Source organism: Podarcis liolepis (genome assembly GCF_965112155.1).
Source record: "Podarcis liolepis genome assembly, chromosome: 9".
Taxonomy (NCBI): Eukaryota; Metazoa; Chordata; class Lepidosauria; order Squamata; family Lacertidae; genus Podarcis; species Podarcis liolepis.
The window spans coordinates 78,312,070-78,384,158 of record NC_139564.1 but is presented as its reverse complement, the minus strand read 5'-3'; positions in this window follow the sequence as shown (position 1 = coordinate 78,384,158).

Here is a 72,089-nt window from a genome sequence, read left to right as displayed (position 1 = left end):
GCAGCTGAAGAGAGTGGGGGGGGGGCAGTGCTGCTGACTCTCCTCTCTCCCCACCCTTGGCCTGGGAATGCAGCTGCGACTGGCAGCATTGGGCTGATTCAGCCTCTGATGAGGGAGCCTGTCATGGAGTGTCTGGTCACACTCTCTCAAAAAATGTGCCCAGGGCCATGCCCCCACCAGTCATAGAATCATAGAATCATAGAGTTGGAAGAGACCACAAGGGCCATCGAGTCCAACCCCCTGCCAAGCAGGAAACACCATCAGAGCACTCCTGACATATGGTTGTCAAGCCTCTGCTTAAAGACCTCCAAAAAAGGAGACTCCACCACACTCCTTGGCAGCAAATTCCACTGCCGAACAGCTCTTACTGTCAGGAAGTTCTTCCTAATGTTTAGGTGGAATCTTCTTTCTTGTAGTTTGGATCCATTGCTCCTGGCCACTTCTCTGGAGCAGCAGAAAACAACCTTTCTCCCTCCTCTATGTGACATCATTTTATATATTTGAACATGGCTATCATATCACCCCTTAACCTCCTCTTCTCCAGGCTAAACATGCCCAGCTCCCTTAGCCGTTCCTCATAAGGCATCCTTCCATGCTACGCCACTGATCATAGCTAAAGAAACTCTGGCAGATGGCCGTCCAATCGTTGCTTTAAAACCCTGCTTTAAAAACCACTGGCACTCAATACGCTGGTCCTTCATTGCCCCTTAAGGTTACATTGGTAAGAGCGTCCATTTCTGGTGCAAAATAGCAATTTCCTCTTTTATAATTAACTGGTCACCATTGGTACTCTAGTTGCCTTTTCATTTCAGCATGTTTCTTGGTAATCAGCATTCCCTGTAGGTAGGATGCACTCTGCACACAGATCTCTCCTCATCTCACATTTTCTCAATCACACACATGCCGTGCTCCACCTTCAAAAACATTTTATTGCTAAACATAGTCTTACATTTTTTTCCATAGCCACCCCCCCATCTGCCCCTAAGCAACAACTATGAAAACCAAAAAAGCAGCAACAACCCTAACCAGTTAGGAGGGGAAACTGCAAGCCTTAGAGCAAGCAAATTAATGTGAGTGCTAGAGATGGAGTCCTTGTCTCCATGACGGAAACTGAGCTATCACATCTGACAGGCATCAGTTTGCATAATAGGAAGATCAGCTTCAAAAGCAAAGCTGCTGCAGGGAGCAGCACCCCCTCCAAAAACATGACTGGATGGTCACGCAGGTCCTTCAGTTGGTCACCCTTAGAGCCAGTATGTGAGAGCCAGTATGGCACAGTGGTTACAGCTTGGGTGACCCAGGTTCAAATTCCTTCTCAGCCATGAAGCTTACTGGGTGACTTTGGGCCAGCTGCCTTCTACCTGCCTAAACTACCTCATTAGAAATGTTGTGAGGATAAAATGGGGAGGGGGACCCCTTGAGCTTCTTGGGGGGGGGGAGAAAGGGATACAAATGTAATAATAAACAAAGAAATTAATATGGGGAACCCCCCCCATAACTCCCTGGTACGCTTAGTAGTCATAAGAGAAGAGACCCTCTTGTGGATCAGGCATTGAATAAGGAGCAGGAAGCCAAGAGAAGGACTAAATGGACATTTCTCTGAATGGAAAGATGTAGAAAGTGAAGTCCGCCAAGGACCTGCATTTGGATTTGTGCTTCTTCACTTGTTCATAAGGGATCTAGAGTTAGCAGTGAGCCATGAGGCGGCTGCTGATGGTAATAAATTGTTCAGGGTCATTAAGATAGATTGTGAAGAGGTTTGTCCTGATGTGTTTTTCTCTATTTATATAGGTATATATAAAACCCGCTGAACTTCTTGCCTTATCTTAAGTATAAAGATACCTGGGTTAGGGTGGGAGGAATGGCCCCAAACATTGCTATTCACCCTCCACCTAAGTGTCATGCCAGCTGCTTAGTACAGTTCAAGATCAGAAAGCTAAAGAGGTTTAGTGGAGGTAGTCAGAGAAAGGTGAAGATATTGACCTGGTGGCAGAGACGAAGTTAATGTTGGGTTCCTTTGGCTGGTTTGCTTGTCTCCCTTCCCTTTCGCTACAGCCTGTGTCATGACCCTTCCCCTTTATTATTCATGGTTGACTTTCATAACTCCAATATCCAGCCTCCTGTCCACTCAGCATCAAACCTCCTGTGCTCACCCATTAGAAGAGCGTTAACCCATGTGATTACTGTAATTAAATTGTGCTCATGTACTCATAGGCCGATGTTGGGCTCAAAGCAAGTCTGGTGTACCAAAGTGGTAACAAAATTATCAAGGAGACCCACAGCCTCTGGATAATTGCTCGTGTCAGAAGGAGTTGGTTGCCTGGAATTGTCAGTTTAGCATCTGACTGGTTTGTCCTTTTCATAGAAGGCAAAACAACACCAAAGCAAAAAATAGTGAGTGCACTCATATTTTTATCTTTCCTCTGCCTCCTCCACTACTTTAGCCAAGCCTTTTGCTAGAAAGAAAACAGAGACAATAGAAAATTACAGACATTTTGCTGCAAATTGTTTTCACATATTTATATTCACTGAATTAAAAAGGTAAAGGTATCCCTGCCCGTATGGGCCAGTCGTGTCCGACTCTAGGGTTGTGCGCTCATCTCAATTAAGAGGCCGGGAGCCAGCGCTGTCCGAAGACACTTCCGGGTCACGTGGCCAGCGTGACGAAGCTGCTCTGGCGAGCAAGCACCAGCGCAGCACACAGAAACGCCGTTTACCTTCCCGCTATAAAGTGGTACCTATTTATCTACTTGCACTTAGGGGTGCTTTCGAACTGCTAGGTGGGCAGGAGCTGGGACCGAAAGACGGGAGCTTGCGCACCGTTCAATTTCCCTATGTCTGAGAGCTTTTCATGTTGTTCCACAGCTCCTCCATAGGTTTCTTGAGAAAATCCAAATTGACCAAATGTGTGGAAAATCTGAATCTGATTTGGTTCGCTTGATAAACCAACTTTGGAAGAAATGGCCTTGCTTCCGACCCTAATTGTTTCTATTAATGTTTTGTTCCTACCTTACGTTTTTATGCATGCACAACATTCAGTGTAGAGTTTTGATATCATCGCCACCACCACAAAGTCATATTACAGAAAGCCATTCCTATGTAGCTGCATTTCACTGTTCTGCTGGCCAGCGCTGGGACACCAAATTTGTTATTAGCAGGAATCATATCTGCAAAAGCTTATTTCTGTTTCATCAATAGACTTTTCCAGTCAGAGACCACAGACAAACCTTGGGAGACAGTTTCAGATATGCCCCAGCATGGCTCTTGACTGCTTTTCAAGTTGCCAGCCACAAGTCTTTACAGGCCAAATTTTGATCTGCAGAAATGAGCTCAGCAGAGAAAGAAAATACCAGAGAGAGGGGGGTTGGGGTATGGAAAAGCAGCTTGCAGACAACTTGCAGGCTGAAAAAGGAGGTAGAATTCTTCTGTACTACTACTACTACTACTACTACTACTACTACTACTACTATATTATTTCTACCCTGCCCATCTGGCAGGGTTTCCCCAGCCACTCTGGGCAGCTTTCAACAGAGCATTAAAAACAGAATAAAACTTCAAATATTAAAAACTTCCCTAAACAGGGCTGCCTTCAGATGTCTTCTAAAAGTTGGATAGTTGTTTATTTCCTTGACATCTGATGGGAGGGCATTCCACAGGGCGGGCGCCACTACCGAGAAGGCCCTCTGCCCGGTTCCCTGTAGCTTTGCTTCTCACAATGAGGGAACCGCCAGAAGGCCCTCGGCGCTGGACCTCAGCATCCGGGCAGAACGATGGGGGTGGAGACGCTCCTTCAGGTATACTGGGCCGAGGCCATTTAGGGCTTTAAAGGGCAGCACCAACACTTTGAATTGTGCTCAGAAACGTACTGGGAGCCAATGTAGGTGTTTCAAGACCAGTGTTATGTGGTCTCGGCAGCCGCTCCCAGTCACCAGTCTAGCTGGATTAGCTGTAGTTTCCGGGTCACCTTCAAAGATAGATGTGCTTCACCTTCAAAGATAGATGTGCTTCACATAGAGCACATTGCAGAAGTCCAAGCGAGAGATAACCAGAGCATGCACCACTCTGGCGAGACAGTCCGCAGGCAGGGAGGGTTTCAGCCTGCATACCAGATGGAGCTGGTAGACAGCTGCCCTGGACACAGAATTGACTTGCACCTCCATGGACAGCTGTGAGTCCAAAATGACTCCCAGGCTGTGCACCTCCAGGGGCACAGTTACCCCATTCAGGACCAGGGAGTCCCCCACACCCGCCAGCCCCCTGTCCCCCAGAAACAGTACTTCTGTCTTGTCAGGATTCAACCTCAATCTGTTAGCCGCCATCCAACTGCTTCCAGACACTCACACAGGACCTTCACTGCCTTCACTAAGGTAAAGGTAAAGGGACCCCTGACCATTAGGTCCAGTCATGACTGACTCTGGGGTTGCGGTGCTCATCTCGCTTTATTGGCCGAGAGAGCCAGCATTTGTTCACAGACAGCTTCCGGATCATGTGGCCAGCATGACTAAGCTGCTTCTGGTGAACCAGAGCAGCACACGGAAATGCCATTTACCTTCCCGCTGGAGCGATACCTATTTATCTACTTGCACTTTGACGTGCTTTCAAACTGCTAGGTTGGCAGGAGCAGGGACCGAGCAACGGGAGCTCACCCCGTCGTAGGGATTCAAACCGCAGACCTTCTGATAGGCAAGTCCTAGGCTCTGTGGTTTAACCCACAGCGCCACCCGCGTCCCTACTGCCTTCACTAGTTCTGATTTAAAAGAGAGATGGAGATGGGTATCATCCGTGTTATGTTACATCATCTGTGTTATGGCCAGCAGGGGGGTACTGTAGATAGTTCAGGTCCACATATGCAAATAAGGGATCAAAAGTGACGTTCAGTGATTGGATAGTTACAGAAAATGGTTACTGTTGTGTCCCAGTGGAGCTCTATATAAGTAGGCTGGCTGAACCCTTCAGTTCAGTTCTGTTCTGGCCTGTGAATAAACAAGAGCTGTTTGAAAAATCGCTGTGTCGTCTGGTATGTTCACCCACAACTTAACAATCCGCATATTGGTGAACACTCAGCTCAAACCCCCTGATGATCTCTCCCAGTGGCTTCATATAGATGTTAATAAGCATGGGGGAGAGGATGGAACCCTGAGGCACCCCACAAATGAGAGCCCTGGGGTCTGAACACATTCCTCAACACCACTTTTTGGACACAGCCCAGGAGGAAGGAGCGGAACCACTGTATAACAGTACCCCCAGCTCCTCTAGATGGACCAGAAGGATGTCATGGTCGATGGCATCAAATGCTGTTTCCAGCAGAACCAGGAAACCACTTTCACCTTTGTCCCTAGCCCGCCTGAGATCATTGATCAGTGCGACCAAGGCAGTTTCAGTCCCATGATGAAGCCTGAATCCCAGTTGCAAGGAATTCCAAAGGTCCCGCTCAAACACCTTGCCCAAGAATGGAAGATTTGAGACTGGGTGATAGTTGGCCATATTGGATGGGTCTAAAAATGTTTTTTTAAGAAGCGGTTTAATGACCACCTCTTTCAGTGGGTCTGGGAAGGCTCCCTCACAGAGGTACCCCACAGAGACCGTCACCCAGCTCTTCTTGGCTTGCTTTTATTAGCCAGGATAGAGAAGGATCAAGGAGATAGGTGGTCTGTTTCACTCATCCAAGCAGCCTGTCTACATCCTCGAAGGTAACAGATTGGAATTGATCTCATGCAACTAGACTAGACAGGACTCTAGCACTCTCCACCAGTGAATCAGCTGAAAGACCATCAATGTGGGATAAAACATCCCCTACCATTCTCTGGAAACCATTTGGATCCATTAAGTGGCAGGGGTGGACCATCCCAATCAGTCCCACCTCCCTGCAGAGGGGAAGGGTCACGGAGAAGTCCAGTTGCACCAATCAGTTGAATCTCAGTAAAATATTGACTCAATGAGAAGAGGTTGTGATAGGAATTTTATGGTCTTAAATATATAGTAATGTTCATAACTGCACGTACATAGATCAGCACAGGAAAGCCAACCTGGAACCATTTTGATTCCTAAACTGACCAAATCCTTTCTCTGCAAGGTTAAAAATGGAAAAGCCTCCCCATTGTCTCTTCCTTTAATCTGTGTTTGAATAAGGTGTGAGCCTGTGACCTGGCCCAGGAAATAAGTATTTTAGCATTACAAAAGAATGACCAGGCTCCCCAGAAAATCCAATCAAGTAACCTGCTAGACAGGAGATAAACAAGGAGAAGAGAAAAACAACATTTAAATTTCTGTGATGTAGGTGGGATGTATCTGAGGGGTGGTCTTAGGTTACACCCCTTCTGTGATGTATGCATAATGTTTCTGGGGGTGGTCTTGATCTAGAGAATGGGAATTTCAAAAGTCTTTATAAGGCCTTGCAGGCCATTGTTCTGGGTCCTCTTCCTCTCCTGCGTGTGAGGGGGGTACCCTGTTGCAACAGATCAATAAAGATCAAGCTTACTAGCTGCTTTGCTTCTCAATATTCTCTGGTTGGCCTCTGTTCTTTTCTCCTACCAATAGGGAACCTATGTAAGGACTCTATATGGGCTCTTGGATACCCCATAAGGGAAAAGGGCATTATTTTTATTTACAACACATGGCGACCACGCACGAAGGGACTTTTGGTTACCCGGATTCTGGAAGCGAGGAAGGACTGGTTATCCAGCGCGCACCAGGCAGTTTGCCAGGAGGAATAACCAGTCTTCCATCGGTCCCAGGGTCTGGCAATAACTGGAGTTTCAGCGGGGCTAACCAGAGAAAGCAAAGCTTGATCAGGCCGGCCTTAAACAACCAGTCAAGACATCGTGGGATCACCAGGAACAGCGCATGCGGAAGTGAGTATTAAGTAGGAAACACGGGTAGTGGGTTGGGGTCTCTAAACCACAGCAACCAAAATTCTTTAATTCTTCCTTTTCCCTTCAAATCTAAAATTTCTACTTTTTAAAAAATTGCCTTCTCCTCCTTTCTGTCCCCTCAATCTCAACACCAGCCCTAGCCCTTCGGAGTATGCCCAGGCAAAAGTTGTGTGTGACTTCTTTCATTTCCCTTCTACAGTCTATATGCCGACCTATTCCTTCGGAGTTTTGCCCAGAAAAAGGTCGTGCTTTTTCTTCTGTACTGAAAACTATAATTCCCAGGTGCAGCCGCACCTCTGCCATGGCGATCTTTGTTAGAGATGACCTGTGAGCAGAGAAAGCAAGGGCACCTGATTCCTTTCCTTCTTTGTCATTTCTGAGTCCCAATCTGGCACTGCGCCATGCAAGCGTCCAGTAGGGAACTCTCAGGTTAGATTGTAAGAGGCAGGAGGTTGCTGTGGGCTCCCTGGCTGAGTAATGACCAAAGGGGGGGGGTTTGAGATCGCTGACCGCACTGTTAGCTTAGTAGCCAGGAAAGGCCAACAGCTGTACCAGCCTAGTAAGTCAGGCCAGACGAACGGCGGTGTGTCACAGTACAAATTCTCGGAGTTGTCCAAATTGAGTGTACTGTGGATTATTTATTGTGTTTCCTGAAAAGTGGGGATAAAACCCCGACTGCAGTATAAAAGTAAAAGCTAGCGCTATTAAAAATTCTTAAAATGGGTGCACCTCAATCAAAAGAAATGAACCCACAGACTCCTGATGGGAAAGAAGCCCAGTTGGTGCTTACTTCCCACCTGGACTCTGACAGTCCCCTTCAATTTGTGTTTAAGAAACGTTTTTCCTGTGTTTAAATTGTACTTAGGCAACATCCAGCAGCTGCTTATCTTAAATGTGCCATCTAAAATAAAAATGCAAGCTTGCTCCAAATTCTAAATCTAAGGAAGCCATGTTGAACCTTATCAGTCTTAAAAACAAGACAAAATGGAGAATGAAGTGTGCAAATGTTTGTTATTTGAGAAAGGCTCTAAAAGAGAGTTTTTCTCCCAAGTGGTAAAATCCTGTATACGTGCTACTTGTGTTCTGAAAGGAGGATTACCCCACCTCCTTTCTCTAGTTTCAGTGGGGAGGGTGATTTTAAGTCTAATGGTAAATGATGTTGTGTTGTAACTTTTGAGTTTGTGAGTACACCTGTGTTCCAGTCTAAGTTAACCTAATGTTTCTGCTGCAAAAGCCTAGTTGAGCCAACTGCTCTCTCAAGCTAAAATGCAGTGTATGTATTTCATTAAGCATATGCCTATGAAAGTATGGTGTTCCTTCTAAGAAAAATATCTGAGTCCAGTTTTAACTTTGATCTGGTTGGACAGAAGAGTTATTGTAAGGCTCCTGGTATCAGTCTCTATAAGACTTCCTCTTTTCTTAGAAAATGCCCCCCCTTGTTTCATTCTGTCTCTTTCAGGTTTTTCCCCCCTTCTCCTCCTTACTTCTGTGCCAAGTAAATTTACTCCCGAGTAAGCTTCCTTTAAAGGAAACTGCAAAGGGCATAGATTAGGCTTACTATTCCTCTGCAAGTTCAGGAAAAATTGTCACTTTTGTATTCCTTTTAAATCAAATCTATGGCTGTTTTAACTATGCTTTATAAGAGATCCTCTCCCTATCTTAGGAAAAATGTTCACTTCAGTCTTTAAAGATAATTTATCTAGGAACTTTCACTCTTTAGTCTAAGGAAGTAAACACTCACTCAAACTAGCTTCAAGATCTGCTAAAAGGGTTGGGTACTTTTATTTTCCTCTTCCTTAGTACATGATAGGCGCATGGCTTGTGATAGGCGCATGGCTTGTGGTCTCTTCCCCAGTTGTGTCTGTGTACATAAGTATGTGTGTTTCTGGTAGTACAAATCTTGCTATGAACCCTGTATTTTAGGGTTGGACTAGATGACCCCAGGTCCCTTTCAACTTTCCCAATTTGTGGCTGATGAGTTGAAATCCAGCCCAGATTTGCTCTTTGTTTTTAAAGGTGAGAGGTGAATGTGTGTGTTTCTGGTAGTACAAATCTTGCTATGAACCCTGTATTTTAGGGTTGGACTAGATGACCCCAGGTCCCTTTCAACTTTCCCAATTTGTAGCTGATGTGTTGAAATTCAGCCCAGATTTGCTCTTTGTTTTTTAAAAGCTGTGAGGTGAAGCCATGATGTTTGAAGCAGAACTGGTGATATCAGGCATTTAAGTGATTACAGTGTTTATCATTTTGTCTATTATTTACAAAAATCAGACTTAAAAGTCTACTCAAAGTTTAAGCACATACAAATGAATAATCAAGTAGAATTAGCCTTGACCATCCATCCTGTAAATAAAGGGCAGAAAATTTTGTCTGCAAATGGTAAGGCTGAGAATGTTTTTAAAAAAATAAAAATCCTATGAATTCTAACTCTCTGGCCATTTTTACTCATAAATAAGAGAGCGGTTGATTGTTCCGCGAATGACCAGATAAAATGACCAATAATGATAGCCCTTTCCTGTACATAAAGGAAGCACTCCTTTTGCTGGGGCTGAAATTGCTAGCTTTGGTGAATACTTAAATTGCCGAGTTTCTCTTTTTTGTTTTAAAATCTAACCCTATTTTTAAAATCTACCCCTTACCTTTCCCTTCCTTATTCTAATTGAGCCAAAAGATGCAACATTTTCAATGGTATAAAAGGTTTGCTGAGACATGAACTCTGCACATGCACAGAGGCTAGATCAGCTAAAGAAGAGAGAGAGAGGAAGGGGGGAACTGTAAGGGGGGGAGAGGAGGTTTCTTCCAAATGTAAAAGAAAACTTGGAACCATCAGGGAAATCACCCTTAATGTGTTTTGCTCCAGGGGCTACTTAAGACAATAGAGTTAAGTACTGGACATGCCAAATTCTTTTCACAGGTAAATATCAAAGCACTCCCACTGTGAGTTCCTCTCTTGAGTAGTTTCTCCCCCCCCCCCTGGGATTTAAATTTTATAACAGTTTTTTTTTTTTGTGTGTGTATGTGTATATGCCTATGCATTTTAGGAACAGCATTTCCTGACAAACCTCTCACATGAAATAATTTTCCCTTTCAACAGGTGTGTATATGCCTATGCATTTTAGGAACAGCATTTCCTGACAGACCTCTCACATGAAATAATTTTCCCTTTTAACAGAGTGTCCTTTCTTTTCTCCCACAGCACAAATGATAATGAAGGGATGCAAACAGTGATTTAAATACTCTATAAAAAGTAATTGCATTTGTTTTCCTTTTGTCTTTCTTCCCTTAAAGCCAAACAGTCACTTTTTTTCTGTTCAGCAAAACAAGTCTGAATCCCTGCTATATTAGTTGATTTCCTTCTATCTCTTTGTGGCTTTGACATTTTTTTAAGGTTACAAATAATCTGTTTTCGTTTATTAAGTTCGTTTTATCAGTTCTTCCTCGAAGCACAACTAAACATTGTTTGTGGAATGGTATTTGTAGCACAACTAAACATTGTTTGTGGAATGGTATTTGTTTACCTTTTTGCCTGAGCATTTCTTATTAATTCTGTCATTTTGGCTAGTGCAAGGTACCTGCACAACTTTAAATTGCCATTCATTTTTATTGGTATTAACTCATTTCCCAGTATTCCGCTATTAACATTACAGCCAATGTTGTCACATCAAGAAACACTCTTTTATTTTCATTTGGGATGTTAGAATGCCAAAACAGATTACTTCAGGTTACTTCAGGATGCTTATTAATTGTGTGTCTTAGCATTTATTTATTTTTGGTTCCTCATAGCTCATTTTGTGTGTTTGTGTTTTACTTTGGGGACATGTTCATCACATGTTGAAAGTCAGTCTCATGAAGTTCTTTTATTGGATAGCACATGGTGAATTTTAAGTTTTCCCCATTGTTTTCCCTTTTTTTTTTCAGTCCAGTAGTAATATGTGTGGTTTTGATAATATCTTTGTACTATTTAATAATAGTTATTTTCTGAATCTGATGTCTTTGTGTCAAGTCCATTTTCATCTAACTGGTAATCTAATTTTTTGCTTTCTTTTTATTTTTTAACCTTTGTATTTTTTACAGTTCTCTTTCTATACATGTGGAGTAATTTTCTATTTTATAATATGAAAAGAACAACAACAACAAAAATTAAGTGAAGGAAAGCAAACAAACTTAGCAGATAATAACAGTAATTATATGGAAATGTGATAATGAATAAAATGTTTAATCCACTACGATTGTTATTATTTGCAGCTTCCCACGGAAAACTCAAGGACATCCTTTTTGCCTTTTCCCCCTTCCTTGTCTAACTGTGTGTTTAAGTCTCCCCAAAACCCTGCCCCCTTACAGGATATCACTTCTACAGATGTGCAATGATGAAAAGCAGCAACAACCCCTCAACTCACAAGACCTGCAACACCAGAGTTTTCAAAGTGCCCACAGTTATCTCTTTCAAAGGCTATAGACTGACGGGGGGGGGGGCTGACAAAGGGGGGAGGAGTTGAATTGCAAGGACATTTTTTCACTTGAACCTCAAGCCTCTGCTCCAGGATTCAAAAGATACATACGTAAAAGATCACAATTGTGTCAAGATATGCAACAGATATTTAATTATTTTGTTTTGTATTATATGTTATTATGTAAGAATGTTGAAATGTGTCTGACAGTGTGATTTCCACAAAGGGGGGCAATTTATTGTGTGTAACTGTTTTTATGTTTAATGTCTTATTGCTTACACACCAATGGAGAATTCTCATGCATTTTATACTTTCTAATAGCTCACACTATTGTGTAGTCCAATGTTTAGCTCATTTATAACCACATTTCATTGTTCCACCTGGCACTCTGCCAACTTTCCCTAAACTTGCTTTACCAAGGAGAAGCTTCTAAGAAACATGAAGGTGAATATGCTTTGGTTTAGCAGGAATGATCCCTTATAGACTTAAATTGACTTATTTGGACAACTGCCCTTGTTAAGAATGGTTTTCTTTTAACAGAAAAGTTGAAAACCATGGGGCAAGAAGATAAATTCAAATTGGACTCAGTTTGAATTGGGCAAGTGTATCCAGGCTGCAATTAGCTTTTTGGTCCTTTAAGTGCAAGTGAGCAGCTTCCCATGACCACAGCCTATAATAAAATCCCATAGCTAAAGGCCAAGGCGAAGACCTCTCCCTCACGAGATGCCCAAACCTGTGCCAGCTATGGTGAATGCCAGGCAACATGGTTAAATGAAAGCCCTGAGGGGATTCAACAGACAGGATGTGTTGCTGTAGCACTATGTCAGTGTGAGACCACAGAAGAGCTACCTTGACACCTGAGAACACAAAAATGGCGGGGGGGAAGCAAACTGCACTTTTCAGTCATTAGTGGACCTTACCTTCCTGCTAAGTGTAAAGCATAGACCACTATTGAGTAAATTGTCTCTCCCAAAGTGTTAGAATGCCACAAGTAATTTAGTAGCAAGACGCAACATGTGTTATTTTTATATGATGTATTTATACAAACACATCCATTTACAACATACGATGTTATTATTTGTGGGGCAAAAATTTTTAAGAAAAATTCTAGCCCCAAAGGGGGGAATAATGTGATAGGAATTTTATGGTCTTAAATATATAGTAATGTTCATAACTGCACGTACATAGATCAGCACAGGAAAGCCAACCTGGAACCATTTTGATTCCTAAACTGACCAAATCCTTTCTCTGCAAGGTTAAAAATGGAAAAGCCTCCCCATTGTCTCTTCCTTTAATCTGTGTTTGAATAAGGTGTGAGCCTGTGACCTGGCCCAGGAAATAAGTATTTTAGCATTACAAAAGAATGGCCAGGCTCCCCAGAAAATCCAATCAAGTAACCTGCTAGACAGGAGATAAACAAGGAGAAGAGAAAAACAACATTTAAATTTCTGTGATGTAGGTGGGATGTATCTGAGGGGTGGTCTTAGGTTACACCCCTTCTGTGATGTATGCATAATGTTTCTGGGGGTGGTCTTGATCTAGAGAATGGGAATTTCAAAAGTCTTTATAAGGCCTTGCAGGCCATTGTTCTGGGTCCTCTTCCTCTCCTGCGTGTGAGGGGGGTACCCTGTTGCAACAGATCAATAAAGATCAAGCTTACTAGCTGCTTTGCTTCTCAATATTCTCTGGTTGGCCTCTGTTCTTTTCTCCTACCAATAGGGAACCTATGTAAGGACTCTATATGGGCTCTTGGATACCCCATAAGGGAAAAGGGCATTATTTTTATTTACAACAAGGTGACCAGCTATATAGATTGCCTCTCTTCCCTGAACAGGCAGATGAGAACGGGGGTGGGGGTGGGGAGACAGGGAGTGTTTTCTTTTTAAATTAAACATATCATTTTAACTTTGGCCTCCTGCTCCTGTCAAAGAAATCCAGGTTACAATGAACCTAAAGATGTTACTGAACAAAACTTGCATCGGCTCCAGCAAAGTGGTCCAATGGTCAGGTTTCCCACACCCGGTGGAAACAGTAGACCAGGATTCACAGGCAGGCCTCTGGGTGATTGGCAAAGCTGTAGAGCCAGGTGATCAGCACAAATCTGCATAAATTTTACACATTCTAATTTTTATATATTGCCCAGGGGATGGGCAACCTCAGGCCTGGACAATGCAGGGACTCAGCTACATTGGAAAACAAACAAACCAGTGTTTGAAATGCATTATAAGCGTGCAGCACCAGATGGTGCTGTACAGCACAAACTTTTCTGTGCAATTTTACATAGCATTCTTTTCTTTTATTATAACAATTTAATTTCTGTCTTATTTATTAATTAGTAAGAGAGCCAGTGTGGTGTAGTGGTTAAGAGCGGTAGTCTCGTAATCTGGGGAACCAGGTTCGCGTCTCCGCTCCTCTGCATGCAGCTGCTGGGTGACCTTGGGCCAGTCACACTTCTCTGAAGTCTCTCAGTCCCACTCACCTCACAGAGTGTTCGTTGTGGGGGAGGAAGGGAAAGGAGAATGTTAGCCGCTTTGAGACTCCTTAAAGGGAGTGAAAGGCGGGATATCAAATCCAAACTCTTCTTCTTCTTCTTATAATGTTTCCCCCCATGTGTAGATTCATCCAAGTTCTCTCTATCTGGCCCTCAGTGCTTTTCCCAGACCACAACCCACACCAGTCCCACTTTGCACCTCCTTAAGAGTTTTTGCCTAGCTGAAATGTGCCCTTTAATTCTGATAATACTTGCTTGGGTGGAGGGAGGGGTGAGTGTGTATACATATTAATAAAGTAGCAAAAGCTGAAATGTAATAGTTCCACACACATTTGCCAGAAGAGAATGTGGTTCTGGGACTGAAAAATATAAATGCAAATTCAGGTGTCTGGACAAATTAACTTTGTGGGCAACTGATGTCACACCGTCCCTGCATTTTTCAAGGGTCTTAGCAGCTCTGAAAGCAAGATAGTAGTTGTTTACATTAAATTTAAAAGGGTGGTGTAATGATTTCCAGGCAGGCTTTCAAGCCCAGGTAAGAATTAACGAGTCTCTGGCAGTTTTTTTAATGGTGTTTTTTTTAAAAGGTTGATATGGGGAGGCAATTTACAGTAGGACTAAAGTGCTTGGGGAAGGGAAATTTCATCTTTTTTACTACAATCATGGAAGAAGACAGGCAGCCTGAGTAATGAGCCTGACAACTCAAACTGAGAGGACCTCAAGCGCCTCCTGCCCTGCAGTGATCCCTTAAAGCAGAAGGAGGGCATCTGCTGCTGGGGACCATGTGAGCATGAAGAAGAGAGGGAGGGAACAGGGCCAGGACCAGGCGAGCACCTGGTAGACATGCTGTTTCGGGGAGAAGCAGGTGCCAGCGCCAAGGAGCTGCTGGGGAAGGAGCATTTGTGAGCAACAGGGCTTTGTGGACAAGAGAGCTGCTTGCCTGTGTGTGAATGTGAGAAGCCAAGGTGAGAGGGGGGCACCAGGGAGTGGCAAGAGCTGGCCGGCGTGCAGCCCCTTCCCTTGGTGAATGGCTCCTTCACAGTTGCTGCCCTACTGGAGCTCTGAGCTGTGCAGGGGAGGCTCGTGAGGGCCACACAGGGCAGCAGCAGTGCACACAGGGACCATGACCATCAACTTTGGGGTGTCCAGCCTCCTCAAACACTTTTGGGGGGGCCCTGAAAGCACCATGGCCGCTAGAAGTCAGCGCCTATGCGTCTGTGTAGATAATACTGAGCTAGAAAGCCCAGTGATCTGAATCTGGCAGCTTCCTATGTTCCTTTACTATAGTCTGTTAACTGGCATGTGAGAAAATGTTGCATTAATTATGAGAATAAATGAGAGCAAGAAAGGACTTCTGCCTAGCCGGTTATAAAACTGGAAGAAACAAACGACCTTGCATCTCCTCCTGTTCCTGCTCTGAATGCAATTTCTGCCTCAAAGAGACTTTTAAAGCCATGCTACGACTCTACTATTTTCTGATATTCAGGGTTCTACAAAAATGTATCAGACAGAGCAGGTTCTCTGCTGCAAAAATCTTCTTCCCAATAGGTCTGCTGTTTTCCTGATGACTCACACTCTAACATTGTGTTTCCAGATCAGACTGCAAGGGAGTTCATTTATGAACGATCTGCCTTTTGGGGGAGTATTTTAAAAACCATTCCTTCCCTTTTTCTTATGAATTACGGTAACTTGCATCTTGGAAAGTTCCCATCTGTTTGGCAGCCCATCGTAGGACCTCCAGGGGGAGCTGCAGAGCTAACTAAGTGGTGCTTTAGCCATGCACATAATTTGTAGGCAAGAGGATAAACAGAGGAGGCTGCTGAGCTAAAGGCAAAGCTCAGTGTGAATCCACACTTACTAGGGTTGTGTTTATTCTGTGCTAATTCTCTGCCTGAGCAAGCCAATTTCTGTGCCAAGAAAAGCAGGAGTTTGTGGCCTGCATAAACTATGGAAATAGAACAGGTTTGCATAATTTCTCATAATTTGCACAGATTTATTCTGTTCTGTTTCTGTTTTTTAAATAAAAACTTGACACCCCTTTTGTATAATTTATTTTGGTTTTGCTGGTCAAAGGGGATGAGCTATTCAAGGCACAAACCCTTGTCTTGCTGCTCTTAGAGTTCAGCAAGTAATTCCCCACATTTTGAAATGTATTTTTGGTTTGAAAACCAAGGTTTTCAGGTATCCACTATACAGTTTTCACTATTTTATACTTCTACAGTAACCTTTGCCATCCTGGTGCTCTCCAGATTATTATTTATTAAACTTCTATACCACCCTTCATCCAAGGACCACAGGGTGGTTTACAATATAAAAACACCTGTCATAGTAACAAACAAAAAGCGTCCCTCTGCACTAAACTGAAGAACCTTTCAGACTCTGGAGTGGCTCTGCCCACCAGGCTGGCCATCCGTGTTTTCTGCATGGGAAGGAGTGTAGGAAGGCTTCTTGCTTTGAGCTCAGCTGCCTTTTGTGTTTCTAGGGTTGCTCTTTGGGCCCAACTCCATTTTGATCTCGGATCCTGGTCTTGACTCCCAGCTCCCACCATACATTTGAAACACAGCCTTCAGCAGTCATGGCTTTGCCCAAAGAATCTTGGGAGCTGTAGTTCGTTAAGGGTGCTGAGAGTTAGGAGCCCCTCTATTTCTCTCCCAGCACTTTGATTCCCAGAGTGGTTCAACAATCAAAGCCTCTTTCCAGGGAACTGTGATGGTAGCTAGCTTGCTTAAGAGCTGTGGCGCAGACATGTCCCCCCCCATGCCTCCAAACTACTCCCTGCCTTCAGTATCCACTGCCTGAAATGGCCAGGTCACTCTTCCTAAGGCAGGGGTGTGGACCCCGGGCTCCAACTTGCATTAGCTCTGGCTGGCATTGCCAATAGTCAGGGATGATGGGAGTTGTAGTCCAGCAACATCCAGCAGGCCACAGGCTAACCATCCTGGCTCTAGTTCCTGGTGACCCTGGACAATGGCTGCCAGTCAGTCTAGACCAGAGATAGAGAACCTGTGACCCTCAGACGATGTTGTACTTCAGCTCATATCAGCCCCAGCTGGCATGACCCATAGTCTCCACCCTCATCGTTCTACCGAGGATCTTCTGGTGGTTCCCTCACTGTGAGAAGCCAAGTTACAGGGAACCAGGCCTTCTCGGTAGTGGCACCTGCCCTGTGGAATGCCCTCCCACCAGATGTCAAAGGGAAAAACAATTACCAGACTTTTAGAAGACATCTGAAGGCAGCCCTGTTTAGGGAAGCTTTTAATGTTTGATGCATTACTGTATTTTAATATTTTGTTGGAAGCTGCCCAGAGTGGCTGGGGAAGCCCAGCCAGATGGGCGCGGTATAAATAATATGTTGTTGTTGTTGTTGTTGTTGTTGTTGTAAGTGATGACCGTGGCCTCTGGTCAAGTAGGGCTATCCAGTCTGATGGAAACTACTTGGGTGACTGCCTTGATATTCTGTCTGCAGTTGCTGCGGAGTGGAAGTGTTCCTTTCCTGTGATGGGCTGTACTTTTGACTTGCCTCCTTCCAGATATTTGATGCTGCTATCCACCATTTTAATCCCCTAGAATGCAAGGAGTGGACACTGTGTTGCAATGCAGTGTTTTTCTGAGGCATTCTAAAGAGTAACAACGTACCCACCAGTCCCACTTTCCAAACGATTGTTATATAAAAATTCATTTATTGAATAATGAGGAAATGTCACTATATGCTTCACATGTTCAGATATCCAAACAGCTAGACCTGCATATAGTACTGAGCCTCTTTGGCTTGCTGATCAGAAGGTTGGCAGTTCAAATCCTTGCAACGGAGTGAGCTCCCATTGCTCTGTCCCAGCTCCTGTGAGCCTAGCAGTTTGAAAGCATGCCTGTGCAAGTAGATAAATAGGTACTGCTGTGGCAGGAAGGTAAATGGTGTTTCTGTGCACTCTGTCTTCCGTCATGGTGTTCCGTTGTGCCAGAAGCAGTTTAGTCCTGCTGGCCACATGACCCGGAAAAGCTGTTTGGGGACAAATGCCGTCTTCCTCCACCTGAAGCTAGATGAGCGTCACACCCCATAGTTGCCTTTGACTGGATTTAACCATCCAAGGGTCCTTTACCTTTTTTTTTTACCTTACTGGAAACAAGCAACCTTATATAAGGCTTGCAGTTTCCTGTTTTTCTGGTACAAGCAGCTGTTTTGCCAGAAAGTGTGGTGGGAAGGAGAAGAAGGATGAGAGAGTGGATAAATAAGAGAACATTTTCCTTTGTTTGCTTTTTTGGAAAGTTTCAGAGGGTTTTCCTGTCACTTTGGCATCAAAATTCCATGGTTGGGAATGCATTAGAAATTTCCACCTAGGAATCAATGGAAATTGTCGAATCATTATGTGAACGCTTGCCTAACCAACTACTTCCTGTGAACACATTGTGTTCACATAGTGGGAGCTGCATGCACAGTAGAAGCGAGGAAGAGACACTTTATGCAACACATGTCAGGTAGCAAGGAAAGTAATAAATTGTGTCTGTGTTGGTTTTCCTCCTTCCCAAACACTTTCCCTTTTGTGCTGTGTCTTGCCTGATGGCAATAATTTCTTTATCATTTACTTTTCATTGGGTGGTTTTTTTCCAGCAAAACAGCAGGATTCAAATATATGCAATAAATAAATAAATACAAATAAAGTAGCATTATGAGAGTTGAAAAGGTTGAAGAAAGTGTCATGTTTGCTTTTAAAAGTCGTTTGCAAAGAGTTAATGTATGCATCAGTGCCTTCAAGTCTCTTGGGTGAGTCAGGTAGTTCTGTGGTTGCAAATGGGGTGGCAGGATATACAGCATAGGATAGTAGTTGGCCCTGTAACCAGGGAGAAAGCTGCTCCAATAACTCAGGTTTTGCATTTTGTGTGTGAATGCTATTCCCAAGTGACTTAGCCCTTCTCATTTTCACAAGTGAAGCATGAAGAACATCCATCTATGTTCCTTTAATCAAGACACCACTCAAGTGAGGAGTCATTTTCCTCATAACACTTTGATAGACTAGGATCAGAAAAAGGATGTATAAAAAGAATCCATTTTGCTTTTAAGACTAACTAAAATGAATTTACGGCAAGAACAGGAGGCTTTTGAGGATGATGATCACCTACTTCATCAGATGTTAGCATGGAACTGTGGATGGCAACTCAGAAAAATTAGTTGAAGGAATGTTTATGCTCAATCTTGCAAGAGACAGTTTCTTAAATGATGAAACATACCTTGGAAAGATTCAGCACAGAACACCAGAAACCTTTCTCTTAGCTTTTAGAATGTGAGAAGATACCATAATTCCTATTTACATTTTAAAAGAAATCCCTGTTTAGCCATCTTTTCCTCCATCCTTCCCTACAATTGATCTTTTATAGGTTGGCTATTTTGGGGTCTCTGATGGAGTGTCCAGAAGAGTCAAAATGTTCACTCAGACTCTCTGTTCCAAGCATTGGATTTATGTCCATTTATTATTTTCCTTAAACACAGCTCTGTCTACACAGTGCTTACTGCTAATGGGCATAAGGAAAAAGAATGCACATCTGTTAAAATGAGTATTGCTAGAATTAGTCACAGTCTCCCCCATTTCTTTTTTACTTTGTATCTCCAGTGTCAAAGGTCAAGGTGAAGATCAGTTTCATGATTCCACCAAAGGCCAACACTATGTTCTGAATGACCATATTTAGGGAGCATTTGAGTTACATCCTAGAAATTCAACACCAAAGGTCTCCACAGTCATGATATGGAGTTTGGAGGTGCATAAGAAGTAAGAGCAGATGAACTAAGCCAAGGCCTGGAGTATAGCATGCAAGAGAGACACATCGTAGTCTAGCCTTCACCAACCTGGTGATCTCTAGATATTATGGGATTTCAAATTCCATCAGCCCTACCCAGTATGACTATGCTGCTTGGGGCTGATGGGAGTTGTAGTCAAATAACAGGTAGGACACCAAGGTTAACGAAAAGGCTGTCCTGGTCTTTTCACCAGGCCTGAGCCAACCAATCATAGCAGCTGGTAATATTATGGACAGTAACATTGTAGAAATTAATATTTCCTGGCTTCATCTCTCCCATTGGCTTCACACTCTGGTTAAAACATGGGAGACATCTCTGACTGCCAAACCCGTGGCCAGATTGGTTACTAGCTGTGGCTTCTGATTATTTTAGAAGTCACTTCCTTACTACAAATATGTGAGTGTTTCTTTTATGCAATAAGTAGGCTCTGTTGCTGCTGTTGCCAGGGGTGTATCTAGCTGCTCTGGCACCCCGAGGGGTGGGGCGAGCTGCCCACAGGGCACCACAGCAATCAGCGCATGGGGGCACTGTGGCTATCTGTCCAGGGGGCTGGTGCAGTGAGCTGCCCATGGAGTCTGCCTGGCGGATGCAAGCCCCACGCTGCCGGGGGACCAAGCCACAGCATCACTCCCAGGAGAGTTGCGTGGCTCGGATGTGCTGCATGCCAGGCCCCGCAGTAAGTGCCGCCCCTCACGGTGTGCCATTTTGTCACCCCCCTCAAGGATGACACCCTGGGTGGACCTCACCCCCCGCACCCCCCTCAATGCCCCTGGCTGTTGTGCCCAATGATTCTAACTGGTACTGAGGTGTCTTGTTAATATGGGCCAAGGGGAGTTCTGCTGCAACGTCAAGAGGCTAATGGGTTTCTACTGGAAATGCAGCGAAAACCATCTCCCAGAGCAGCCAGCAGACTTGCCATGCACTGTTGTTTAGTCGTTTAGTCGTGTCCGACTCTTCGTGACCCCATGGACCAGAGCACGCCAGGCACTTCTGTCCTCCACTGCCTCCCGCAGTTTGATCAAACTCATGCTAGTAGCTTCAAGAACACCATCCAACCATCTCATTCTCTGTCGTCCCCTTCTCCTTGTGCCCTCCATCTTTCCCAACATCAGGGTCTTTTCCAGGGAGTCTTCTCTTCTCATGAGGTGGCCAAAGTATTGGAGCCTCAGCTTCACAATCTGTCCTTCCAGTGAGCGCTCAGGGCTGATTTCCTTCAGAATGGAGAGGTTTGATCTTCTTGCAGTCCATGGGACTCTCAAGAGTCTCCTCCAGCACCATAATTCAAAAGCATCAATTCTTCGGCGATCAGCCTTCTTTATGGTCCAGCTCTCACTTCCATACATCACTACTGGGAAAACCATGGCTTTTACTATACGGACCTTTGTTGGCAAGGTGATGTCTCTGCTTTTTAAGATGTTGTCTAGGTTTGCCATCGCCTTTCTCCCAAGGAGCAGGCGTCTTTTAATTTCGTGACTGCTGTCACCATCTGCACTGATCATGGAGCCCAAGAAAGTAAAATCTCTCACTGCCTCCATTTCTTCCCCATCTATTTGCCAGGAGGTGATGGGCCCAGTGGCCATGATCTTCGTTTTTTTGATGTTGAGCTTCAGACCATATTTTGCGCTCTCCTCTTTCACCCTCATTAAAAGGTTCTTTAATTCCTCTTCACTTTCTGCCATCAAGGTTGTGTCATCTGCATATCTGAGGTTGTTGATATTTCTTCCGGCAATCTTAATTCCGGCTTGGGATTCATCCAGCCCAGCCTTTTGCATGATGAATTCTGCATATAAGTTAAATAAGCAGGGAGACAATATACAGCCTTGCCGTACTCCTTTCCCAATTTGGAACCAATCAGTTGTTCCATATCCAGTTCTAACTGTAGCTTCTTGTCCCACATAGAGATTTCGCAGGAGACAGATGAGGTGATCAGGCACTCCCATTTCTTTAAGAACTTGCCATAGTTTGCTGTGGTCAACACAGTCAAAGGCTTTTGCATAGTCAATGAAGCAGAAGTAGATGTCTTTCTGGAACTCTCTAGCTTTCTCCATAATCCAGCGCATGTTTGCAATTTGGTCTCTGGTTCCTCTGCCTCTTCTAAATCCAGCTTGCACTTCTGGGAGTTCTCGGTCCACATACTGCTTGAGCCTTCCTTGTAGAATTTTAAGCATAACCTTGCTAGCATGTGAAATGAGTGAAATTGTGCGGTAGTTGGAGCATTCTTTGGCACTGCCTTTCTTTGGGATTGGGATGTAGACTGATCTTCTCCAATCCTCTGGCCACTGCTGAGTTTTCCAAACTTGCTGGCATATTGAGTGTAGCACCTTAACAGCATCATCTTTTAAAATTTTAAACAGTTCAGCTGGAATACCATCACTTCCACTGGCCTTGTTATTTGCAGTGCTTTCTAAGGCCCATTTGACTTCACTCTCCAGGATGTCTGGCTCAAGGTCAGCAACCACACTACCTGGGGTGTACGAGACATCCATATCTTTCTGGTATAATTCCTCTGTGTATTCTTGCCACCTCTTCTTGATGTCTTCTGCTTCAGTTAGATCTTTACCACTTTTGTCCTTTATTATGGTAATCTTTGTACGAAATGTTCCTTTCATATTTCCGATTTTCTTGAACAGATCTCTGGTTCTTCCCATTCTGTTGCTTTCCTCTATTTCTTTGCATTGCTCGTTTAAGAAGGCCTTCTTGTCTCTCCTTGCTATTCTTTGGAAATCTGCATTCAATTTCCTGTATCTTTCACTATCTCCCTCGCATTTTGCTTGCCTTCTCTCCCCCGCTATTTGCAAGGCCTCGTTGGACAGCCACTTTGCTTTCTTGCATTTCTTTTTCATTGGGATGGTTTTAGTTGCTGCCTCCTGTATAATGTTGCGAGCCTCCACCCATAGTTCTTCAGGCACTCTGTCCGCAAATCTAAATCCTTAAACCTGTTCCTCACTTCCACTGTGTATTCATAAGGGATTTGGTTTAGATTGTATCTTACCTGTCCAGTGGTTTTTCCTACTTTCTTCAGTTTAAGCTTGAATTTTGCTATAAGGAGCTGATGATCTGAGCCACAGTCAGCTCCAGGTCTTGTTTTTGCTGACTGTATAGAGCTTCTCCATCTTTGGCTGCAGAGAATATAATCAATCTGATTTCGATGTTGCCCATCTGGTGATGTCCATGTGTAGAGTCGTCTCTTGTGTTGTTGGAAAAGCGTGTTTGTGATGACCAGCTTGTTCTCTTGACAGAACTCTATTAGCCTTTGCCCTGCTTCATTTTGATCTCCAAGGCCAAACTTGCCAGTTGTTCCTTTTATCTCTTGATTCCCTACTTTAGCATTCCAATCCCCTATAATGAGCAGAACATCCTTCTTTGGTGTCACTTCTATAAGGTCTTGTAAGTCTTCATAGAATTGGTCAATTTCAGTTTCTTCAGCACCAGTAGTTGGTGCATAAACTTGGATTACTGTGATGTTAAATGGTCTGCCTTGGATTCGTATCGAGATCATTCTATCATTTTTGAGACTGCATCCCAGTACAGCTTTCGCCACTCTTTTGTTGACTATGAGGGCCACTCCATTTCTCTTACGGGTTTCTTGCCCACAGTAGTAGACATGATAGTCATCCGAACTGAATTCGCCCATTCCCGTCCATTTTAGCTCACTGATGCCCAGGATGTCAATATTTATTCTTGCCATCTCATTTTTGACCACATCCAACTTACCCAGGTTCATGGTTCTTACATTCCAGGTTCCTATGCAATATTTTTCTTTACAGCATTGGACTTTCCTTTCGCTTCCATGCATATCCACAACTGAGCGTCCTTTCGGCTTTGGCCCAGCCGCTTCATCAGCTCTGGATCTACTTGTACTTGTCCTCCGCTCTTCCCCAGTAGTATGTTGGACACCTTCCGACCTGAGGGGCTCATCTTCCAGCGTCATAACTTTTATATGCCTGTTGTCTTTGTCCATGGAGTTTTCTTGGCAGGGATACTGGAGTGGCTTGCCGGTTCCTACTCCAGGTGGATCACGTTTGGTCAAAACTCTCCACTATGACCTGTTCATCTTGGGTGCCCTGCTCGGCGTAGTTCATAGCTTCTCTGAGTTCTTCAAGCCCCTTCGCCACGGCAAGGCAGTGATCCATGAAGGGGTGCCATGCACTAGCAAGTATTTACTTGGAAGGGTAGGATAAGGTCCAGCTGGTGTGCTGTTGTCCTTGCCTAATATACATAATTTTGCACCACAGTTTCCTCTAATGTAGTGCATTTTTATATGTTATATTCAACAACCTATGCATTATTATCTCCACTTACTTGCACACCTGGGTCAAGCAGGATCACTCTTTGTTAGCATTGGCTAATGTGAAGGGGAAGCAATCCAGCTTAGTGCTGGGTTCCAAAAGTGCTGCTAAATGACACCAAAGGACCATCTACCTGAATCCGAAGAGGTGTTGAAAGATGCTTTCCCCCATTAGACATAATATGCTCTATTCCTGGACTGATTCCAACTCAGATTCTAAAGAATATTCAACAAGGGATGGATAAATCAATTTGTTCCTGGTTTGTGTCAATTTCACATTTGTTTATTCCTTAGTCCATTCAGTCTCCATTCTGCATTAATTTTCATTGCCATAAAAAAATTAATAGTATTTAAATGCACATCTCAAAGCATGCATTTAAAAATATATCATACTAAAATTCCTACTCTTTTAAAAATGCACCTTGGTAATAAACAACAAACAAACAGTATCACAAAATTCAGAGAAATCTGAACAGTTTTGTTCCAATCTGTGTTTTCATCCTGGAGCTACTAGTTTCATCAGTTCACTTAAAAATGTGAATGAAGCTAAATTCTCCTCTGTCCCTGTATCCATCTTTTGGGCCAACTGTGGTTGAGAGGGATGGCTGTGAGAATTCATTTCAATCATGCTAATAGCAGAGTTTCAATGAGCCCAATCTCCCCTTTACATATTTCATAACTTCTTTTAGCTTCTGAGGTTGTGGGGAGAACCATAGAGGTCTATTACATGGCCGGAAGTATCTCTTCCAAGCAGAGAGAAGTCTATTTCTCTTTTGCATTTCTGCATAGGGTGGCTAGAACATGTGTAAGAAATCTCTTCACTTTTACTTACTCAAGACATGATTTCTAAAGAATATAATGGCATTTCTCCCCCACTCCCCAACATAATAGACTCAGTGAATGTTTTATATCAGCCTTGTAAAATAACAGGCTGACAGTGACTCTGTAACAATAAGTGTCATTAAAGGAACATGGATGAAAGCCACAGTACAGAAAGCAGGGCACTTCAGCTGTGTTTGTTAAATTAATTGGATGTTGGGAGGAAATGACATCTAAACATTATTGGGGGGAGAGTAGAGGCACAATTGCTGGAATATAATAGCTGAACTGCTGATTAAATCCTGCCGTCCAGTCAGCGCTTCCCTGCGCTCCTTGCTGGGGCTGACCTGGGCAGAAAATACAGAGTCACAGCGGTCCTGCAGTCCGTGTGAGATAGAGGGATAAATCAATCCAGAGACAGTTCGTTGCTATCTCTAAAGCGTTTTATTTACAAGCCATAAATCCATTGGAAACCTCTGGCATTTCTCCGGTGCTAAAAAGCACACGCAGCTTCCTTGCAGCATCTCTCAGTCTAAAGTGAAACCAGCTCTCACAGACAAAGACGGACTAAGCGTCTGACGTAGGGCCCTGCGTCAGGCCCCTCCCCAGATACAGGACACCAAGGAGTTTTAACCCTGTAAACTCCAAACTCCACAATAAAGAAAACCACTGTGCAGTTTTGATTAAAAATAGTTTCTTAGTTAAATCTGTGTTAGGGTGAGAAATGGTGCCAGGAGTCCAACAGCAGATGGTGCTAGAGCCAGTGAGAGGTAGAGTCAACTGAGTCCAGGGCTCTCAGTTACAGCCCTGGATGCTCTGGACATGCAGGGGTCTCTGAACTTGCTGACCCCCCTTCACCACAGTTAAATCACACAGTGTGCATTTTGGCAACAGAGCAGGTTCCAGTGCCATTTCTGGAAGACTTCAAGATCCTGGGAACATTTATTGCTCCTAGTCAGGGGTATCATCACAGCACACACCAGATGTTGTTGAACTCTGACTCCAATCATCCTCCCTGACCATTGGCCATGCTGGCTGGGGGCTGATGGGAGTTAGAGTCAACAGAAACTGGAGGGCTTCCATAAGACCATAAGTAAAGGTAAAAAGTAACGGGACCCCTGACTATTAGGTCCAGTCATGACCGACTCTGGGGTTGTGACGCTCATCTCGCTTTATTGGCCGAGGGAGCTGGCGTACAACTTCCGGGTCATGTGGCCAGCATGACTAAGCTGCTTCTGGCGAACCAGAGCAGTGCACAGGAAACGCCGTTTACCTTCCCACCGGAGTGGTACCTATTTATCTACTTGCACTTTGATGTGCTTTCGAACTCCTAGGTTGGCAGGAGCACGGACCGAGCAATGGGAGCTCACCCCGTTGCAGGGAATCTTTACCTCCGACCTTCTGATTGGCAAGTCCTAGGCTCTGTGGTTTAGATCACAGTGCCACCCACATCCAAGAACATAAGCAGAACCTGCTGAATCAGGCCAGTGGCCCATCTAGTCCAGTATTCTCTTCTCGCAGTGGCCAACCAGATACCTTTGGGAAATCTGCATGCAGGATTTGAACACTGTTGTTTCCAGCATCTGTGGTGTGGTAATTATTTTGTCAAACCCCCCCCCCATTGAAATTTTGGGGGATGGTTACCCAGAGTTGTGAAGCTTTTTAAATGGGTGGTTAAAGTCCCAGTTCCAGACTCATTTGGGGACCTGAGTTTCTTTTTCAAGCTTGCATATGGAATGTTTCAGGGTTCCAATGGCAAAATGCACACAGGCCCAGCGCCGTTGGCTCTGAATTTTTATTTTTATATTTTTTATTATTATGGCACATGCCATTTTTCAATCACTGGGCTACCCTGCAATCTAGACCAAGATCGAGCAACAGGAGCTCACCCCATCGCGGAGATTTGAACCACAGACCTTCTGATTGGCAAACCCTAGGCTCTGTGGTTTAGACCACACCGCAACCTGCACAATAAAATCATCATGGTCAGGGTTTGCAGAGAGAATTCCATGCTCTGCAAAGCACTTTCCCACAGCTTGCAGACGAGCAAACTAACCAAAAGTCACTAAACACACAATTTTCCTGGTGCAGAATCCAGATGCTACAGAACAATTTAGGGTCAAGGTGAGCAGATTGCAGGCTTATGGGGGGGGGTTACTAGAGCCCCAATCTCCACCAACCAAATCCTGGTGTAAAGGACAGAATTAAAGAACACTGAACCCAGGAATTTGCTTTTGAGTACCAGAAGTGAGCAACGGTCATATTAAAAATCCATGCCTGGTTACTGTTCAGTATAATTTAGGAACAAGAGAGTTGCCATCGTTTTCTTGCTATTCTTGCTATTATTCCCTGATGTGCTGCAAATCACGCAGAGATCTGCCAGTAGACACTGATCTACCCTTCTGCACACTCTTGCCTTAAGGGACAGCAGACCAGAGAGGAAAAGTTATCTGACACACTTCATAAATGGATGCCAGAAATGGCAGGGTTGGAGAGAAATGTCCAAATTTCCCCAAATTTCAGCGTCAGCTCCTCAGTCTCATCGGACCAGATTCACCGCCCCGCCCCCCCCCCCGCGCGTGTAAAGGCTGGAGAGGAGATGGGAGCATTATAGTGGCTCCATTTACTTTAGAACAAGCACCTCCAACCTATCGAAAACTCAGTGATCTACCACCCTCCGAAGTCATTTAAGTTAGTGAGATAGATAGATGATAGATAGATAGATAGATAGATAGATAGATAGATAGATGGATCTTTATTTCACAGATACAGTAGTTATTTTTGGATATCACCATGAAAGATCCAGGAAAGATGGACAAGTAACTATTTACACACATCTGAGGAGGCAGCTTCTCTCTCTCTCTCTCTCTCTCTCATTCTCTCTCTCTCTTCTTTCCCTTCCGAGTAGCTTCCTTCATTGCTCCGTGATTCTCCTTCCTGCCTCTGCCTCGCTCTCTCTCACGGCATTCTCCCTCAAGCTCAGTCTTTCTCCATCTGGGGCTTTTTGTTCCGAGTCCAAGTATGTTATCGCCCTAAGCTATTACCCCGTAGCAACACCCCCCCTACATTCCAGTTCTCCCTCGGGGCGCCGCGCCCCCTCACCCACCGGCGTCGGGGAAGGAAGGCTGCCGCGTCCCAAGCTGCAGAGAAAGGCTTTTCTTTCTCAGTCTGCCATCAAAGCCAAACCAGTCAGCGATCCATGAGTCGATTGCGATTGACATGTTGAACATGCCTGCTTTAGAAAATAAAGGAGGGGGACGAACAGTGCTCGGTCCTCCTCACCGGGGAAAGACTCCGCGCCCCGGTTCTCCTTCCCTCCGCCTGCGGCTCGCCTTCGCCCCACTTCATCCCGCCATCTCTCCCCCTCCTTATCCAATCGCGAGCCAGCCCGCGCCCCGTTCCTTCGCGCTCATTCACCCAGCCATGCCGAGAGGAGCCTTTGTGGCGCCATTTCCCACGCGTGCGCATCTTCTCCCAAGGTCCCCGGCGCCAAACGGGGGGTGACATTTGGTGCCCCCCTGCGCCTCCCAAGCGGTGCTTTGCCAGTGCTTTGCCAATCGCTGTAGGCTTGGGAGGCGTGGGCGGGGGCCCCTCAGGATGGTACCCACCTACAGGATGCCTCCTGGGGTGGTGCGCTCCCCCCCCCGGCCCCCTATTGCGACGCCACTGATCCTATTTCCCACAAGTGCTCAGTAATCCCCAAGACAAGTTTGTCATCTGCCAGGGGTTGTCGCTGACGGCAGTCTGGCAACGCTGGTGCTGAGGGAATTCTCTAGCAAAGGGCCTTTGGAAAACAAGCCAGAGTCCTCTGTCCTTGCGCTCCACAGCTTTCCATCCTCTTCAGCAGCTGCTATGCAAGGCACACCTGAGGAGGTATGTTTGTTTGGAAAGTGGCAGAAACTGGGATGTTGTCACCTGAGCCCTTCAGCTGTTCTTGTGACACAGGGACCCCGAGGCTCCCAGCTGCCCCTCCTTCAGCTCAATCTGGGCTGCAGCAGATCTAACAAGGCCCTAGGGTGCAGATAACGGGGATTATAACATAGAGAGCTCAGGCAAAGCTCTCTAGAGCCTTGTAGCGTTTGCTTTTGCTTTTTTTTTTTTCATTTTCACCCTGCCCACTTTATTACCATACTGCTGAGTGATTTTGCTCAGGGGAGCTGCGGCTGAAGACACATCTCTCAGCAGTGCTGCATTGATGCTTCCTGCTGTTGCCAAGGCTCCAAGAGGGGATGTGCATTTGCTCATGCTCATGTCAGGCTCTTTGCAATAATGAGAATTTTTTGCACTGATGATAACTTTTATTACTGTTCTTTCCCCAGCCTAGGAATAATGCAGGCAACCCTGCTGAATAGGTAGGTAGAAGATTCCTCCCGCTCCCACACATATCTTCATCTTGCTCTTAATTACTTCCCCACAGCTGAGAAAATTCAAAGCAGCCTTTCCAGAACCAAAAGGAGAGAGCCCTGAAGACTGAAGACTGAAATCCTAAACACACTGACTTGGGCATGAGCCTCACAGTGGAGTTTACATCCAAGCAAAGATGCATAGGCTTGTGATGTTAAGGTGTCTTCGTGGGAGGTTTACAAGGTTTGCAAAGAAGCCAGCCCTGATAATTTGAACCTCAAAAAGAGATTTATATATTCATTGCATTTATATCTGACTTGTTTCTCTAAGGAGCTCTAGGTGGCATACAAGGTTCTTCTCCCCCCTCATTTAATCCCCACAACACCCTGTGAGGTAGGTTAGGCTGAGAGGCAGTGATTGGCCCAGGTCACCCAGTGAGCTCCATGGCCAAGTGGGGATTCAAACCCTGGTGTCTCAGGCCCTAGCCCAACACTCTAACCACTATACCATACTGGCTCACTTGAGATAGGCTCAGAGCTAGGGATGGACAAATCTGTGAATTTCCATTTCTCCTTTTCCCCATATTAAATTCAGTTCTCCACATTTCCTCATCACTTTGTGATTTCTTTTTTAAAAAAGAAGACCGCTTGAAAACTCATCAGCATTTTAATGTGAATCTCTTCCAATATAGACATTTTTGTATGCACGTTTGCCTAATATACATAATTTTGCAACACAATTTCCTCTAAGGCCATGCATTTTTTTGTATGTTATGTTCAATAACATATGCATTATTGCACCTGCTTGTTTGCACACCTGGATCTAGCACCAATGTTGTCAGTTGATAGGGAAGGGGGCATGGTCTGGGGAACCCCAAGCTGGACCCCCTGGAAGGCCAAGACTGGCTCCTGGGCTGGAGGTTCCCTGCCTCCTGCTCCAGAGCAATGGTAGCTTGATCAAAATGCATGCAGCACATTGGCTCCAACTCCCCAATACTGCTCTCCCTGGCTGTGCATTGCTGTGGCCTGGGCGCACAAGTGGCCAGGAGTAGGTATGATCACAGAATCATAGAATCACAGAGTTGGAAGGGCCCCGAGGGTCATCTAGTCCAACCCCCTGCAATGCAGGAAACTCAGCTAAAGCAAACCTCTGCTTATAAACCACCAAGGAAGGAGAGTTCACAAGCTTTGGACATATGCACCATCAGTATAAGAAGGCATCTTCATGGATTAGCTGAATTGGACAAATTTTTCCTGTCTTCTCTCTGTACTAGAGGATGCAGGTAATAATGGTGAGTGACATTTAAATAGATGAATAGGTTATTCTTTGGGCAGGGAGGTGCAAGAAAAGTTGGTGGAAGAGAAGATCACAGGCTTTGAAAGTGAGGGGTGTTTCAGGGGCAGCTGCTTCTGGGTTGTGGAGCCCTAACATTCTCAGCACTACCTTGCCTTGGTGACCTGGAGTTGTAGGACTCTGGGAGGAGGTGTGAGCAGGAAAGCCTCCCCGCTCACCAGAAGGTGGGAGACAAGTCATCCAATTCATCCTTAAACGCCAACCTACCCAATTTGCACTTTCTGAAACACAGCCATCCTTGGGAATTGGCACTTTTCTGAATTTTGCAATGCACTTCCGCACCCTCCAACATTTCCATGAAAATAAGGACATCCTATTCAACAACAACAACTTTACTAATTATACCCCACCTATCTGACTGGGTTGCCCCAGCCACAGTGGGCAGCTTCCAACATATATATACTGTATGTCTAAAAAATTAAACATTAAAAACTTCCCTTCAGATGGCTTGAGGGTAGCCCCGCAACATTTCTCAGATGAAAATAGGGACGTCCTAAGGAAAAGCAGGACATTCTGGGATCAAATCAGAAACTGGGGCAGCTTCTGTAAATCTAGGACTGTCCCTGGAAAACAGGAACACTTGGAAAGGTCTGCAGTTCTCCATCTGAATGCAGAAACTGCTTTGAGGGTTTGTTTTAAAATCAAGCGGTGTATAAATTTTATGAAATAAAATAAATACATGTGCATAAAAATATAGAAGGAGGTTAAAATAGCATACAATGGTTCTCAAACTTGGTTCTCAAACTTAATCCGTTCTGGAAGTCTGTTCCCAAACCAAGGTGCGCTTTCCCATAGAAAGTAATGCAAAATGGATTAATTGATTCCAGACTTTTAAAAACAACCCCTAAAACAGCAGTTTAACATGAATTTTACTATGTAATGAGACCACTGATCCATAAAATGAAAGCAATAAACAATGTACTGCAGTCACACAATCAATCAATCAGTAGCTGAACTGGGTTCCACACAGTCACAAAAACAAAACAAAAAAGAGCCGCAAAAACAAAAATGCAAAATAAGTAGCAAAAACAGACAGACCACTCAGCATAACACTCAAAACGGAAGTGTGGCACTCAAATCGGAAGTGTAACACTCAAAATGGAGCATGTTTGGCTGCCAAAAAAAAGTTCGCAAACCGAAGCACTTACTTCCGGGTTTGCAGTGTTTGGGTTCCAAGTTGTTTGAGTACCAAGGCATTTGAGAACCAAGGTACCACTGTACAAAAACACATTATATTAGGTAAAACCAGTTTGCAAAAATGTTTTTGCGTTTGTTGAAATTGCATGGGGAAATGTTGGGAGAATTTTTTCTCTAAAATGAGGATGAATTTTCATGAGAACTTGTTTGTGTTTAAGTTGCAAACTGATCTGGTGAACTGAACTTAAAATGGAGGGGGGGCGGACGATAATGAGGGAAACTGAAACTGGCTGATTTGTCCATTCTTACTTGGGCCCAGTGCTTTTTTTCTGGGGTATGCAGTACTGGCACTTTTTTTCCCTAGAAGAAAATCACTGCTTAGACCTATGCCTTATCATGCCCCTGGATAAGGACAGGCCTTGGCCAAACTGAGAACAGCTTCCCACGTTGCTTTGGTTTCCTTTGCAGATGTTTTTTGTAATGAATGTGACCCTAGTTCAATCTATTTCGCATGTTCAGATTCCTGGGTCCATCTGCAAAGACGTGGGGCTCTGGAAACCTTCAGGGAGGTTGGCTTGTAAAGGAGAAGGCAACTCGACACCATTTGTTATGGTAAAGATCTCTTCTGCAGCAGCCTGCACCAGGATAAGGAGGAAGGCTCTGGAGGATTCCTTGTTAATAGCTCTCCTCTTATGCTCTGCCTGGCACCAAATTTGGCACCAAATTGATCGCTGACAAAGAAGCATTGAATGGGGTGGCAGCCACTGCAGAAGCATTATGGTCCTCAGGGTGGGTGCTAATTAATGTACTTTCAGATCTCCAGCCTTTCTGAACCCAGCTCTGCACCCCAAGAAGCACCTACCTGCGGCAGCTCTCATTAATCTGACATGATGCAAGGCTTCCTGCGCTGTTGCCTCTCCACTTTTCAAGCTGTAAAAATTGTCATACCAAATAAAACACTCCATTTCCTTGGAGCATGGCAGATGGAGCTGCTGAACAAGGCTCCTTCTCAGATTCCCTCCCCCTCTTTCCTTTTAAAAGGTGATTTCAGTATAGCAGTGAGTTTGAGAAAGGCTGTCCAGAAAGAGCTTTGTTGGATCTGACCTATAGTCTGCCTAGCTGGGCATCCTACATCCTTCAATGACCAAGCAGATGGCTCTGGGAAGCTCAAGTTGGTCCTGTGTGGAGCAGCCCCAGTACTGCCCAAGGCAGTGGACAGTCAAGATACTCTGCTCCATGGCAAATTAATCTGAGTTCAGCACTGGCTATGGTATGTCCTCTATTAGACCTGTGAGATGGAGGCTAGCTTAGGAGATACAAAACAGGCCCCACAGAATGCATAGCTCTGTCCTCCAAGACTTCACTGAAGCCAGTTCAGAGCTGAGTCAGCCAAAGCCAGTTCAGTGCTGGATGATTCAGGAGCCAAGAGTGACTTGACAAGGTTAGGAATAGGGCTAACCTGAGGGCCTGCCCTGCATTCTGAAATGCTAGTGAACTCTACATTGTTCCAGTTCCACCTGCAACAATTTCAGAATGCAGGACGGGCGCTCAGGTCCAGGAAGTATTGACTGCTTAGCATCCAGCTTCAAGAGTGCAGCAAGCGTACGAGCAAGAAGTTTTTTTTAAGGAATATTCATCCTACACATAGAACATAAAGGATCTCCTGCCAAGATTGCAATTCTGCCTGCTGTGAGCCATTTAAGTATTACAGCACAGTTTAAGTCCCTTCTAGCTAATTTCTTCCAGGCCAGACCTAAAGGAGGTTGGAAATAATGTCAGGATTAAAAATAAATAAATCCCTGCACATACTTAAAGGTTGATAAACAGGGGCTTAATTAACCAGCTTCTTTCAAGGAACAAGTTTGCCTCTGAAGAGAGCTACAAAGGATGAGGGGGAGATGTTTATACCCCTCCTTCTTGTCTCTATGGTCCCTTTAGCACTGGGTGGTAGGTACATCAGCAAAGAAAAAAAAAGATATATGGAAAAAAGATAGAAATGATGAACTTTGGGGAGGCATTTGGCAGAGGAGTCAAGGCAATTTATTCAGACCAACAGGCTATGCTGATTGTGAATAGTGTGATAACTGAAAAATGTAAAATAATGAATGAGACAAGACAAGGGTGTCCCCTGTCACCATTATTGTTTATTTTAGTTTTAGAGACACTGGCGAGAAATATAAGATCGGATGATGGAATAAAAGGAATAATGGTAGGAAGTAAAGCATATAAACTGAAACCCTTTGCAGATGATCACTGTGGAAGACCCAGGGAGCAGTATACTGAGGGTCTTGGAGAGGATCCAGGAGTTTGGTCAGGTAGTGGGTTTCAAATTAAATAAAAATAAAATGAAGATCTTAGTGAAAAATGTGATTTTTGTTGTTGTTTAGTTGTTTAATCGTGTCCAACTCTTCGTGACCCCATGGACCAGAGCACGCCAGGCACTCCTGTCTTCCACTGCCTCCCACAGTTTGGTCAAACTCAGGCTGGCAGCTTCGAGAAGATTGTTCACCCATCTCGTCCTCCTTGTGCCCTCAATCTTTCCCAGCATCAGGGTCTTTTCTAGGGAATCTTCTCTTCTCATGAGGTGGCCAAAGTATTGGAGCCTCAGCTTCAGGATCTGTCCTTCCAGTGAGCACTCAGGGCTGATTTCCTTCAGAATGGATAGGTTTGATCTTCTTGCTCTAAAGAGTCTCCTCCAGCACCATAATTCAAAAGCATCAATTCTTCTGTGATCAGCCTTCTTTATGGTCCAGCTCTCACTACTGGGAAAACCAAAGTTGACAGCTAAGAACATAAATATTTGTAAAGATAATTACCCAACTACTTGGAAATAAATAAAGAAGAAGAGATTTGGGGAAGCATGAACTTATTGCTCTGGGGAAGGATATTGTCAGAGCTGCTTGAAGATCCTAGCTCACAGAGGATCACGCTAGCCAGCGATCATTAAGTAAAAGTCTTTATTGAGTTACAGTTTCCATTCTCACGCTGCTGCGCGCAACTCTACGTCTAGTAGCTAGATCGGCGAAGCTCCGTCTGAGTCTCCGCCCCGTGTGCACCAACTTAATATCCTAGCCCGGCTCCACCTTTTCCGCCTGACTGTCCTCCTCTGGGTCCCTCTACCCCCCGGGGTCTCTTCCTTCCGGGATTCTTCTGACGCTGACCCCCCGGACCCTCCTGTCTCCTTGCGCCGGGCTTTAGGACCTGGCTCCCTTTCCGGGCTGCTTACTGCGCCACCTTCCTCTGCATTTGAACTTGGCGCGCGCGCCCAACCTTCCACTTTCCGCTTAACCGTTTCTTCGCTCCCCGATGGAGGTGTGGCCACTCCTGACTCGTGCCCTCCCTCCTGTGGTGAGCTGCCAGCGCTTGCCCCCTGGCTCCTTTCCTCTTCCCTGCTCTCTGGCGGTGACGCTGGTCCCGATTTCCAACTGCTCTCCTCTGAGTCCCCTCTGGCTCTATCTTCCTGGGGTGCCCCCCTAGACTCCCCCCTTGCCCTGGCCACTGGTGCTCCTTTCTGTGAATCCTCTGATTCACTGGAAAGACTCGGAGATCTCGGGTCGTCGTCATCACTCATCTTTTCTTCTGCCTCCTCCCCTTCGCTCTCTGTTTCCTCCCTTGCCCTTGCCTCTGCTCCTAAACCCCTGACATCCATCCCCCCCTCGAAGCCCCCCATTCCCCCCTCCCCTCCTTCCGGGGCTGGAGCTGGGTGCTGCTGTTGCAAAGGGACGAACGTCGGATATCGTTCGCTTCCCGTGGCGGGTCTCCATCTGAAGTCTCCCGGGTCTTCCTCCCTGCTCTCGTCGATGACGGTCACCTCCGCTTCCATCTCTGTGCCGCCGTGCTCGAAACCAGGGTCGTCCCCGAAAATGTCCATGTCCGTCTCTCCCTCACTTCCTCCTGGCGGCGTTGCTCGTCCTGAGCATTCCAGCCACTTTCTGCGGAACTGCTCCTCTGGCCTATCGTCCCACCAATACGAGGGTTCTGATGCAGATCCCGAGGGTGACCCCTCCGGGGAACGGACGTCTCGTGTCGGGTCCTCGTCCGAGTCGAACCCCCGGAACGTGCTGGCCGAAAGCGTGGGCGTGAAAAGCCAGTCGTCGAAAAAGTCTGCTGGCATAGGTCTATGTGGGAAGAGGGCATGAAACTCGTCTTTGAGCAGAGGTTCGTCCAAGGCGTAGCCCGGCACCCAGCTGTTCGCACTGGCCGGGGTGCCCTCCTTGGCGAGAAAGTATTCTACCCCCTCTTCCCCCCATCTGGAGTCCAAAATCTCCGTGACTTCGTTGATGCGCTCCTTCTGTGCCACTCCCGCGTGCCCTGTTCTGTCTCTGACCGGACTCGGCGCCGTTCCGGGTTCCTGGAACCTGTGCGGTGCCTTGTAGGGAGTGAGCACCGATCTGTGGAATACCGGATGCATTCTGGAACCCTCCGGAAGTGCCAGTCTGAAAGCTACCGGGTTGACCTGCTCTTCGACTTGGTAGGGCCCCAGTTGTTTATGCCCTAGTTTCTTCTTGGCCAACGACCTGGCCGGCACTGCGTGGGCTGCTAACCAGACCCAGTCTCCCACGTGGAGCTCTTCGCCAACCCTTCTGTGTTTGTCCGCTTGTACCTTGTATGCGTGCTTGGCCAGCTCCAGGTGGCGCCTCAGCTGATCGTGGACTTCCTGCAGCTCCGACGCGAACGCATCTGCTGTCTGCGGCTCCCCCTCCCCCATCCTTTCCAGTCCCGGGAAGGTTCTGGGGTGCCTCCCGTTGTTGGCGAAGAACGGCGTGACCCCCGTGGACACGTGCTTCGTGTTGTTGTAGGCGAACTCGGCAAGCGGCAGGTAATCTACCCACGTCGCAGGCTGTTGATTTGCATAACATCTCAGGTACTGCTGCATGATGGCATTGACCCGCTCCGCTTGCCCGTTGGTCTGCGGGTGTCTCGCCGACGCCAGGTTGATCTTGACGTTCAGGAAGCCCATCAGCTTCTGCCAGAAATTCGAGATGAACTGCCGCCCCCGGTCGGACAGAATAGACCGTGGCAGACCGTGAACCTTGAACACGTGGTCTATGAACAGTTTGGCGGTTTGCTCCGCCGTGGCCACCTTAGCACACGGAATGAAATGTGCCATCTTGGAAAACAGGTCCACCACCACCAGCACTGCCGTCTTGCCTCTCGAGCTGGGCAGATCCGTGACAAAGTCCAGGGCCACCCTTTCCCAAGGTTCGACCGGAGTTTGCAGTGGTTCCAACAGTCCGGCCGGTGGTCTGTGCACTGGCTTGGCCCTCTGGCAGGTGTCACACCTCGCCACGTAGTCTGCGACCTCCCCTCTCATTCCAGGCCACCAGAAATCCCTGGCTACTAATTCCACCGTCTTCTCCTTGCCGAAGTGCCCGGCAGTGGGCGCGTCGTGCAGCTGCTGCAGCACCTTGGCGCGAAGGTCGTCTCCCGGCACGTAGATGGCCCCTTTACGGATGAGCAAACCATCTCGTAGCTGGAAACCGTCGGCCGCTGCCTTGCCCCTTTGCACCTCTGCCATCTTTGCTTGCGCGAAGGAGTCATCCTGCAACGCTCGTCGCACCGCCTGCAGGTCCACGGTTGCCGCGGCGCACGCCCACACTGTTGGTGCGAAGATGTGCATGGCGGCTGCTGGCGTTGCGTCCTCCAGATACTGCGGCTTACGGGAGAGAGCGTCCGCCATGATGTTGGTGTCCCCCGGGACATACTCTATGCGGAAGTCGAAGTTCGCAAAGAACTCAGCCCAACGTATCTGCCTCTGGTTTAGGAACTGTGCCGTGCGCCAGTGCTCCAGATTCTTGTGGTCCGTGCAAACCTGCACCGTGTGCTTGGCGCCGATCAGGAAGTGCCTCCACGCTTTGAACGCTGCATGAATGGCCAGCAACTCCCTGTCCCAGATGGTGTAATTCTGCTCGGACTTGCTGAGCTTCCTGGAGTAAAATGCTCCCGGTCGCCACACCCCCTGCGGGTCCTTTTGCAGCAGGACCGCCCCCACGGCTCTGTCCGAGGCGTCTGTCTCCACCCTCATCGGCCTGCTGGGGTTGACGTGAAGCAGCTGCTCTTCCGACGCGAAGAGACGCTTGAGTGCCTGAAAGGACTGCTCCGCCTGCTCTGTCCAAACGAACTTCTTTTTCTTGGAGCTAAGCGTGTCTGTGATGGCCGCTGTCTGCATAGCGAAGCCCTTGATAAACTTGCGATAGAAGTTCGCAAAGCCGACAAACCGTTGGACCTCTTTCCGGTTGCGTGGACTCTTCCAATCCAATACCGCTCGAACCTTGGCGCTGTCCATGGCGAGCCCCTTGTCAGACAACTTGTAGCCCAGAAAATCCACCTCCGTCACGTCAAATTGGCACTTCTCCAGCTTGGCGTAGAGCCTATGTTGCTTTAGCCTGCTCAGCACTTCCTTGACGTGTCCGTCATGCTCCTGCTGCGATTCCGAAAAGATCAGGATGTCATCTAAGAAACAGACGCACGTCTTGTAGAGAAGTCCCGCCAACACGTGATGCATGAAAGCTTGAAAAACGTGGGAACCATTTTGCAATCCAAAAGGCATAACTCTATATTCGTAGGTACCCAGTGGCGTGAACATGGCCGTCTTCCACTCATCTCCCTCCCGCATGCGAATGAGGTTGTACGCCCCTCGCAGGTCTAACTTGGTGAACACTTTTCCCTTGCGTACCTTTGCGAGGAGGTCGTCGATTCGGGGCATGGGGAAGTCCGATGGCTTGGTCCCATTGTTTAAAATGCGATAGTCCACTACCAGTCTTTTTTGGGGCGTGTCTCGCTTTTTAACAAAGAATACCGGACTGCTCCCCGCTGCCTTGGACTCTCGGATGAAACCGCGCTCCAAATTATGATCTATGAACTCTTTGAGTTCCTGCAGTTCGTCCTCTGACATGGAATACAGTTTCCCTTTAGGCAGCGCCGCCCCCGGCAGCAGGTCAATTTTGCAGTCATATGGTCTGTGAGGGGGTAGCCTGTCTGCCTCCTTCTCGCAGAAAACTTCCAAAAATTCTGCGTACTTGTGGGGAATCGCTTGCAGCGTGCCTAGCAGCAGCTGTGACTCCTCTTCCTCTCCTTCCTGCCGGGGCACGATGCAGTGTTCAGCACAAAAGGAAGAGCCGAAGATCAGCTGCCTCTGGTACCAAGCCAGCGTTGGGCTGTGCTTGTCCAGCCAACTCATTCCCAATACAATGGGCGTATCCGATAGTTGAGTGACATTGAAGCTGATGATTTCTTTGTGATTCCCAAGTCGCATCGCCATCGGTGGCGTCTGCTTCACCACTTGCCCCCCTAGCAACTCCCTGCCATCCACCGTGACAACCTGCAGGGGCAGTGTGGCCGGCAGCAACTGTATAGCGTGTTTGTCGACAAAGTCCTGCCCTATAAAGTCCGCATTGCTGCCCGAGTCAACTGTGATTGGCACGTCCATGGTGATTCCATTGGGCAGCTGGAGAGATGCGGTGAGCCTCACTACTGGTTTGGGCGGGAGGGGGTTCACGGGCTGTAAAATCTCTGGGGACTGCGTCACTAACACGTCTGGCTGGGCCCCAGGGCCTCTTCCTCCAGCCAGACTGCGTCGTTTCCCTGCTGTGGTCCTCCTTGCTGCGTTGCTGCAGTCACCATTGCTGAGGCTGCAGTGAGCTTGTGGAGCCTCTGGGGACACTCTTTCGCCATATGCCCTGGCTCCTCACAGACGTAACACTTCCTGTTCCCTCTAGGAGGCTTCGCTTTCACTGCTGCCTGTGCTAGGGCTCTGGTTGCTGACTGAGCCCTAGCACCTCCAACCTCCATAGGTTCCACTCCTCCTCCTGGCGGAGGCGTGGATTGCGCACGCGCTGCTTCTCTGGGAAGGAAGGAGGAGCCCCTGGCTGGTTTGCGCCCTCCACGCCCTTCGTCCCTGCTCCACGGACGTTCTTCCAGCCGCACCCCCACTGCCAGCGCCCTCTGAACGACCTCCTGGGTGGTCCGGGGTCTCTCCCCCCTCGCGATCTCATCTTTAATCGAGCTGTGCAGCCCCTCCCAAAAGAGGTCTCTTACAGGGGCCGAATCTCTGTCCCATTCCAGGGCACTGACCAAAGCGAAAAAGCGGGCATGGTACTGCCTCACGCTGGCCCTCCCTTGCCTTAGTCCATGCACCTCCTTCCGGGCAAGATCCACGTCAATGCTTGATAAAAAACACCCATCCATCGCTTTAATAAAGGCATCCGCATTTTGGAGCGCCGGATCCTTATCTCTCCATAAATTGCGCAGCCATGCTTTAGCATCCCCATGCAAATGGGACATGATGAATCCCACTTTCTCTTGCTCATCTCTAAAGTCTTTATTCAGCAGTTGCAGTGCGCACAGTACGTCTGCTCTAAAGTTGGGATACTGTTGCAGGTTCCCATCGAAGTGAGAGACCAGACCGCCTGTTCGTCTCGCCAACCCAATTCCCTCCTGCCTGGGTGTCTGCTTTGTCAGCACGTCTAACCTGACCTGGAGATCCCTGCAGGCGGCAGCTGCCTCCTCCTCTCTCTTCCTGGATGCGAGAGCCTCGGCATTCAGTTGCGACACTGCTTTTCTGAGTTCCTCTATCTGCTGCTCAGCCGTCATGTCGTCTGCCATTCGTGAGCTCGCTAGTAGGCACCTGCTTCTCTCCCCTCCTCGAGGCTGTAGATGCCCACAATTGTGAGACGGAGCTTACTGTCAGAGCTGCTTGAAGATCCTAGCTCACAGAGGATCACGCTAGCCAGCGATCATTAAGTAAAAGTCTTTATTGAGTTACAGTTTCCATTCTCACGCTGCTGCGCGCAACTCTACGTCTAGTAGCTAGATCGGCGAAGCTCCGTCTGAGTCTCCGCCCCGTGTGCACCAACTTAATATCCTAGCCCGGCTCCACCTTTTCCGCCTGACTGTCCTCCTCTGGGTCCCTCTACCCCCCGGGGTCTCTTCCTTCCGGGATTCTTCTGACGCTGACCCCCCGGACCCTCCTGTCTCCTTGCGCCGGGCTTTAGGACCTGGCTCCCTTTCCGGGCTGCTTACTGCGCCACCTTCCTCTGCATTTGAACTTGGCGCGCGCGCCCAACCTTCCACTTTCCGCTTAACCGTTTCTTCGCTCCCCGATGGAGGTGTGGCCACTCCTGACTCGTGCCCTCCCTCCTGTGGTGAGCTGCCAGCGCTTGCCCCCTGGCTCCTTTCCTCTTCCCTGCTCTCTGGCGGTGACGCTGGTCCCGATTTCCAACTGCTCTCCTCTGAGTCCCCTCTGGCTCTATCTTCCTGGGGTGCCCCCCTAGACTCCCCCCTTGCCCTGGCCACTGGTGCTCCTTTCTGTGAATCCTCTGATTCACTGGAAAGACTCGGAGATCTCGGGTCGTCGTCATCACTCATCTTTTCTTCTGCCTCCTCCCCTTCGCTCTCTGTTTCCTCCCTTGCCCTTGCCTCTGCTCCTAAACCCCTGACAGATATCAATGATAAAAATGAATGTATTGCCAAGATTATTATTTCTATTTCAGTCGATACCCGTGATCAGCGGCACAGGACACTTCAAAGAATGGCAAAAATATATCTCTAGATTTATCTGGCTGTGGAAGAAACCAAGAATAAAACAGAAATTATTAACAGGTGGCTTCTCCTTGCCAGACCTATACTATGAGGTGTCCTGTTGGCTCCAGGAATGGATAACATTAAAAAGTGCAGACATCTTAGACTTGGAAGGACATGATAACAGATTTGGTTGGCACGTATATTTATGGTACGAAAAAGCAAAAGTACATACGGGTTTTCAGAATCATCTAATAAGAAAATCAATTTTTACAGTTTGGGAAAAATACACAAATTTACTAGAACAGAAAACACCGCAGTGGCTTTCCCCACTGGAAGCGATATCTATGAAAAAATTAAATATGAGAAGTAATTGGGTGACATATAGAGAGCTGCTAACCGAAGCAGAACATCAGGTGAAATTGCAGGATTTTGAAGAGATAAGGGATTTCCTAACTGATTGGTTACAACTTCACCAACTAAATGATATTTTAAAGATAGATAAAAAGAAGATTTTCAGTTATGAGACCTCAAGATTTGAAAAAGATTTGTTAGAAAATAATACAAAATTACTGTAAAAAATGTGTACATTGCTTTTGGAATGGTATACAAAGGATGAACAGGTTAAATTTGTAATGGTACACTGGATGAGGTATTTGGGGCATAATATCCAATTATCAGTTTGGGGAAGGTTATGGAAAACTGATTTAATTTTTTCAGCGTGCTGCATGCTGATAGAAAACTATATGAAAATGATGTACTGATGGTATCTGACTCCTAGTAAACTAGCAAAAATGTATGACGAGGAATGGAGCTGCTGCCAGTCAGAGTAGGCAAGATTGGGCTGGATAGAAAATAGTGCGACACAGGAGATTTCTCTCTCTCATCCTAGCAAAACAGATTGAAAGGCAGAGACCTATTATGCATGCAGTTTGAAATGCAGTTTGATGAGGCCAGCCCTGGGGAGGATAAAGTTACTGTAATCCAGCACAGGCAATTATTCTGGACCCTGAAATCACAGCAAGGGAGACTGAAATTAAATTGCTTTTGACCCAGTTAGCTGTGGGAGTAGAGTCCAATAGCAAGTTGTGGACTGAAGAGGAAACCTGACTAGCATTTGCTGACACAGGGTCAGGGCCCAGATATCCTGGGTGTCTGTGGATTGAGGAAGCAAGAGCAGCTTCCAGCAAGCAAGCTGCTTCAACAAGGACTGGATGTGAAAGATGACTTTTGAGCTTCTGCTTCCAGTTTGCCTCCTTCACTTGAGCATCAAAGACATGTGAACAGTCTGTGAATCTGCCAGCCTTCACTGTTCCTCTAAATACCAGCAACAAGCTCTGAGCCAGGAACCCAGTCAAGGACCTTAGACAGTGAAACTATAGATGCCACCTCAGTGTCCTGGTTGCTGCTAGTCATGACATTAACACAGGTCAGGCCCCCAAGCAGGTAGGCTTCAGGATCCACAGGGCAGTAAGAGTAATCCAGAGAAGGCACAGAATGAATTTCATATTCTGCATCTACCAGGATTGGGCTCTGGGAAACATAGACTGGAATCTAGGAGCCTTGGGGTCAGCCAGTAGAACTGAAGGGTAAGTCAGATCCCAGCTCCTAGTTTGTCTTCTGGTCTTAAGAGTCACTAAAAATACAGGACCACATTGGCATTCAGGAAAATCTTAGCTGCAAAAGAAAGCCTTGCTATACCTTTTCCTGTCCCAGAGGATCCAGATGCTAGCCTTGAAAGGTGGAGTCAGTCCAGGGGCAGGAAAGTTCTTCAGAGAGAAGCTGCCACGTGCAGTTCAAAGGTTTGCCACTTAGGGGTGCTGCACACACACACACACACAGAGGCAGATAATGGACCTCTGGATAAGCAAGAGCTCATACTCCAGAGGTCAGAACTGAGGACCAGAGACAAAGAACATCATCCCAGATAAGGAGGTGAGGGAATGTCAGATTTTGAAAGGCTGCAGTACAGACAAAGGGAAGAAGACCTTAGCCAGTCAGGAATATTTCTTCTCATGAGTCCATTTGGACAGATTGGGAACTGCTTCTGTGGCTAAGGCTCTATGGGGCCTGGATGGACAGTAATGGACTTTTGGGATCAGCTGGTGGAGTGCTCATGTGTGCGATGATGTTGGAAGCTGCAACAGAGGTGGCTCCTCCCTTGTTTTTGTTTTTTTATAAGATATTTATTACAATTTTTAAACAACAAACATATCACCAAACACATAACAAACAAAAAGGATCAGAGTAAGATTATAAGAAAAAGTAAGAATAAGAAAAGAAAATACAAATAAAATAGAGTTATTCATAAATCATATTTTCATAATCTTTAGACTTCCTCACATCACCCCTGCGTTCTCAATCATATAGTTATATGCAGCAATTTGTTACCTTACTTCCATTCTTATTTTATAAGTCTCAAATATTCTGTTCCAACTTTTAAATGTTTTTATCATAAATTAAACTGCTAGACTTGAACATATTACTTCAAATTTCGTCATTTCCTTAAACATCACTTATTCTCATATGTCTTACAATAAATTTACTGCTGCCATGTTTCTCTCAATTGTGCATTCTCCTAACATTCATACAGTTTGTAATGTTTTTGTAAATAGTCTTTAAATTTTTTCCAGTCCTCTTCCACTGTCTCTTCTCCCAGGTCCCGAATTCTGCCAGTCATTTCAGCCAACTCCATATAATCTATCAGTTGCGTCTGCCATTCTTCCAGTGTGGGTAGATCTTTGGTCTTCCAGTACTTTGCGATGAGTATTCTTGCTGCTGTTGTTGCATACATAAAAAAAGTTTTATCTTTCTTTAACACTCCTTGGTTGACAATGCCCAGAAGGAAGACCTCTGGTTTCTTAAGGAAGGTATACTTAAATACCTTTTTTAACTCATTATAGATCATTTCCCAGAAAGCCTTAACCCTTGGGCACGTCCACCAAAGGTGAAAGAATGTTCCTTCAGTTTCTTTACATTTCCAACATTTGTTATCAGGCAAGTGATATATTTTTGCCAGCTTGACTGGGGTCATGTACCACATGTATATCATTTTCATAATGTTTTCTTTCAAGGCATTACATGCCGTGAACCTCACTCCGGTGGTCCTAGAGGTGGCCCCTCCCTTGAGTAACAGAGCCCAAGTGCACAGTGTATATTTAAACTGTGGAACTCACTGCCACAAGAAGTTGAAGTGGCCACCAGCTTGGACAGCTTTAAAAGGCAATTTGACAAATTTGTGAAAGATGAAGCTATTGATGGCTACTTGTCATGATGTCTGTGTATTGCTTCCCAGGAACCTAGGAAGTATGCCTCCAAATACTGGCTACTGGGAAGCACAAATGGAGCGAGGGCTGTTTGCACTCATGTCCAGCTTGGGAGCTTCCCAGAGGCATCTGGCTAGGCTGTTATGAAGCCAGACTAGGTGGCTGTTACTCGGAACCAGCAGGGCCTTTGCTAGGCTCTTAATCTGACAGGCTTGCAGTGGTGATCACCGTATAATGCAAAGACTTAAGATGTTAGAGCAGAGGTGGTTGGACTCCAACTCCCATCAGGCTCCGGCCAGCATGACCAATGGTAAGAGGTGATGTGAACTGTAGTCCAGCAGCATCCCCATCACTGTACTAGAGCTTGGTTGTTAGCAGGACTGATTCAAGGCCCTACTGTGTGCCAGGCCTCCCCTTCGCTCAAGTCCTGCTTCTTCACTCTTTGCAGGCCAGCTTCCCCCAATCATCTCCCAGCACCACCAGTTCTTTTCTTAACAGGTTGTGCCAGCCCCAGGCAAATGCTACCCTTTGTGTTCAATTAGCAGCCAACACCTCGGAGAGCAGGAGGTAATATAAATATTTTCCCAAGCAGTAATACAACCATTTTTTGTGCCTCTGATGTTGTAATATTGATTTGACACCCAGGTGTCAGAAACAGCTGGGTGATAGAAAAATTGCAACTTGGAGTCTTTCTTTTTTCTAGCAGGCAGGAGATGGGAAAAGATTTCCCTTTGGCTTTTTCTAGTGCTTTCTCCTCACATGCCATGTTCCACCCTGACAGGGACATTTATATACCACCAGTCTGCTCTGTGTTATTAAAGGATGGATTCTTTATAGATGCAACTAATTATTCACCTGCCTCCAGATCAGCTTTTGCAGCATTTAAACAGCAGTGTAGGGAGAAAAAAAACAAGGGAAACCCACATCAACAAATCTGCTTCACCCTGCTGCGAACATTTCTAACATCCACATAGTTATTGATGCATGATGCATCTCTTTTATGTAAATGGCTCTTCCTTTTCAGCTGAACTGAAGGAAGGGACTCCACAGATTCCAACAGATTTACAATGCAATGCATGATCTTGTTGGGATGGTTGGAAAGGTGGGAGAAGCTGGAGGAATTGTTGTCTGATGATCCCAGGGATAGTGCAAGGGGGTTGGGACAGGATGCATTTGGGTCTCATGAGACTTCAGCATTGTCTGGAGGGGACACAGCAGGTAATGAGTCGGATCCTGGGAATGGCTCCAGCGGGCTCTAGAAAGAGTTTTCGTTTGCTTGCCCAGTCCAAAGATATATGCCCACCCTGCTCCATTAAAACTGCTGGATCAATGTCTTAGCTTGCCCAGTCCAAAGATATATGCCCACCCTGCTCCATTAAAACTGCTGGATCAATGTCTTAGCTTGTTTACTCAAGTCTTGAATCTGCTGTGCCTTTGATCTGTGCTTTGCTTATGTACCACACTGACACATATTCCAAGTTGATTTCTTGATGCACTGAGAGCCAAGGACACTTCTTTGGCCCAGAGATGTGCCCCAGTCATATGCTCAGTTGGCAGGGTTGGTTGGAGAAAGGCATTGTGCTGCTGGAGCTGAAGGGTAAATCCTCCCCCCACCTTCAACATATAGAAACAAAGTGGCCTAGCAATGTGACTCTTACTTCAACACCTAGTGATGGGGCAGCATCCCCCACCATGTCTGAGGGCATCTGTCTGCTTTAGGTAGGGTGCACAGGGTAGACCACATGACACACACAGGGGAAAGGCAGGGATGCCGGCAAACTTAGACATGCAGCCCAAAACTCTGCTGTGTATCACTGCTGGGTCACCCTCACCCAAAATTTGCTACTGTGGGTAAAAGCAAACAGCTGGCCAGCAGGCTCCAACTGCAGCATCAGCCTTTGTGGTAGCAGCAGTGGCTGCAGCCCAGCCACAGGGGTCCCTGGTGGGGTCCCCTGGCCCTGACAGTTACCTGAGTATGTTGCAAATGTATTCAAAATGTTGCAGGCTGTATGTTGCAAGAATATCTGAAGGGCTGTCAAATGGAAGATGGAGCAGGCTTGTTTTCTCCTTCTTCAGAGTAGAGGACCCAAACCAATGGATTCACACTTCAAGAAAGGACATTCTGACATAACATTAGGAAGAATTTTCTGACAGTAAGAGATGTTTGACAGTGGAACAGACTACCTTGGAAGGTGGTAGATTCTCATTCATTGAAGGTTTTTAGCAGAGCTTGCATGACCATGTTTCATGGCTGCAATAGTTGTGATTCTTGCATGGTAGGGAGCTGGGCTAGATGGCACTTGGAGTCCCTTCCAAACCTACAGTTCTATGAGTCTGTGAAACTGGTGCTGGATCTTGATGTATCATCTATGCAACCCAACTTTTACAGTACTCCTCTCTTACCCCTCACTTAAAGAAACATACCGAGTTTAAGAAGGGACTCAGAATAGCCTTATTCCATTTGATTGTACTATTGCCATGTCCCTGGAACACTCCAGAAGAATGAGGAGGTGGAAAACTGCAAGATGAGATTACAAAATGAACAAATGTGTACAGAAAGTGGGGATATTATGCAAGTCAAATTATGGAAATTGATGAGATTTCAGCTACTGGTGACAGGAGGGGTGAGAGCAACAGGCAGGAGATAATTAGTGTTTGTAGAGAGTTGACCAACCAAGATCTTCTCAACTCAGGCCCAAAACAAATAGTGTCTTTGCCTGCAGTTTTATAAGAGTATATATTTACAATAGATAATTAAATGAGTAAATTAAATGAATTTGGACATGAAGAATATATGAAAATATTTAAGGAAAGGCAGAAAGAAGGGGAAAGAAGTCAATTTTGAAATGTTAAATGGATTGTAAAATTAATGAAATGTATAAATTTGAAAAGTATAAATAAAAAACTAAAAAAGCAGCTTGGAGATCCAAAAAACAAAACAAAACAAATGGTGTCATATTTATCAATTAACTCCAGCTCAGCAACCTCACTCTGTATCCACCCTCTAAACATCTTTTGTTTGAGTACAGTGACCTGGCAGATAGAGAAAGGACACCCTGGGAGATTTTGCCTGAATTGCTCCACTTGACTCCAAGGAACTCGTGCAGCCAGCCCGTGAAAGGATCATAAGGGTAATTGATCCCACAGCAAAAGTTCAACAAGGCTCAATGGGGGATGGGGACAAGTCAGTCTCAGCCATTTCATCCATCATCAAAATAAACTCTTCTGCTGTTGACTCAGAACAGGATTGCTTCCAGTGCTGCATCTTGTTCTGGTCACCAAACTCTAAGAAGGATATAGAAAAGCTGAAATGGGTTCAGAGGAGGGCAGCAGAGAGGGTAAGTTGAACAGGAAATGAGTTCGATGAGGAAAGGTTGAAGGAAGAACTGGCTGTGTTTAGCCCTGAGAAGAGAGGATTGTGGAGGTGGACAACAGAGAAGTGGCATTTCTGGAATACGCAAACTGTGCCCCAGTAGGAATGGGTGAAGCTGTTGATTTTGGTCTTTCTCTGTTTTCCAGTCTGAAGTTCAGTTCTCGATATATCCACATCAGTTTGCATTTTAAAAAAAAAGTCATCATGAGGAGTAATCTTAGTGTGAATTTCTTTCAGCATACAAATTTTTTTGTATGCTGTTTCCCCAAATACAGTTCTACACGGAGATTTGCAGGACCTGCAGGGACAACTCCACTTTCTGAGACTCCACTCCACTCCACTATTTGATCTTGATTTCTTTGTGATTATTGCTTTCTCTGATGAAATGTATTGATAAAGTATGTGAACAATGGAGTCTCATATCAACTTTGAAATCGAGAAGTCAGATCTGTATTGCTCTGTCTCTAAAGGGTTTTGCCCCTCCTTGGGAACTTTCCCTGCTAAATTTCTATTGAGTACAGCAACTCATGTAGAGATTAGTTCTGCAGCAATTATCAAAATGAAAATGATGATTGGGTTGACTTTTAAGTGCCTGCATTTGGATCTTCCAGCGGCTAGTTATAGTTACCAAATTATGAAAGACCAATTTCTGTACACAAAAGACTGCCAGGAAGAAAATTTCCTGGACACACTAAACACCCATTGAAATGTGGCTGGGTACAATAACAGCTTCTAAAACATGAAAATAATTGCTAACATTTCCACTGAGATTTAATCACCCATCATGTATCTTTACATAACTTGCATGGTTCTACTTAAGGAAACAGAGAAAAGATAAAACTTCAGTACGCAAGAACCTATCTGTGTTTTCAGGCCTGCTTAAGGGCCTCTCTGTACACAAACCACTTTCCTTTAGTTCTCATTTTCTGTGTGCTTTACAACCTTAATTATTTAGACTGTTATCCTGAGAGCACATCCTGGTTTAATTTCACGTTATGTAAAGTCTCTTGCTGTTCTTTGGGCATTTAGAAGAAATCCTAACAATAAATAAACATTTCAGTATCCTGTGATGGTCCTCAAGTTTCTCAGTTCTCACAGGCAGAGGTTTTCAACCTTTTTGAGTCCATGGCTCCCATGACCAACTACATTCTTTCTGTGGCTCCCCAGTGGGGAAACACATCCTGAGCCTCAGAAACCCCCTTGCCTGCAGAGCTGGCAGCCCCTCATCCCTTTTTGAACACCCTCCCTTGTGGAGTGTTTCTTCAGCTTCCTCTGCTCTCTCCTCTCTCCTCTCTCCTCTCTCCTCTCTCCTCTCTCCTCTCTCCTCTCTCCTCTCTCCTCTCTCCTCTCTCCTCTCTCCTCTCTCCTCTCTCCTCTCTCCTCTCTCCTCTCCTTGGGAGTCCTCTGGGTCCTCTGCAGCTGCCCTTGGTCCCTGAGCCACCTCCTTCCAGACGAGAGGTGCCTTCTCATGCCACCTCACAGGGGCCTTGGAAGAGGATGCCCCCAGCATTAGCGGCCCAACAGTACAGTAAGTGCCACGCTGTTAACATTTGGGGGAAAAGAGGTGCCAGTGCTGCGTACACCCGAGTACCCCCAGAAAAAAAGCACTGATCATCCCATCATCTCCAGCCAGTATGACCAATTGTTAGGGGCAATGGGAACTGGAGTTTAAGACATCCAAAAGACACCACATTGACTACCACTGTGGCAGAGAATGAGAGTAAAACTCCCCAGACTGCTCCAACAGCACTGAACATTTCTTTGCAATCCATACTACTGTTCCTCAGGCTTTCAAAGAACCAGAAGAGGCATATTGTTCCACAACTCATGCCTTTTAAATTATATTTTTAGTTTTAGATCATCATAGTTTCCTCAGTGCTATTTTTCTAGAAAAAGAGGTGTTGGAACTCACCATCGATGCCTCCCTTGTTCTCTTAGAATGGCAATGGCGGCCACCTGAGAGGGGCCAGAAATGAGGTCCAGGATCTTTTTTGTTGTGCCATTGATGCTCAAGCATGGAGTGAGAGAAAGAATGTATACATTAGGGATTTGCAGGATACATGGAAGGCATCAGTTGGAAGGGCTTGAAATGAGCACAGAGTAGAAGTAAAGGTCTAGATCAGCAACCCAAGAACAGAAGCACCAGAGGCAGGTACACAGCCAAGTCCAGGCAGAGTCAGATTCCAAGAGGCTACAGTCTGGGGGGGGGGGGAGAGCAGGGTTAAGTAAAACATACCAAGTGTGGTTGCTCAGACTGAATAAACAAACCTCTGGCAAGAGTTCTTATGGATCCCACCTGGTTCTGCTGTGCTGATGAGTTACAGAGAATGACTAAGATGGTCCTTCTTGTTGGCATACGTCTGTCTTGAGAGATAGTGGAGTGTGCATCTGGGGTGAAGTCAAACTGCTGCATTAGAAGCACTGAAGTGAGCTCCCCAGGGTGCAAACCTGGGCATCGTGTATGGGGATTCTGGGCTCCCCAGAATGCAAGACCCCTGTCTTGGCCTCACTGGTTTGGTCCAAATGAAAGCGGAGCAAGACAAAGGGCACCAGCTTGGCTGTTGGAGTTGCTGGAAGGAGGCAGACAAGACTCCATCCAACCGTCTTAGAGAAGAGAAGACTGACAGGTGATATGAGAGCCGTTTTCAAACTTGTTTTCTGCTGCTCCAGAGGGCAGGACCCCAACCAACAGATTGAAATGACAAAAAAAGAGATTCCAACTAAACATTAGAAAGACCTTTCTGATGGTAAGAGCTGTTTGACAGTGGAACGGACTCCCATGGGAAGTGGTTTCCCATTTGCTGGAGGTTTGTAAACAGATCTTGGATGACCATCTGTCAGGGATGCTTGAGCTGAGATTCCTGTGTTACAGGGTGTTGGACTAGATGAGTCTTGGGGTCCCTTCCAACTCTACAGTTCTATGATTCTATGCTTCTATTGCCTAAGTCTAGTATTCCTTCTCCGATCATTATGCAAGTGATGCTCCAGAACAGCAAAGCTTGGGTGACCACTTTCTCTTTTGTGAAAACTTCCCTAGGTTTCATTATTTTCCACCTAGTCATTTTGACACTTTGGAACCCTATTTGCAAAATTTAACAATTCCAAAATGCAGGTGCGCTTTCACTTTCACAAGATTGAATATACTGCCTTTGGCTGTACTTGAAGGTCGATTTCAAAAAATTCCGCTGGAAAAATGGTTATGTCCCTGTGGAGATGGCAGTACTGAGTCAGTGGCTTATGTGCTTATGGCTTGCACTCTTTATAAAGATTTGAGGAGTGAGGTTATTACCCCTCTACTATTGTCCATGCCAGGTCACTCAACCATTGCTACTGCATCCTTTCCAGAGCAAGATGATCAAGTGACAGCAAAAACTGCAAAGTTTTTAGCAGGGGCAATTAGAGTAAGATCTATTTTGATGTAAACCTCAAAAATGTATTTTGTATAGTTAAGTTTTTACCTCTATCTTCAGTACATTTTATTTTGTTTTATTGCTATGGCTAGTGGCTGATGCAAATAAAGATTCTTCTGATTTGATCTGATCCCTAGGTTTCATTGGCACCTGATGTATCTTCCCAGTATAGTGGATCCTTGGTTTTCAAGTGACTCAGAAGCTGAATGATTTGGAACCCGAATGCCAAAAACCCTGAAGTGAATGTTTCCATTTTTGAATGTGCCTCGTAAGTCGAACGGCTTCCAAGGTGCATTTCTCCATTTTTCTCAATGGAATTTGCCGACTGCCCATTGCGCCTTGGTTGTTGAACGTTTTGGAAGTCAAACGGTCTTCTGGTATGGATTACTGTACCTCATAGCAGGCACTTATAGCTTCCTGGTGGACCAATGTGTATTGGCCCATGAATTGGGGAACTGAGACCCTGAGCGATGTCTTGGGTGATGATCCCTTTCTCCTCTTTAGCAGATACAATTTGCACAACTGCTGCTTCTCCTTATTTGGCTGTTCTGGAGATTCAGCCTTAGATGGGAGCTAAGATTGTTCAAATAGGAGATTTCCTCCCCTTTTTGCCAGCAGAGGGATTGCGGAATTAATATCTGACAATGATGTGTGCCAGAGGTTTAGGCCAACAAGCTGAACCCAGGCTGTTAGCACACAGAAGCTAATTTCTTTTACTGCAAACCTTTCAGTGGGCTTTGACAAAAGATTGCTTCCCTCCACTTCAGCCCCTCTCTCCATCCCTGCAATTGATGACAGGCTGTCTTGGTGAAATGGGTCTCTTCACCTTCTAGTGCATCCTTGTGATTTATTTTCTCTCTAACACACACACACACACACACACACACACACACACACACACCTGCTACAAATGCTTGGTTGGCTTTTAAAAATATTATTGCTGCTACTCTCTCTATACAGACATACACTTTTAAAAAATGCATTGTCAGGAATCGCTTTTGCAAACACAGCCTGTTCCATGTTACCATTTCCAAATGGATTTTGCAACAGGGGACTGAGGCCAAGAACCATTTAAAATGCTCCGTGAGTCTCTGCCCAAAGAGTAACTGGAATCTGCCATGTGATTATGTGCCATGTGATTATCTTTAACCAGTAGCTCAGTGGAATCATATGGCTGAAAATGATGAGTAATAATAACAATAATGATATTTATATGCTGCCCCCCTGACTGCATTGCCCCAGCAACTTTGGGTGCCTCCCAACAGAGTATTAAAAACACAATAAAACATCAAACATTAAAAACTTCTCTCTGCCTGGTTTCCTGTAACCTCGCTTCTTGCAGGGAGGGAACCACCAGAAGGCCCTCGGAGCTGGACCTCAGCGTCCGGGCTGAATGGTGGAAATGCTCCTTCAGGTATACAGGACCAAGGCCATTTAGGACTTTAAAAGTCAGCACACAAACTTTGAATTAGGCTCAGAAATGTACTGCAAACCAACGTAGATCCATTAGGACTAGTGGTTGTTTTTTGCTTTTTTAAAAAATTATTAAAGATTTTCATGGTTTACAAAAAGTGTGCATTGTCTGTTTTCAAGTTGTATAGTCCTTTTTTACATTTGATGTGAGACATTATACAGAATAAGATGAAGGAAGAAGAAGAGTGGGAGAGAGAAGGGGCAGAGGGGGTTGGGGTGGCATATTTAGTGTGTTTGTGGGGTTTTATGCCAGAGTCACTTGAGTAGGTTCTCTGTTCCTTTATTTCATATGCTTTTGTACACACACACACACACACACACACACACACACACACCTTTCTCGGTAGTGAGAGAGGTTGGGGGCTCCCAGGGCTTGGCTGGTTATCTTTAGTTGACTCCAGTGAGGTTTGTTCCTGGGGAGGGGGGAATCCCTCTGTGCCTGCCACCCCCAACCTGCACACTGGCATTTGCCCAGGGGCAGAGGGGGCTGGCAGCCCCCTCAATATTGGGTAGTGGTGGTTCAGCCCCCTGCTTTGAAATATTGAGGGGACTGAGGCGCCTTCTGCCCCCCTATAGCCCTATAGCCGTCACCCCTGTAATACACAGTTTAAAACTGTTTAGGGCTTTCAAAGTTAAAAATCAACGCTTTGAATTGAGCCTGAAAAACACATGGCCACCAGCACAGATCTTTTGGTATCCGTCAGATGGTGCCAGTACCATACACTGCTTGCCAGCTTAGCTAGAGCAGTTTGAACCAACTGAATCTCTTCAAGGGTAGCCCCACGCAGAGCATATTGCAATAGTCTAAACATGATGTGCCCAAGGCATACATAAAAGCTGCCAAATGTTGCTGTGCAATAATTCCCAGCATCCTAGGCCATTGGTCATGCAAGTCTTTTCCCCTCCCTCCCTTGCTTGTTATTCTGTTCTCAGTTTTACTCCTCCTCCTCCTCCTCCTCCTCTTCCTCCTCCTCCTCCTCCTCCTCCTCCTCCTCTTCTTCTTCTTCTTCTTTGGCCCTTTGTGGGCTGAAAAGCAGTGCCAAAATAACTTCATTCATAACTAACAAAGGAATTTTCTGTCCTGAGAGAATGACACTCCCATCATTGATGGTTTTGCACCATCAGTTAAAGAACGGCTCTGTTTAGACAAGCGTTTGGCTGAGCTTTTGCATGCCCCAATGCCAGCTGCACTAATTATCTGTTCTGCTGCACTTTGATCTGCACCATTTTATTGTAAAATTATTTGTAAAATACTTCAAATTGGCTTCAGTGCTCACTTGTTTTTGGTTTGGGTGGGGACAATACTTTTAAAACAACAACAATAAAACAGACAGTAAAAGGGGGTGGGGGGAACAGACACTGACAACCAAAAATAATATGAATTCAGTATGGGGGGCTTTAAATGGTAGAGCCAAACAGTCACCAATTAGGAGTAAATAGAATGACTATAATTCTAAGGTTATAAATGGGGTGTAAAAGCAAAGCTTATGTTGAACAATATAGGAAGGAAAAGAAGAGAAAAATGTATTGCCTGTTTACAGATACATCCAAAAAAATGTATTTTGAAAGGATTTGCCACCCATGTGACTGCATTAATTAATACAGTTAATAAACAACCTCCAAATAGAGGGAAAATCAGAAAGGTTAGCATCCTCCCATAGCTGCTTGAATATTATTACATGTGAATTTCTCTGAGATAGCAATGAACATGACTTTCTTGAACTACTAGCCTAGTGTCATTGCAGCCCTGAACAATTACTATTTAAGCAGCTACCAGGAGATAATTGCCTTACCTTAAAAAAAGCGAAGAAACATTGTTTAGGATCCAATATCATATTTTTACCCATAAACATACTGATTTATGAACTTCAGCACAATTCCGCCATATAAAATTCATGCCTCCTGCAGCCCCATCTGCCCAAGGAAGGATCCTGATTTTGTGCTCATTGCTGAAGAGCAAAGGTAGGATGAACAACCCAGAAATACCAAGTCATTCAATCAATCATAACCAATGAGAGGTGTTCACATGTTCCATTCAACATGTATACAATCTGTGCAAACTGAGTACCACTCAAGCTATGCACTGGCACAGCTATTTCTTTGTAATTTACAATGAGTGTAGAGTCTGTGTACCTATGCACACAATAGTCAAGCTAGACATTAATATGATTAGTAACAAGTAATGTTCAATGTGTGTACAGCCTGTGCAAAGTGTACAGGCCAAGCCATGCACTTGTAAAGCTATTTACTGTTTGCAATATTCAATAGTGTTGGTTGGCATCCGTCTGTCTCAGGAGATGATGGAAGTCTGCCCTATTGGGGGGTGAAGTCAAACCATTGCAGAGTTACAGCACCTGCTTTGGCTGTTGAGAGGCAAGCCACATACTTGCATGGTGATTCACAAGAAACATTCAATATGTGTACAATCTGTGGACTTGTTCACATAACAGTTGAGCCCTGTAATTGAAAAGGGTAAACTCTTTCACACAAACAGCTTGTACCTGTGCTCAGTGTAACATGCAAAGAAGCCTATGCTTTTTAGACTCCCCATCACACAACCATGACCTTCCTTAAAAAGGCATCAGGTTACATTTTCTTTTCCAGTGAACTAGCTCCTGCAATTTTGCAGCATCCATTTCCCTTTGAGGGGTTTGTGAAAGGTGCCAGATGAAACCAATAAGAGAAAAGAACAGGGGCTGTAACTTTAACGAAGCACTAGAAAATGCTAGTACAGTTCCTTTGTAAAGCCTTCCACTATCATTGATTTAACAAGTGCCTTTCCCCCTTCATTTGTCATGTCCTGGAGTTTGATACAATTCCTTTGCCGCCACAGATGGAAGCAGAAGGCCTCCCGCTCAAGCACTGTCGTTGACATGGGGGTTGATTAAAAAGACTGGGCTTTGTGGTTGTGTATTTGTGCAGAAATGCTCTCTTTAGGTTGCGCTCTCTCTCTCTCTCTCTCTCTCTCTCTCTCTCTCTCCACTTAAGGAACATTTCATTTGCAAAGTGATTGCCAAGGCGGACCGGCTGGACACCAGATTGATAGCTGCAGAGGTGCACTGTCTACACCAGGACTAGCACAGAAATGGCAAGATTCCCACCGCAGGAAATGGCTTTCAGACTGTGGGGGCCAAACCCTCCCCCACAAGGTCAAGTTGAAACCCACAGTCTCTTCTAAAGCCTTGGGGTTGGTCACACCAGCATTACACCACAAGATGACAACAAATGGTAGATGACAAAATCATAGAATTGTAGAGTTGGAAGAGACCCAACGGTCATCTAGCCCAACCCATGCAATGCAGGAATCTTAACTAAAGCATCCAGGACAGATGGCCATCCAACCTCTGCTTAAAAACCACCAAGGAAGGAGAGTCCACAACCTCCCGTGAGAGACTATTCCACTGTCAAACAGCTCTTATTGTCAGAAAGTTTTTCCTGATGTTTAGTCGGAATCTCCTTTCTTGTAACTTCAAACAATTGGTTCGAGTCCTATCCCCTGGAGCAGGAGAAAACAAGTTTGTTCCATCTTCCATGTGACAGCCCTTGAGATATTTGAAGATGGTTGTCCTTTCAGTCTCCTCTTTTCCAGGCTAAACACACCCAGCTCCTTCAACTCACATGGCTTGGTTTCCATATCCTTGATAAGGGGTAGGCAACCTAAGGCCCATGGGCCGGATGCAGCCCAATCGCCTTCTCAATCCGGCCCATGGATGGTCTGGGAATCAGCGTGTTTTTACCTGAGTAGAATGTGTCCTTTTATTTAAAATGCATCTCTGGGTTATTTGTGGGGCATAGGAATTTGTTCACCCCCCAAAAAAAATTATAGTCCGCCCCCCAAGGTCTGAGGGACGGTGAACCGGCCCATGTCTGAAAAAGGTTGCTGACCCCTGTCCTTGATCATCTTGGTTGCACAGTATTCCAGGTGTGATCTGACCATTGCAGAATGGAGTGGTACTGTTACTTCCCTTGATCTGGACACTAGACTTCTGTTGATGCAGCCTAGAATAGCATTCCCTTTTTTTGCTGCTGCATCACACTGTTGACTCATGCTAAGCTTGTGGTCCACCAAGACACCTAGATCCTTCTCATTGAGACCTCTGGCAAGAGTGATCTGTCACTTCCACAGTGGCCAGGGGGGCAGGGAAGAGTGGGAGTGAGGGAGGGAGGGAGAGAGAATTGGGAGGCAGAAAGAGTCAAGGAAAGATAATGGGGTGGCCCTTTTGGCTTTGGGCTGACCACCCCTGACTTCAATCCTGCTCATTGCTAGCAAGCGCCCCCTGACAGATTACCCCCAAGAAAATATGGCCCTCAACAGAAAAAGGTTCCTCCCCTGACCCAAGGTGCAAGTACCTTTGACATCTCAAGGACCTTTGGGGTAAAGGAAACTCAACAAGTAACCAAGCAGATGTTTATCACCCAGAACTGTGGAATGAGCACAAAATCCCCTGGGACTCAGCAATGCGCTTGTGGATCATCCCACATGTGGATCTGAAGATGGTGTTGGGGAGCTGGCTTCAGTCATGCAGGCACTCACCAACCAACCTTCCCTTTGATAAATGTTACTGACACTCTTCTGAAGACACTGAATCAATATATTGGATTTTGCATAGAGGAAGCAGCTGACAATCTACTGCTTCTAGGACATTAGCCTGGCTCTTTGCAGTTGCTCTGAGCTCCTGGAAGGAGAATATTCATGGCACTCCTCACATTTTGGAACAGTGCAGCCATTACCATTGGGCTGCTTTGGTACACATTTGACTTTGGCTCCCATCTAGCTCTCCAGTGACCATTTGGGGAGCGAGTCAACATCGCTTCATGGGCACCAGGAAGCTGTCGCCTGCCCAAGGGCTTAGTGTGAGTGCAAGAGACAGGAGAATTGGGGGGGGGGGCTGGCAAGTCAAGGTCCAGGGAGGTGCGTGGAAGATCAAAAGGTCAAGTCAAGTTCCAAAACGCTGCAGTCTAGAAGAAAGGTGCCACGATGGAGGAGTCCTGATTCACCTACTTGGTGTGATTGGTTGCTCAAACTGAGGGAATCAAGCCTTATTTATAAGGGAAGCCAAGTCCTTACTAGTTCCCCAAACTCCCAGGCCCAGCTGGGCAACTCAGTGAGCTCTTCAGAATCCCCCAATGCATCAGGTTCTCCTGCAGGCTCTGATGACGCTTCCTTGGATGAGGTATTGATAGAATCCTGGTCAGGCTGAATCCTGATGCCACTTTAGAAGGTGCCTCCCTGGGAGCCTGTGGAGTCAGGGGACCTGATGTTTTGTGGCTGAATACACACCACAGCTCCAGACAGCATGCCACCACCCCCAGGAGCAAACACAGCAATGAGCCTGAGCTGAAGCCAAGTTGCACACTGTACACATCTAGTAGCCAGATGCTTTCATCTCTGAGCCCTCACCAGGAAAAAGCCAAAAACCAGCATGTCCCATGGAGCAGAGCCCCTACTGAGGATCTAGAAAGGGGTGGAACAACTATAAAACTGTTTGGTTTGTGCCTGGCTCACTTGTGCAATATCTTCCTCTGCCTGGGTCCTTGCCCAGTCTTGCTGGTACATTGGGGAATTTTGCCAAACCACTTGGAGAGAAGATCTCATCTAGGACCAGTCTTCTAGTCTTCAAAGCACTTCCTGGCTGCTTTTCTATTGGTGTTGAGGAAAGCTGTTATCTGGCAACCATCCACACCATTGGAAGCAGCTGGCTGTACTTGCTGCTGGCTGCTGGTGGGAAGACTGGTGGATGCAGCTGGAATTGGCCCAGGGATCTGAGAAGCATTCCCATGCTTTGGTGTTAGAAGGCTGTATAGAATCAGTTTGTGGTTGGAGTCCAGCTGGCCCTGCATTGGCAGTGTTGACTCAGACACACTCTTTCGTGTTCCCTCATGTCAATGCATGAACAGCCTTTGCTAGATCATGAACACAAATGCTCAGGAGTTAGTCACTCCTGATTTATGGTAATTATTATATGAATCGACCTGTTCTGCACCACACAAAGCAGTGTGTGGACTAGAATTATCATTACCCATTGGGGTGACATTTTGTAGTTTCTAAATAATCTGATGTAGTGGTGGTTTTTTTTTTATTAAAAAATGCATATTTTGAGAGAAAATACATTGAAAAGTGTATATTCAAATACAGATTTAAACAAAGCTTTTGTATTTGCGTGCTGCTGTTTTTTAAAAAATGCCAATTAATGGAGAAATAAGATGGAATGAACTTACAAATGAGCAGGCAGTGAAAGTGTCCTAGATGGGGAAAGACTCTCCATCCTTAACTGAGGCCAAACTATGCCTCAAATTATACCTTGGGGCAGCATGGTCCATCCCTTACTGAAAAGGATCTCTCTTTTGTGTGGGAGTGGGTAATATATGTTGTACAACACCACTTCTGGGATCTTATAATACACAATCCTTCTCTCTCTCTCTCTCTCTCTCTCTCTCTCCTTCCTTGGAGGTTTTGGAGCAGAGGCTGAATGGCCTTCCATGGATGCTTTAGTTGAGGTTCCCGCATTGTAGGGCTAGAGGACCCTTGGGGTCCCTTCCAATTCCACAATTTTATGATTCAAAGCTAGATAGACCAATGGTATGACTAAAGTAGCTTTGTATGTTCACCTGGGCAAGTAATTTGGAACCCATGAGGCTAGACAGACCTGCAAGTAAATAGACTGAGGAGTTGCTATTAGCAAAGGGCCATGCAGGCTTGGCCATGCTACCAAGGATGATGCTTTGCCCCTTAGATCCCCATGCACTTTTTGGAGGAGGTGGGCTGCCTTTCATCCCAGGCCCCATTGGTCACCTGCCTGCATTTCTGCTCGCTCCCACATCTTTCTTTCCCACTGATTGCAGCTCCAGTTTGTTAATTTGGCATTTCCCAAAGAAAAGGAACACAGGGGATACAGAATGAGGTGTTGACTGCAATCAGCAGGTGGCAATGGAGGTCAAAGTGGCCCTGAACTCTCTCCCCAATCCAGACAGTTCTGGAAAAGGCAGTTCCTGTTCCAGTTCCTGGTATCAATGCCTGGAAGGATGGGAAGGAGGTAAGAATTAGGCACCTGCTGACAAGTGCTACTGCTGTTGGCACTTTAACATCCTCTTCTCTTCAGTTTGCATTCACATTTCCATCCAGTCGCTGCCTGTCAGCCTAACCTACTTCAAAGTTTTTTGTGGGGATAAAATAGGGAGGAGAAAAACTATGTTTGCCTCCTTGAGCTCCTTGGAGGAAAGGTGGGATATAAATGCAACCAAACACCAACACTTGGGCTATCCCTGATTTAGTTCAGGAGATTCATAAGCTTCTTAACATGTCTTAGATCACCTCTCTAGTGCACTCTTTTAAATGATGAATGCAGACTCCCAGACCTTTCCTTCAGCACCTAATGGGAAGCCAGTAGAACCAGAAAATGAAAGGCATGGTAGACTCTGGAGCCCATGCTGTTGTAGCAAGCTGTTGAAGTTGCTACACAGCTGAAAAGCAAAATGTGTGAGAACCAGGTAGCACATAGGGAGGAGTGGCAGAGATTCCTATGAGCACAGCAGCTGAAAAGCTTGCAGTGGAAATGGCTGCCACACCACTCAGTTCACAGCTTCACACTAGTGTTTCCTTGTGAGGCCAAGTCAACATGATCTTACATAGCAGCTTTTACAGAGAATGTCCAAATAAAGACCCCCTCCCCACTTTATCACAATGCATAATTAATTTATGGAATGCACTGCCACAAGAGAATGTGATGACTTAGGACTTCCGGTTGGTCGCCCAGTCATGACAGTCAGGAGCTCTTTCGGCTGAAAGAGCCCCTGTGCTTTGAAGTTAGGGAGACTGCGAGAGCGTCGTGGTTCCCCACAAAAAACCTTAGATTGGGCGTTCTGAGGACCTGGTGTTCCCGCAGGTGCCTTTGTGTGACTACCCCGGTAAGCTCTTAAGAGCCCCAGGAGTGAGCGGGGTTGGAGATGCGGCACAGCGGAAACGACTGCTTCCTTCAAAGCGCGAAGGTCCAAGACTGGCGATCGTGAGCGGGCAATTCCTTCAAGAAAAAAGACTTAAAATTCGGAATTGTAAGTAACTACAAAGCTAATTCACAAAAAGATTGGGAAGAAAAGGGGATTTAAAAATGGAGGTCAGTCCCCCTTTGTTGGAGAAAGTGAAAATCGGTGTACAAAGACCGAAGCCTTAAAGGAGCGAAAAACATTTGAAACTTTGCAAGCAATACTATGCCTCCTCTCTGAGGGAAGAGGGGGTATTTTTTTATTTTTTTTAAAATATTTTATTCAGTTTTCAAACATAAAATAGGAAATCACAAAACAAACACACAAAATCCCTTCACCAAAAAAGTTAACAAACAGAAAAACATACAATTATACCAACGAACAATATAGAAAAGAAAAAAAGGGGAAAAAAGCACAACTGTTCATAACATTTTTTGCATAACTAACTGGACTTCCTCACATCTCCCTACTCTGCATTCTCTATAATAAAAATACCAGCAAATTATGACCTTGTTTCATTTCTTATTTTGTACTTCTCAAATGTTATGTTTCTAGACTTAGAGTAATTTTTATCAATTTAATTGTAACTTAGATTAAACATAGTATTACTTTAAGTTTCGACCTTTTCATACATATCACTTAATTTTCTATATCTTACAGTCAAATTACTGGAACCATATTTTTCTGAAATCGTGCAATTTCTTAACATTCATACAGTTTGTACTGTTTTTGTAGATAGTCCTTAAACTTTTTCCAATGAGGGGGGGGGTATTTATTTTTAAAGACAGAAACTTTGGGAGAAAGTTACAGCAATAGAGAATTCCCCACTCTGCAGTGGACCACCCGGGAGGGAAGACTAGTCTCCATTGTGACATCACAATGGAAGAGGAAACATTCAATCTCCGTTTCCACTGACTTTGTTACAAATTTTCCTGCGCTGTCTGGCTATATATTAAATTAGTTTAAAAGTGTCCTCTTTCCCCAGGTTCAAGGGGAGTTTGGGAGAATTCTTTCCTTGTCATTTTATTTTCTATGTAGCCTGAATTTTTTAAATTTTTTTTTAAAAGAATAGGGATGCTGCCTCTGAGCCGGCTTCAGTGGGACTGGAGAAGGGAACTTGTTTTCCTCCTTCACTGTGCCAGACTGTGGTATTGACCTTGAAATTCCTAAGCCATTATGAGTTCAGATAAAACGTGGCTCTAAAAGTCAACAATTTGAGGAGTCGGTGATGACAATGTTGAGTGATATTAGAGAAGGCTTAAATCGCAATACAGCAAGCATGGATAAATTGGATAAAAGGATTGAACTTTTAAGTACTGACTTAAAGGAAGTGAAAGATGAGATAACCACACATGACACAAGGTTGGCACAGCTGGAAACAGTTAGAGTGCCGGATTTGGAACGGCTGCAATATGAAAATGCCAATTCAATCGCCTTTCTTCAGATGAAAGAAAAAGAATCTCATTTGAGATTGAGGGGGGTCCCCTTTTTGGAAGAAGAAAAACTCAAGGAGTCTCTGATAAACTTTTTTTGTGGAATGCCGGGATCTGAAAAAAGAGGCAGTCGAGTCATGGATAGAGAAAGCCTCCCGCAGGGCTGCCTAGGCTGAGGATGTGTTCCCAAAGCGCGGGGAGCTCTGCTTTCAGCGCGCCCGGCGCTCTGGGAAGCAGACTACTATCCGCAGCCTAGACAGCCCTGCGGGAACTCCCACAGGGCTGCCTAGGCTGCGGATGTCTTCCTGAAGCCTGGAGAGCGAGAGGGGTCGGTGCGCACCGACCCCTCTCGCTCTCCAAGTTTCAGAGAAAGCCTGCATTCGCCCCCATAGGACGCACCCATAGGACGCACCCCTTCATTTTTGGAGGGGAAAAAGTGTGTCCTATAGGGCGAAAAATACGGTAACCTATGTTGGAAATGTAAAGAAAAAGAAGGAACCTTTTATCACATGTGGTAGACCTGCCCCAAGGTGAAAAACATCTGGGAAAAGATTTATAATGAATTGAAAAAAATGTTGAAATATACATTTATAAAGAAACCAGAGGCCTTTCTTCTTGGAATAACAGGTTTGGAATTGCCAAAGAAAGATGTTAAATTATTTTTGTATGCCACAACTGCCGCTCAAATCTTACTAGCTAAGAAGCGGAAAACGCAAGAACTACCAACTGTGGAAGAATGGCAGATGAAGATGATGGACTTTTTGGAGCTAGCCGACCTGACCGGAAGAGTCCACGACCAGAATGAAGAGGAGTATCAGGCAGAATGGACGAAATTTAATGACTATTTAGTTAAATATATTAAGTTAAATTAATTGGAAAAAGCTTGCAATTACCAGTTAGGCTTAGGATTTAAATAAGTAATGTGATGAATTATTATGTTTAATGCTGAATTGGGAAGAAAGAGTGATGTTAAGTGCTTAAGTTAAGATTATAAGAATCTTGATTTGGAAAACCGTTAAAATGATATGCACTGAAATTCAACTAGGGGGATACGAGGAAGTCACTTAACAATGTTAAGAAGATTAGTTTCAATAAGGTTATGATTTATGTTTGTCTGTTTATTTGTTAGTGTGTTTTTAATTTTTTGAAAATCAATTAAAAAAATGGGGGGGGGGGAGAATGTGACGACTTAGGATGTCTTTAAAGAGGGGCATTAGATGTATTGATGGTGATGATGGAGCAACAGCAGGAGGAGAGGTCTATTAACGGATGTCAGTCATGTTGCCTATAAGGAATTGACACGTTCAGCATTATAAAAGCAAAGGAAGAGCTTTGCTTGATCAGGTCTAAGGCCCATCTAGCCTGGCATCCTATGCTCACAGTGGCCAACCAGATGCCTCTGGGAAGCCTGCAAGCAGGACCTGGGGGCACCTCTGATTCCCAGCAACTGGTATTCAGAGGCATACTATGCAGCTGGAGGTAGTCTAGTGCATGGCTCTCATGGCCTGCAGCCGCTTATTGGATCGTGCTCTGTGCATTTGACTAAAATGCCTCTAAAGTCATTCAAGTTGGTGGTCATCCCTGTCTGTGATTGGCATACATTGGACCGAGAAGGCACAATATGACCATCATCTTCTGCTTGTGGGCATCCCAGAGGCATCTGGTTGGCCACTGTGGAATGGAGGGTTCTGGTTACTTCCTCCTGTCACCTGGCTCCCACCTGCTAATGGGATGTTAGTGCAACCTAAAGAAAAAGGTATTCTGATTGCTCTGCCTGCTTCCTCTGCTCTTTCAGGTCCATACTGTCTAGCCTCCATCTAGAGTTGCCTTCCCCAGCCTGATGCCCAGGGCTTTCTTCAGCCCGAAAACACCGGAATGGTGTTTTGGCACCTCTCAGCTGGGTCCTGGAAGTGGGGGGGGGGGGACCTGATCAGCCTCAGGAAAGCCCCACTATGCCGCCAGCTCACAAGGACAACCCTCCCCAGAGCCCAATGGACATCCTCTATGGGCTCCAGAGAGGCACAGTTGAGCTGGAGATGCAGCAGGTCTTTGCTGAGTCCCTTCAGCCTCCCAGCTAACAGCTGACATGTGGGAAAGCCGCACCTCAGCTGACCAAGTCCCCATGCTGAGGCAGGGGGAGAGGAGCTCATTAAGCTGCTCAGCCAAGGTGCAGAAAACCACCATCACCTCAGCTGAGGAGACCCCCCTCCCCTCCCCCAAAATATCCTCTTTGGGCTCTGGAGTGGGTCTTCTGAGGGAGGTGAGTTCCTAGAAAAACCCCCACTGCTGATGCCTACCAGATGTTGATAGACTCCATCTTCTATCAGCCCCAGCCAGCCCATTGTCAGGAATGTTGAGACTTGTAGTCCAGCAACATCTGGAGAGCACCAGGATCGGGAAGACAGATGTAGAAAAGCAGGCCAGATATTTTGCTTCTCTGAAGCCATATGCACTAGCCTACTTGCTCTCTATATAGAGGCCTCCCAACAGTGATGGAGCAGAATACATACAGCAATATTAGCACACATCATATGTCTGTCTCTGCAGGCCAAGCCCACGTGACTTTGCCAAAGCTGACTACTTGGCTGCTCTCCCTTCGTCAAATCTCTACACGCAGAGCATTAAAATGGAATGAGGATGCGCCTCAGATGAATGTTAATGATATAGAATACTATTTCCAAGTCCTGGGCTTTGCTGTGTTCTCATGCATAATGTCTTCGATCTCCTTTTACAAGCAAAGATGTCGTTTAATTAACTCATGGGCTGCTTGTCTCATTGCAGGCTTGCAAAGTGAAAGGAAGAGTGGGAGGCACACAGCAGGGTAATCCAAGTAAACAGTGGGAAGAACAATTCAGCTTTGATACAGTTCCTTTATGCCTGTGGAAGTGATCCAGGGGGAAAGCTGTGCTCAGAGTGGTAAAGGAGGGTTGTAAAGAGGCTTGGGAGGAACCATTGTAGGCCTGGATTCAGAAATGGAGCGATGGGGAATCTGCAGCCTTCCAGATGTTGTTAGACTCCAGCTCCCCCAGCCCCCAGCCAACAAAGCCAATGGCCAGGCATGATGGGAGCTGAGGCCACCTACTTCTGGAGAGCCATACGTGGCATGAGGATGAAGCATTGTTTACCCTGTTTGCAGCCTTCCCATAGGCATCGGGCTGGCCACCATGCAAACAAGAACATTGGCCAGGTGGGCCTTTGTTCTGATCCAGTAGGTCTCTTCTCAGCAATGTGTAGCCCTTATGTAGGATATAAACCGATGAAACAGCAGTGATGGTATGTGGGGATGGAGTGTTTCTGGCAATGGTGGCCAGGGAACTGCATTCTTGATAACTGGGTATGTAATAATAATAATAATAATAATAATAATAATAATAATAATAATAATAATACAGTGGTACCTCGGGTTACATACACTTCAGGTTACATACGCTTCAGGTTACAGACTCTGCTAACCCAGAAATAGTGCTTCAGGTTAAGAATTTTGCTTCAGGATGAGAACAGAAATCGTGCTCCAGCAGCGCGGCAGCAGCAGGAGGCCCCATTAGCTAAAGTAGTGTTTCAGGTTAAGAACAGTTTCAGGTTAAGTACGGACCTCCGGAACGAATTAAGTACTTAACCTGAGGTACCACTGTAATAGTAAAATTATAGCATGGCTAGAAGTTGTTGACAGCCTTATCCTCCAAAACCTGCTGATCTGCCTCAATATCCTGTGGGCTTCTGGCCAAGGACACAGCAGTATTCTCCTGTTCCAATTGTCCTTTCCATTATTTCCTGTTTAAGTACAATGTTTATAATGCCAAAGGTGGAATATCTGAGAAGATTAATATGGCCTGCAGCTGGGTTGGGTTCTCCATCTCTCTCTCTCTCTCTCTTAATATGCTTTCATATCTAATGTCCAATTTGCGTCCATCAAGCCTTATCTCTAGGGACAGTTCCCTGGCTAATATAAGTTATTGGAGGGAATTTGCTGACAGATGAAGATGCATACAGAATCACGGGGCATTGGGGTTGATGGGCGCCTGTTACTTTAAGAGGCAGGAAGGAGTGAAGTGACTATTGAAACAAGAGTGCAGTTCAGGGGGGTCTGAGACATCTTTGTCAGGCATTACACTCTCCCTACAAGTGAGAGCTCATGGAGCAATCACAAGGTATGTGGGGGAAATCAGTTATACTGGAAGGGTCTACCTGGATCAGCAGGATCTTGGAGAGCTCTGCACTGATGACTTGCTCCAGCAGAAGTCCTCACATATACGAAATACAAGGAGGGGGATGGAGCAAGACATTAAACCCTCCTGTGGTTTAAGGTATTTATGCATATATATTTTTGCAATGTAATTTACTTGGAAATCCTTTGGGTGATAAGTAACTAATCAATTTATTCACAGATAAATAAAAATACATGTTTTGCTCCCCTCACTTTTGACTCTTGCCTTGTCCCCACTGGCATGTGACCCTCAGAAGGGAATGCAGCCCTTAGGCTCAAAAAGAAGAACAAGGTGCCCCCCTTGTTTTAGTGCTTGAGCTTTGCTTATATAGGCCGGCCATAGCATTTTTGGATGGGGGCCAGCAGGAGTTGCCCTGTACTTTGTTGTAGGGAGATTCCTTGGAAGGGGGTGGACTCTCCTTTGTTGGAGGTTTTCAGACAGGAGCTGAGTGACAATATGTCAGGGATTCTTTAGCTGCGATTCCTGCATTGCAGCGGGTGGGTTAGATGACCCTTGGAACAAACTCTATCGTTCTATGAATTCTATGAGTCTATGATCAGTGGCGGAGCTTCATGCTCCAGCACCGGGGGGTGGAGAGCAGGCGGGGGTGGGTCTGGCGTGCATGCGTGCCGGGGGTGCGGCGCGCTGCCTGCGGGGGCGTGGTGCCAAGCGTGGGGGGGGGCAGCCATGACGGCACCCCACCGGGATCACGCTGCCGGGGGCGGTCCACTCCCCCTGCACTCCTCTTCCTCTGCTAGTGTCTATGATTATGTCAAGTGAACTGGGGGGGGGGGGAGAGAAATTGAGTGCTAAATAGTTTAACATTTATCCAACCATCCTCGTCTGCCAGTCCATAATATCTGATCTCTCTCCCCCCCCCCCCAATTTCCCTCGGATGTAAATAATTAAAGGTTTCACTTACACTGAATGTGTTTTTCTGGTATGTAGCTTTGTTAGACTTCATGACCAGAGTTTGCTGACTGGGGAAAAAGGAGATAGTGTACATATTCTGTGCATATTGTTTTGTTGCAGAACTGCATTGCAAAATTCAGAGAACTGTGACTTTGAAGGCTACTTGTGTTGCATTATGCATATTGTTTCAGAAAGTGTGAATTACACAGGTTTGCATTAAAATGTGAACCAAACTTGATTTATTTCCCCTTCCTTAGTTGCATTTCTGATTTTGAGGTAGAAACTGTCAGGGCAAGAGACTTGCCAAGTCAATTATAATAGCCCACCAAGGGCCGAACTTCTGGGAATGTATCTGGAGGTTGGCCCTTTCCTGTTTGACTTCACCCCAGTCTTTGATGACTGACTCTTTCTTAAGCATTGCCAAGTCCATGAAATATGCCCCTCTGTTCTTTGCTGGGTAGGCAAACACTTGTTTTCTTGCAGCCATAAAAGCCTGTAAAAGGTTTCTATGCCTGGACTTCTCTGCCTGGGTAAATGGAACTGACAAGCTTTAATTAGCTGGTGATGGCCAGTAAAAGGACTAATAATGTTGAGTGAGGATTTGAGCTGCGGGAACTCTTCCGTCTCCCTCCCCCTGCCCCCAATCCTAGCATCTCTTCGTAATTAGGTTTTAATTTAAAGGAAGCAAAAGGGGGAAAAAGCCATTCCAGCATATTGACAATGTGTTGCTTGACATTGCACAAAGAGACGCTGTGGGAGGCGTGTTGAAATAAATAACAAGGCAGGCTCAATTTGCGTATAATTTCAGCTGAGGATTGTTTCTCTGTTACTGTGGGGCTTGAAAGTGAGCGAGAGAGTAAGAGAAGTGCTGCAAGAACATTGAAAAAATGGAAACATAAAACACTGCCTTATATACCAAGTCAGTCCATTAGTACATCCAGCTCACTGTCATCTACTCTGACTGGCAGTGACTCTTCAGAGTTCCAGGCATTCCCAGCTCTAGCTGGGGAGATGTCAGGGACTGAATAGGAGTCTTTCTGCATGCAAGGTGGATGATCTACGTACTACGAGCTATGGCTCATCTAGAAAGGTACATAGAAAGTTGCCTTATACTGAGCCATCAAGCTCAGTCATGCTTGCACTGAGTACCAATGGTTTTTTTCAGGGATTTAGACAGGGGACTCCCCAACTTCATAGATGCTAGGGACTGAACCCAGGACCTTTTGCATGCCAGGCAGGTGTTCTATCATTGAACTACACTCCTTCAAACTATTTTTGTTATCAGCTACATCAGAAAGCTGCATCTGTTCAAAAGTGCACATGACTGAGTTGGGGTAGGGGACACCACTTTGCAGTGGCTCTCGTCCTACTTAGATGGGTGTTTCAAGAGGGTGATGCTTGAGGATTGCTCATCAGCCTTGTGGAGCCTTCAGCATGGGGTTCCGCGGGGTTCAATTGGATCCCCTATGCTGTTTAACATCTACATGTTGTCAGCAATATTCTGATGACACGCAGCTTTACTTCTCCTTTACATCTGCAGGTGAGGCAGTGGAAATGCTGGACTAGTGTCTTGCCTCCGTCATGGACTGGATGAGAGCCAACAAAGTGAAGCTCATTCCCGATAAGACAGAAGCACTGTTAGGAAGATGTTCTCTAGACTGGATGGCTGGGTGGTTGCCTGCTCTTGATGGGGTTACACTTTCTCTGAAGGAGCCTGTATATAGCTCAGGGGTCCTTCTGGATCCTTTGCTGTCACTTGAGACTCAGGTGCCTTCTTTCAGCTTTGCCTGGTGGCCTAGCTGTGCCCCTATCTGGTCAGGGGTAGTCTAACTTCAGTTGCCTATGCTCTGGTAACCCCTAGGTTAGATTGCTGCAACATGTTCTGAAGACTGTTCAGAAACTTCAGCTGATGCAGAATTCAGCTGCCATGCAAGGCATGACAATTTGAGCATATTACACCAATCCTGACCTGACTGTACTGGTTGCCAATTAGTTTCTAGGCCCAGTTCAAAGCGCTGGTTTTGACCCATAAAGCCTTAAATGGCTCAGGACTGAAATATCTCAAGAATCACCTCTGCCCATATGAACTGACCTGGACCCTGGGATCATCATGTGAGGCCCTTCTTTGTGTGCCTTCTCCATGAGAGGACCAGAGGGAACGTAGCCAGATCTGTTGCTTCTGACCCGTCCCACTGCTGTCATGTGGTCCCCTGAAACTTGTCTATGAAGGATTTCAGTCTTCAGGCTGAAAAAAGGCTCACTGGCACTGATCTAAGCTGGGGGGGGGGTGATGTTCCAACTGTTGCTGGACTCCAAGTTCCATCAGGGCAAAGCAGCATTATGGCTGATTTTAAGGATGATGAGTGTTGTAACATCTGTGGGTTGAGAAACTTGTGCAGAAACCTTTTGAAGCCTCCCATGTGCCAATTTTTGGGCTGTTTCCAGTGGTCTTTACTCACACACCAGTAAAAAGCTGCCATGGAAGGGAGGGAGGATAATTGCATCTTTAGGAAGGCATTTGGGGATGTGCTATTATGACAATGCAATGTTATTCTAAGGTGGTCTTATTTCTTTAATGTGCAGTAAATGGTTTCTTGCTGTAGTCGGTCATTGAAGCTGGGTTCTACGTGCGTGCGTTATCTATTGCCTGTATTCCATAATGGTTTAGAATCCTGTTGTTGCCGCTGGTGGTTTTTTTAAATAATAAAATGGAACTTGTGTTTGTAAAATAACATTTTAATTGTGAACTATATTAAGAAGCTCCTGATAAAGCAAGGAAGATAATGAAATAAGATGAAACTACCCTGCATTACATTCAGCCATTTTCTGATGCTCCCCCCCTTCCAGCCATTAATAAAATTCAGGCTCTTTATTTTCTGAAATTTCCATACATCAAGGGTGAGGAACTCATGGCCCTCCAGATGTTGTTAGACTATAACTTCTACCATTCATTCTGGCTGGTCATTCTGGCTGGGGCAGATGGGAGTTGTAGTCCAATGCGAGCCAACCCTGATCTTTACAAAGATGATCTTTGGGGTCCATTCCAACTCTACAATTCTATGAATCTATTGAGTGGGTTGTGATGTAAGAATGTAAGAAGAGATTGTTGCATCAATCCCATCTAGTTCAGCATCCTGTTCTCAAAATGGCCAACCAGATGCTTGTAGGAATCCCACAAGCAGAACCCAAGTGCAGTAACACTGTTTCCACCTGAGATTCCCAGAAACTGGCATTTGGAGGCATACTGCCTGCAGGGGTGAAGGAAGGCTAACCGGCACCTGGGGTGGGGTGTTGGGGGCAGGGCAAACCGCCTGGTGGCACATGCGCAGTGCTGCTACGTACAGCACATGCACGACGCTGCTACGTACGGCGCATGTGCCACCGGTCAGTTTGCTGACTGTGCCACTCACAGCTGCTGCAGCAGCAGCAAGGATCCTCCGCACGTGGTGATGTGATGGCAATGGGGCGAGCCCTGCGGGGTGCCTTGTCATTCCCCTCAAAGATGGCACCCGGAGCAGCACGGCCCCATCCCCTTCCTCCGCCACTGACTGCCTGTGACAGACAGTGCAAGTAGAACATAGCCACCTTGTCTAGTGGGTATTGATAGCCTTATCCTCCAGGAACTGTCTAATCTTCTTTTAAAGCCATCTGAGTTGATGGCCCTCGGCATCTTGTGGAGGACAAGTTCCATAGTTTAACTATTTCCTATGTAAATGACTGCTTTCCTTTGTCCTGAATCAAGTGACAATCATACAGTGGGCAACACCTGTTGGATGTTTTGTAAGAGATGGAGGGGGGGGGAGAGAAACAAAAAGTAATAAAAGTTAGTCTCATGTTATATTTTGGGGTTAAAGGTGGGCCCTAGGTCTGAAAAGGCTGAAGACTACAGGCTTAATCTATCCATCTTATTGGAGATTTCAAAATAGTTATTTTATCCACTTCTGCATTGTAGAGACACATTGATCTCTCCTGTCTCTTAGTAGCTGCCCTTTCTAGCTGGTAGTGTTTGGGCAGCTGTCGAAGATCAGGAACTGGACACCAAGAGCTGAGAAGGTGAAGCTCAGAAGTCAAAGCTGGCCACAGACCTGGAATAAACGATGGCAAAATGAAGAGGGGTTAGCTGGGAATTTTGCCCCAGGGAGAAGCCTCCAGAGGGTGCCACTGAAGCTCTTAGCCTCCCAGGCAATCACTCCAAAGCACTTTCACTTGGGGCTTTTCTGACTCCCTCCTGTGACTCTGTGCTACTTGGCTGCAGGTGGCTGGCTCTTTCCGTCCCTTCAGGGTTCCTTGGCTGGGGCAGCTATCCCCCCCCCCATGTGGCTGCTCTGATCTGTAAGTGTGCTGCTTCTCCCAGGGTGGAGTTGGGGTGGCAGAGAGAATAAGGAAATTAGATGCAGAGAACTGGGGTTGGAAAGCAAGGAAGGTCTTTATTTTCTGTTGCAACAGAATTCCCTCCCCTTGTAAGGAGGACCCAGAACGAACATGTAACAACTGTTAAAGTCTTTAGATATACATGCAGAAACCTTTCAACCAATGTCTAAAAAATAACTACTAATTTACCAATCACCCTAGATAGGTAACAGAACCTTAGGAAAATATTAGGATTGCAATGGAAGGACACTTTCTACTAGGAATTAGACTCTCAAAAAGCATTTCTTCACCTTACATGGAACCTAAAATTACTCCAAACATAGAATTGTAGAGTTGGAAGGGACCCAACTGTTATGTACTGAGGTTCTCACTCTGGGCCCGCAGAGGGATACTGTACATAGTTTTCACTCAGGTCCACATATGCAAATAAGGGATTGAAAGTGACGTTCAGTGATTGGATAGTTACAGAAAGTGGTTACTGTTGCGTTGTAGTGGAGCTCTATATAAGCAGGCTGCCTGAACCCTTCAGTTCAGTTCTGTTCTGGCCTGTGAATAAACAAGAGCTGTTTGAAGAATTGCTGTGTTGTCTGATATGTTCACCTACAAC